Below are 72,089 nucleotides of genomic sequence, written 5' to 3'. Positions count from 1 at the left end.
AGCGGCGATCTCGATGATTGGCACTAGAGATGATCGAACATCGGGAGTTCTTAGGTTCGATCGAACTCGAACCTTCGTCATTTGATTCCCGATGCCTTCCCCTTCCGTGGGGAAGGTGGAGCAAGCCTGAGTACCGCCTGGAAAACAGGAATACAGCCTAGGTAATAGGCTGTATCCCTGTTTACCAGGTGGTACTCAGGCTTGCTCCACCTTTCCCACGCACGGGAAGGTATCGGGAATCAAATGACGAAGGTTCGAGTTCGATCGAACCTAAGAACTCCCGATGTTCGATCATCTCTAATTGGCACTTGTTTGCGGCTGACAAATCGCTAAATGTAAAAGGATCCTTAGGTCATAGTCACACAGGTCCAATTTTTTTCTGAAGATTTTCAGTGTGGAAAATTAAAAAAAAAAAAGCAATCTAGAACTTTCCTTTTCTATTAGCTGTTTTCATGTTGCTGGATGAAAACCTGGCTGCCCTGGCTTTTATTTCTAATACAAGGTTTTCAGTGTGGAAATTGTAAAAAAGAAAAGGAAAAAAAAAAAAAGCGATCGAGAATGTTCCAGTAGAGAAGGCCATGTCAATTTATCAAGCTGTTTGTCATTTGGGAACAGTATCATAGGAGTGCAAGAAAAGAAGTATTCTCAATCAGTTGTATCATTATGATGCAAAAGCAGCTAAATGCCAAATTCAGTAGGAGCAGTGGGCATTCTAGCCTGGGACATGTGCCAATTTCAGAGAGGGCATCAGTTTCATTTAGCCGAGAAATGCCAGCCATACCTGAGATGCTGCAGCAGGTGTGAATTTTCAAATAACACTCTGTGGTTAGATGTCACATTAAATGCCAACACAAGACACTGGTCACTTGTTAACAAAAATTAATGCTGACAGCTTCATGTCTAAGAAGACGAAAAACTCCACGTTTCCTAACTGCGGTTGAGACTATGCCAGGCAACACGTTGTTATCTGTTAAAAACAAGCACTACATTTTGCCCTATAAATGGAGAAATTCAAGGAAAATCGTTATTTTCCAGGAGACAGGGTGAGGAGGGGAACATAATAAGCAAGCTGTACTTACCCCTCCCCATGCCTCTGCAGCGATGCCTTACCGCTCTGGGACTCCTGACGGGCTCCTGGATCTCTTTCTGAAGGGACGTCTTGCTCAGCCAATCAGTGATTGGGGCGAGACACCGTTGCAGTCACTTATTGGTTGAGCAGGCAATTCATCAGCCAGGTCGGGTATTTTCCCATGATGACATTGCAACTCGTAAGAAAATGAGTTCTTGTCAGGGTCCTGCAGCCTGTGACGTGGAGCTGCAGAGGCAAAGGGAGAGGTAAGTAGCGCTTGTTTATTATATGCCCTCCTGCCCCTGATTTTTCCCTGAGTTCACCTTTAAAGGATCTTCCAAAATTTTTTAATTGATAATGTCTCCTCAGGATTACGCCACTGACACCTAGCACTCCTGCTGATAAGATGTTTGGTAGAGCCATAACACCCTTTGCTCCATTAGCCAATCAGTGACTGCAGTGGTGTCCTGCCCCAGTCTCTGATTGGCTGAGCGGGCCTGGGATCCTGGACTGGTGAGACAGCGCTGTGGAGGCACAGGGTCGGGTAAGTAGGGTTTGTTTATTATGTTTCTGCCCCTGCCTTCTGAAAATTTTTAAATATTGCCAGACTTCTCCTTTAATTGTAGTGAATTCGACTTGGTGATGAGGACACCCCCCTTCACAATGCGGCATGCTTATTTAAACTAAGCGCCTACAAAAATGGTGCTGTTTCCTAGACTTTTAAGACTTTTTAAGCAGATTTTTTAAGGGTAAGATTACTGTAGAGTATTTTTACAGTCAGAACATTTTTATTTAGGTATAACGTTATAAATCATACCTTTAAAGCAGGAAAGTGTTAAAACTGCATTTGTTGGACAACTTTTATGGCAAAAATGTTTAATTTACCACCATTGGGAAACATTAAATTGATGTTACTGACCTCAAATTTGCAAATAAGACTTGTTTAACAATATAGCCGGTAAACCCAGAGGATGGTTAAAAGATTTTCTTCCTTTTTGCTTTCCTTTCAGTGAACACACCTGGGAAATAATTACCCGGTATTCATGTAAGCGCTGGAAACCTTGTGATTCACAGTAGATAATAAGTACATTTGGAGGCAATACTGAGAAACTAGCACAATTCCACCAAATCAGAATCTAGATATAATTGTATACATATAAGTCTGTTTACTTATGTCTGGTTGTGGCTCACAGAAATATATGTGACAGCTTGAGACATAACCGGATCAGGTCTACAATACATGTGGCTCACTATCCCCTTCAAATAAAACAAAAACAAATCAAAAACAACTATAATAAATAGTGTGCCTTATTATGAGCTGAGCCGGATTTACTTACAGACACAGTAGGCAGCGGCGACAGAAAGGAGTCTAGGTGAAATTGTCTGACTGAAAGGTAAAACAGAGAAGTTGTAGGGGTCAGAATACGGCCCATGAAATTTTTATTTCACAAAATGTTTTTAACAGAATTAAAACATAAAAACGATATGAATTTGGTAGCATTGTAATTGTACTGATCTGAAGTTTAAAGTTAAATAGCAATTTAAACAACTTCCTCCAATTAAGGCCCCGTTCCCACTGAGCAAAACTAGCGGAATTCTGCGGCGGAATTGTCCGCCGCGGAATGCCGTTAGCCTCCCGCTCATAATGGGAGTCTATGGAAGGTGCGCGCTCCTGCTCTGTTCGCGCTGAAGAATGAACATGAATATGTGAGTTTCAGCATTATTTTTCATTCACCCAAAATGGCTCTTTACTCCAGAAAAACTACGTGAAAGTTTTTGTCACTAGGTGTCTTCTTTCTATCTAACCTGTTGCCCTTTTTTTTTTTTTTATTATCATTATATTTGTTTGTATATTTGTTTTTTACATATAACTTTGCTGCAACATGTATACTAGTCAGTTTTACTGCACAGTGAATGGTGTAAAAAGCAAGACTCCCAAAAGTTTTTTCTATTTCACCACACTAGTAATCATTTCTGAGCCTGAGAGAGTTTGTGGCGTACTGAAGACAGGAAGCTGCTGCGAGCTCTCAATAGATGTATTGAGAACTGGTTGCTGAGAACCTGGTCAAATGTACTCAGGTGAAGTGTGTACTATTTGGTTGAAGGAAGCAAGAGAAAATTTGTGCATTTTGCTAAACCAGTACTATCCAACCATAAACCCATGTCTGTAAGGCAAGTAGAAGAGTGGTTTCCAAGCAATTATTTGTTTCTAAGATTCACTTTGTTTGTGTCAGGTTGTGTGCAGTTATTGTGCTGTTGACATTTCCCAGGTTAATCTTAAAAACGCGATGTCCCCAACAAGGATTTGAACAATTTTGACCACAAAGTGGTCAGGGACCGCACGCTACTTCAGCTAGCAGCATGCATCACAACTCTTTGTGGTCAGTAGGAAAATCCTAGCATATGGTCGAGCAGCTGGGAGAAATCACCTACTAAATCTTAACCCGAGACCTAAAAAATTGCAGAATGGCTATTGGCTATTTCTCAACTAGATTTTCCTTCCTTTATGTTTTGACATGATAGTCATCTGATAAATTACGAGATGGGGCTGATATTAACAATGTAGTTCTGGTACTTTCAATGACACAGTAATTTCCAAAATGGATAAAAACGGCTGCCATGTAAATGAGCCACAAGGAGCCTCACCACAGGTGTCTACAGAGAAAACTCAAGATCAAAGCAGTGAACTGAGAGAATGAAGACCACGCACTGAGAACAATTTTAGTATAAATGGAGAGCTGTCAGACATCAGATTTAGAGTGGAGATAGTCGTTTTGTATGCTAGAGACAATAAAAGTGCATCCTGTAAACTCAACAGGAAACAATGACATTCCGGGAAACTATTTTGAAAGGAGAGTCGGTCAGTAAGGGGATTACTACAGCTTGTTTGTTCATGGAATAGCTGACATACTGGTTGTATCAGGGTGGAGCAATAATTACACGGAGTAATAATCTGCCAAATCAGGCCGATTCGGAAGATTGTCTTTCTGTGTAATAAAGACAATGATGAGCCAATAAAACGCTCATAGGCTGATCATTGTCATTTAAACCTGCTTAAAGGGGAACTGTCACCCTGGCAGCCGGGGTAAACCTCGCCCGACCCCCCCGGTGGAGCCCCTTATACTTTTCCCCCTCTCGAAGGCCTTGTCCTGGACCCCGTCCCGCCGCCAAGAAATCCCCGTCGGAAGCTGCGCGTGCACTCACCAGAGATGAGTCTGACGCCCATAGAGAATGACTGGAGCTTCCGACTGGGATTTCTTGGCAGCGGGACGAGGTCTGGGACTTTGAGAAAGGGGTAAGTATAAGGGGCCCCACCGGGGGGTCGGGCGGGCTTCAGACAGTGTTCCTTTAAGTAATCGGCAGCGCATGTATTGGTGTGCGGCCAATGGCTGGTGACAGTGTAAAAATGATGAAGATATATACTTACCTATTCTTCCCCAGTGTCCTGCAGCTATTCTCTTCTCACCGCTGACGCTTCTGGTCCAATCTCTTCAGTGACAGACCACTCAGCCAATCACTGGCTGCAGAGGTGTCCAGTCTTGGCCAGTGATTGGCTGAGCAGCCCGTAATTGAATCAATGGAGTATATGTATTTATTATTTTTCAGGTAAAAAGCAAGGACTGCACGATAACCGAGCCGCGTGTAGGTAGATCGGTGCACACTTACTATTAGTGGTCGGGCCCTGTAATATGGACCTTACTCCATGTACTCATAATGGCCCAAACACGGAGTAGTGACTGGTGTTTACAATTGGCACATTTTGGGGTGTTGTGGTCATATCAGTTACTTTTATGCACAATTACCTACTTTTTCTTTTAATGTTATTTAATATTTTATTTTCATTCTTTAAATATATTTTTAGTTCCATTAGGGAACTTGACCAATGCAGATATAGCAGGCTTGGTGAGCTTTTTTATGGGGCACGGTTGGAGGTGACATTTCCAATTGACCATGGCACCTACTATAAGTGGTTGAATAAATGGGAAAGCAGTTATCTCCCATAGCTGACCCTTGCAGTAGGGTGTTGTGTAGAGCAATGTTCTGCAGCACGTTTGGACACAGAACTGTTTTCCAGGACTCCTTAGGGCTTCAACCAACTTCTGAAACGACAGGGAGTAAAATGCTGGGCATTCGGTTTAGAAGAATATTGCTGAACGCGAACAGTTTGGCCTCTCCGCTCAACACTACTCAGCATGAATGTCTTTTTCCTCTTCGTGGCCTGACTGATTTACATACAGAGCTTAATCCTGGAAGCTCTGTACACAGGTTTGGACTGGTCAATCAGTGAACTGGGGAATCAAGTGGGCTTCTGATGAGTGCTTACAGTTAAATGCAGCAATTTGATTGACAGAGCGAGGGGCTATTGGCTATATAGGGCACAGAGAGGCCTAACTACTATATGGGGGAACAGAGGGGCCTAACTATTATATGTATGCACAAAGAAGCCCTAACTTTTATTTAGAGGGAAAGTGGGGGCTAACTACTATATGGAGGCACAGCAGACCTAACTATTATACAGGTCCACAGATGGGCCAACATCTATATGGACGTACAAAAAAGCAGTTACAATATGAGGGCACAGATGGGGGCTTTTCTACTTGATAAGGGCAAAGAAGGGCCTAAGTACCATTTCAGGGCCCAAATTGGTCCTAAATACTACATTGGGACATAAGGGACTGCTACTGTGTGGAGCAATACAGATGCGGAGTTTGTATAGAGGTAAGGATTTAGCTGAAGTTAGGAGCCTAAAATGGTCTGCTAGATTCTACAGTGCCATGTCATCAGAAGAAATTCTTGTGATGGCCAGCACACATGGACGAAAAAAGGAAAAGCGAGCAACTTCAATCAGAGAAGATGTCTCTTGTGGGTTACTAGATGTAACTGCGCTGTGATCACTTATATGGAACACAGAGCTTGTTTAGAGGTTGTCCAACATTTTTTTGTTATAAGAAAAGGAATAATTTGTAATCTGTTACTTTCCTTTACTTGTTTTTTTTTTTAACCTTTGTCCATCCATCCAAGTTGTGTAAATAAAATGACCCCCCCCCCCTTAAAAATGGGAAAAACACCAAGGAGTGGGGGGATGGGTATTTCTGAAAGGTTGCAAGGTACTGAGGCCACATTCTGATTTTCTCCTTCATTTTTTCCATTTCTCACTGTTCCTGTCTGTAGGACATCTTTATCTTGACATAATAAGAGAATAAAAAACTTGTTTATCTGTCATTACAAATATCCACCGTACTAGTATGATGTGATTACCTTACAGAGAAGTTTTCCATGAACATTAGGTTAAAAATACTCTTTTCTGATGGTAGTATCCCTTTAAGAAACATAATTGTAACTATACAGAAAACAAAACTCCACAGTGGTTGTAGATATGAATCACAGGAGAATCATCAAGAAAATAATTTTTAAAATAACATAACAAAATAAAACTGTATATATACTCAACTGTATATTAAACTGGGTGTATGACCACATTTACAGTATTCTATGGTATTTTAATCATGTAAAATACCGAATCATAAGTGTTCATGTGCTTAATAGTTTGGGCCTCCAGACTTATTGCAGACATATGTCCGTAGCGGATTTTGCACCGCGAATTCGCATCCGTTCGGATCCTTGCCTGTCATTTTCAATTAGAAGATATACTCGCAGCTGGGATTGACATCCCGATGTGAGTATGTGACAGCCCCCTTAACCCCCCGCCGGCCGGAGCATACATTACCTGCTCCACACTCTGGCTTGCTTCAGAAGCTCCCTGCGTCTAGACATCCCACTCAGCCAATCAGTGTGCTGCCCCACTGCAGTCACTGATTGACTGAGCCGGGAACCCCCAAACCAAGCCGGGGTGTGAAGCAGGTACTGTATGCTCCAGCTCGGGGGGGGGGGGGGGTTAAGGGGCTGTCACTTACATACTCGCAGCGGGATGTCAATCCTGCTGCGTGTATGTCTTCTCATTTAAAATGACCGGCAAGGAATCCGCAGGGGATTTCGCGGGAGATCCACTGTGAATCTGTTACGTGTGAAATTGGCCTTAAGGGTACAAAAACACGCTGCGGATCCTTTCCTGTTGGTTTCTATGAGAGTACATACTCACAGAAGGATTGACATCCCGCTGCAAATATGTAACTGACAGCCCTGTTAACTAAGTCCGGAGCATACTGTACCTGCTCCAGCTACCTGCCCTGCTGCAGCGCACTGATTGGCTGAGTGGAACGTCCAGCCGGGAACCCCTGAAGCAAGCTGGAGCCTTGAACAGGTACAGTATGCTCTGGCCCGGCGTAGGGTTAACAGGGCTGTCAGTTACATACTCGCATACTACATGTGTGAATGTAGCCTAAAATTGCTCAAATAAATTCTGCAAGTTGCAGGCTGTGTCATCACTGGGTGTTACCACAGTTCATTATGCCCTGGAAAGTGGTGCAGAAGTGGTAGTAGCAAGCCTTATAGTGAACCAATCACAGCAATTATCAGTGTAACATTAGGCGCAGCGCCGGAAAGAATTGCTAAAATGCTGCCTTACCATATGTTCTGTGGCTGCTGAAATAAAGCTTTTTATTGCGGCACTGGAGACAAGTAGAGAGCCGGGAACTAGTCATCTGGGCCGTGACTAGTCTGCCTGTTAGCGCACCCTGCAGGATTATTGACAGGAAGAGGTTTCTAACTGGATCTTCTTATGCTGCGTTTACACGGAACGATTATCGTGCGAATTTGCACGATAACGATCGAATTCGAATGATAATCGTACGTGTAAATGCAGCGAACGATCAAACGACAAATCGTTCATTTTGATCTTTGAACATGTTCTCAAATCGTTGATCGTTCGCTAAAAATTTGCAGATGGTTCCATGTGAACAGTCGTTCGCTGATTTAACCAATGTGTGAAATAGGCTTAAGCGATCGCACAACGAATTTTCTGTACGATATATCGTACCGTCTAAAAAAATCGTTACTCCGACATCGTTAATCGTACGATCAGGCTAATTATCGTTTTGTGTAAACCCAGCATTACACAAATCTATGAAACAATCCACTCAGTGCTTCCTACTTTATAAAACACGGTGCTAGTAGACATCATCCCCTTTATATACGGTCAGCATATATTTTCAGGACATGTCTCCCTGTGATGTTGAGTCCCAAAGACTTTTCTATAGAAAACATAAACTATGATCACAAGTAATTCTACACAAGCTGAAAACGATGTAACTGGTCCACCACCTGCCCTGCAAACCAGAAGGACAGGCAGCTCGGCTTACAATGTCAAATAGCCTTGTTTGTTGTGCCATTTAATCTATGGCCTTGTACAGCTATCGAGTGATGCCGGTAATCACAAGTAGGGCTTGAGGTGGTAGTTTTGTAGAAAGAGGTTGTCACTGTAGAAAACTGAAGCAGCCACGACAAACAATTCACTTATGGGTCGTTTTTTTTGTTTTTTGCTCACATTATTATTAATGGGGTCCACTTGCCTTTTCTGTAATTTTAACAGCAAGAATATTACGGTTTGCATCTCTATTCGTGCTATCAATACTATGGGAACCCCAATAAAATTTTGTTGAGACCTTTTACACGGCCATGCAAGGACAAAAGCGAGCGCAGATCAGTGATAGTGGCGCTAGTTTGCTGTACCTAGGTGCTTCTAATGCTCTCACTGCTGGTAATAAGCCCCTGAGAGCCCCCTCCATAGTGCACAGATATTTCTCATTTTCTGTTTCAAAGGGCAGGACCAGAGCTGGGCTGTTTGCTAGTAGCACGCACACAGCTACTTTATCACTTACTTCTCTATCCAATCACAGCATAGCACAAAACATCACATACTACTGTATGTCATGACATAGTGCTGTTTTGAAAGAGTACTGAACAGGATTCCACTGGGCTAATATTTCACATAGTGCACTACTATAGATGGCATGTAGGAAGGGCAACAAGAAAGGGGTTTCTCTAAGCACTGAACAGGTTGGCACTGCTCTGGGGGATGATTTATACAGTAAATTAGTATAGATGGTATGTAGAATAAGAAGGTGGTTATTGGTGCACTGGCATTGCAAAGTGCTATGAGCTGAAAGAAAATGAACAGAAGCAAGGCAAACAAAGCATTGCTGCTGCTGACAGAAAAGCCTTGATTTACCTTGCATAGACCATGTAGAACCACTGGACACTACCAGATGCAGCTACACTGTCTTTATCTCCTTCTTCCTGCAAGAAGCATGTGATAAGCTTTGTCTTGCTGAGACTGTTACTGAAGACAGATTTTCTCTAACAACAGGCAACAGACAGCATATTTCATAGAAGTATGTGCTGTAATTTTCAAGCTGGCCACTAGATGTTGCATATGTCTATGCAGGATGAATTACAATAGTGCCTTATCTGTGAGTGTCGGTACTCAATACCGCTAGTCAACACTCAAGGATATGGCACTAGTGTAAATCACGCTGTATAGCCATATACAACATCTAGTGGCCAGCTTGAAAAGCACACCCCTCACAGCACAGTTAGTGTGGTGGGGAATGCAGTACTAATCAGATTTCTACATTGCACATACTGCCAGTACGGGACTGGCACTTAGCATTTAGCAGAGAACACACACTGCCAATCTAGTGCTGTGTACAGCCCCTCACCTAAAGGGTGTGGAGTGCTCCTTATTTTACATTTCATGGAAGGATGACATCTCATGGCCAAGAATTTGGAGCTGTTCCCTTGTTAGGAGTGATTTTTGTAAAATGAAGGGATATACAAATGTGTTAGAAATCACACAGGCTATCACACTTAGGAAACACTTTGAAATGAAGTGACCATTGAACAATAGGAGATGACTCCTTCATGCCACACACTAATATTATGGATTGCATTCATTGACTTTAAAGTGGGCCTCCAGCTCAGTTACAAGTCCTTAATTGTTACAGTATTTTTACTATTGGTACAAGCAGCACTTAAAAATCTTGCTGTTCTGTCAAAAATATCAGCACGGCCAACAGAAGCCACAAAAGACCTGTACATTTACAAGCTATGGGTTCCTTATTATTGCTTTGGTGCAGGTCATTGTTAATACAAAACAAAGTAAGTTTGGGGAAGGATGGCCTGTCATGCCCGATTTCCCCAAAAATAAGACCTAGTAGAGATTTTGTTGAATTGCTATATATAAGGCCTCTTTTACTTTTTAGCCTGCCACCGTTGTGCCCTACCATCACCGTCCGTTGCAGAGCAGCTGCATGCAGGGCATCAAGAGGCCAGTTGCCTGCCGCCATCCTTGTTGTCCCCTACCACCAGATGTAGAGCTGCACACAATCTGCCATTACCACCTCACCTGACACCAATCTGTACGCTATTCCTGCTGTGCTGTACGCGTGTGGTGTAAGTAGTTCCCCCAGGTGGACGGAAGCAGTCATACTGTGTGACCTGTCCCTGATGTACATGTAAATTCTTCTTTATGGAAAAAATAAGACATCCCCTGAAAATAAGACCTAGCGCATCTTTGGGAGCAAAAATTAACATAAGACACTGTCTTATTTTGGGGAAAATACAGTATCTGTTTAACTAAATAATTGTATCTTCCTAGAACATTTACATGTGCTCCTACTCTGTTATCCCTCCTGGAAAATGTGTGACTATGAATACACTTTTGAATAAGCAAGTCAGTATGACACTGTCCTATCGGGGTCAGACCATGCAGAGACAAGTGTAATGGTAATGCTCTGCTACAAGAAGGTATAAGAGGAGAAGCACAGTACAAAGTTCTACAGGAACATGCTCCAGCCTTTTTTACATCCTTTCATGCACAACACTGTTCTCAAAGACCCTTGGACTAGACAAGCTTCGGGAAGCTGACATAATAAAAAGTACTTTATTTTTATTTTAGAAAATGATTATTTTGGGAAGGAAGGATTCTGTAAATTATCTGTTGAAAAAAAAACAAAAACCTATGATGCCAGGCCAATAAACCTAAAGGGAAAGTTGTTACATAAGCAACATTCCTGTATAAGCCCCATAAGGTAGACAAATAACTATAGCTTGCACCAACATTACAAGTGCATATACAACGCTGTACATTAGAACAATGGCCATGATATGGTAACTGTTATAGATCAGAGGATGACATTATACCAACTTTAGGTTTTTTAGGTTTACTGGCCTGGAAGGCAAAATAAAGTATTGGGTTGGTTTATGCATATAATACTTGGAATAACGTCTCAAAAATAAAGAACGCCCAAAATACCCTTTATAAATATAGATATTATGTATGAAGTCAAATTATCTGTATTTGGTATAATAAACCAAATGAACACATTTCTCACATTTAACACAATTCTGATAAAATGATTTGCAGTGCATTGTTATACACTCTCATGCCTGACACAAAGCCTCTAGTTAATTGTATTTGTACAACATTTCAAGAGAATAATAATGCCTTTATGTACATAGTTTCATATTCTAGCCACTCAAGCTGGGCCTAGCTGAACCCATGCCAGGTGTATATAAAATCTGGAGATAAAACTATTAACATGAGTTTAAAACCAGTTTAGCTGTCAATGAAAAAAAAATACAAATAAATAAGTTACAAAGAAATAATGGCACAAACTCCAGGATAAACGTAGTCCACATAGAGAGGAAATCTTCAGTGCTTGTCGTTAAAATTTATTAAGCCATATGCCAATTCCGAATGGTTGGTGCTAAGGTCCAGTTCTTTGGCGACTCTCTTTCGTAGTATGGTGCAGTAGTATAGTTACTCTCTTGTCTGGGTGACTATGCTGCGTTGGTACATTACATATGAGCAGAGGCAAAGATATATATATATATATATATATATATATATATATATATATAATTAGTTCTGTGACATAATGAAACAAACACTATCACTAATAACATTTAAAGGGACAGTAAGAATAAGCCTGCTAGCAACCTTCCCATATATGTATATAAGGTTATCAGAGGTGTTAGGTAATTGTGACCTAGGAAGTGAAAGTAATGATCATGGGCTCATTTGCTTTTCTGCAACCCCACTGAAACACACTACAGTCAGCCCAAACTTACCTGGCTGCTTATACTGAATACATTATTCAATACAGAGCAATGATAGACTTTAGGGTTAGTGTCCCTGTAAAAGTTATTATTAGAGATGAGTGAACCGGGTTCAGGTTCGAGTCGATCCGAACCCGAACGTTCGGTATTTGATTAGCGGGGGCTGCTGAACTTGGATAAAGCTCTAAGGTTGTCTGGAAAACATGTATACAGCCAATGACTATATCCATGTTTTCAACATAGCCTTAGGGCTTTATCCAACTTCAGCAGCCACCGCTAATCAAATGACGAACGTTCAGGTTTCAGATCGACTCGAGCATGCTCCAGGTTCGCTCATCTCTAGTTATTATGTGTAGGATGAAAGAGTAATGTGTATGGGCGAAAAAATTAACCTTAGCTTTAACCAAATTGTTATAAGTGGTGTCAAAATCTCCCTTTTCTCACAGAAACAGCAGCTTACCCACATTAAGGCTGGGTTCACACTACGTATATTTCAGTCAGTATTGTGGTCCTCATATTGCAACCAAAACCAGGAGTGGATTAAAAACACAGAAAGGATCTGTTCACACAATGTTGAAATTGAGTGGATGGCCACCATTTAATGGCAAATATTTGCTGTTATTTTAAAACAACGGCTGTTATATTGAAATAATGGCCGTTATTTACTGTTATAGAACAGATCCTTTCTGTGTTTTTAATCCACTCCTGGTTTTGGTTGCTATATGAGGACCACAATACTGACTGAAATATACGTAGTGTGAACCCAGCCTAAAGGAAGTCTGTCAGCTTAATATTATGCTCAGAGCTGGAGACAAGGGCAAATAGCTGATAGTAAGATACATGATGCCTGTCCTTTAGCTGATTGTTGTGTGCAAAGTTATATATTTATGTTTTTCTTAAAAGCTAAAGTGTCACAGTGCACTTCAGCTTAGAAGAGAAACATGATTTTATAACTTTGCAGACAGCCAATTAGACATTTTTTTTTATCCTTATATCTTCCAATGTCTGCAGTATGATATAGAGCAGAAAAAAATCTCTTCAAGTAAATGAGCCCTGATTGCAATATTTTATGTGTGTGTGTGTGTGTAGGGGGGGTGACTTTTTTCAAAATCCTTCTCAGCACCCTATCCTTAGGATGAGCCATCAATATCTGATGGGTGGGGGTTCAAATCCTGGTATCCCTGCCAATCAGTTTAATACTAATACAGGAGTCATGCTGTAACCTCTGCCCTATATACAAGGCACAGTACTGTCTACTGGGTAGCAGCTGTACCTGGTCTTGCAGTCATCCCACTGAATTTAGTGCAACTGCAATACCAGGTACAGCTATTACCCAGAGGTCTCAGCGCTTGCACAAGCATAGGGCCTCCTTTAATCAGCTTTTTGTGGGGTGCCATGAGTTGGACCTTCAAGTCCAGATATTAACGGCCTATCCTTAAATATCCAGAAGGACCCCTTCAGCAAACATCCCAATCACTAAATAATCTGCCTATAATAAAGAAGAAACATTATTGATGATTTTAATTTGACAAGAAATACGTCTATAATACATAGCAGATGATGTACCTTAAAGGGAACCTGTCACCCCCCGTGCCGGGGTGACAGGCTCCCGACCCCCCGTTAGAGCCCCCTATACTTACCTAATCCCGCCGGGTCCCGCTTCTGGAGGTGGTCGGGTGACGGAGATCTCAGCCGCTGCAGCCCGGCGCGCGCGCTGAGAGATGAGTCCAACGCTCATAGAGAATGACGGAGCGCTGGACTCTCCTGTCATTCTCTATGGGTGTTGGACTCATCTCTCAGCGCGCGCGCCGGGCTGCAGCGGCTGAGATCTCCGTCACCCGACCACCTCCAGAAGCGGGACCCGGCGGGATTAGGTAAGTATATGGGGCTCTAACGGGGGTCGGGAGCCTGTCACCCCGGCACGGGGGGTGACAGGTTCCCTTTAAATAGGTAGTTTGCAAAATCTGAAATACTTTGTGTTTCCCAAATAGTTTTCTGAGATTGTATAACTAAAGTATATTGAGAACAGCATTGTACATGCTCATAAGTTGACATATATGTTGCAATTTAGACTTCAAGAGCAGATCTTGAGGGGAGAGCGGGCTACAAGGACTGCACATTTCCATAAGGCACGTCCTCCGCCCATACATACATTCCTTGTCTGTGGGAGTCCTCTATGTAAACATTCAATTTGTTCTACTTGTGATCACCAGGACTGAACGGCAACACTGTACACCCCATGGAGGAGATTTATCAAACGTGGTGTAAAGTGAAACTGGCTCAGTTGCCCCTAGCAACCAATCAGATTCCACCTTTCATTCCTCACAGACTCTTTGTGAAATAAAAGGAGGAATCTGATTGGTTGCTAGGGGCAACTGAGCCAGTTTCACTTTACACCATGTTTAATAAATCTCCCCCATAACCGTATACTTTATTTATACTGTCACAGAGAACTCTGAAGAATCATTTTCCTATATAAAAATAGATAAATAGAATTTTATAAATCTTTACCTATCCATGGACAAGCTTGCTTGTCGCCAAACCCCATACGCCAAACCCCATACCTCATGATCAGGTTGTTGCTTCCAAAGTAGTCTTATGTTTGGACAAAATCCTAATGCTCAAGATAGTACTATCATAGGGATGGTCCGAACCTGCCGAGGTTCGGGATCGTACGAACCTGAACTCTCGGCAATGATTCCCACTGTCTGCCCGCTCCGTGGAGAGGGTGGATACAGCCGGAGGACCGTCTTGAAAACTGGGATACAGCCATAGCCATAGGCTGTATCCCAGTTTTCCAGGCGGTCCTCCGGCTCTATCCACCCTCTCCACGGAGGTGGAAGACAGCGGGAATCATTGCCGAGAGTTCAGGTTCGTACGAACCCGAACCTCGGCAGGTTCGGACCATCCCTAGTACTATACTGAATATCTACAGCAACAATCAGTCACAGTATATTAAAGAGGTGATCAATGTAATTTTTCGATCTGATTAACATTCCATCATTCCTTCATGGATGTATTGCTGACAGGTTGCTTTACCAATATGGTTGCTATGTACAAAGAGCCAAACAGCTACAGCTCAAGTATGGTTGTCAGGCACTGAGTCCTTAGCAACCAGTCTCATTACTCAAGTCCGGCAAATGAACACAAAGGACTCACATCATACTAGTGACATAACCAGATCTTTTTTTTTTTTTTTACGGATGGCCTATCCACAGGATAGGTGATCAATATGTGATTGATCAGCTGTTTGCCAGAGCTGCATGGACAGTAAAAAGAGCCAGAAGCAGTCAGCTCAATACATTGTGTAATGGCCATGCTGGAATACTTAAAGGGGTATTCCAGGTTATTTTGATATTAATTCTACTGATTTCTCTTGTAATATAATTAATATATCTCATTGGTTTCTATAATAAATTTTGTCTCTTTCTCTCTATTTTTATGTAAGTCACGTGTTTCTGTGACGTCACCGAACCGGAAGTGTGGGGACTTCCCCGACTCGGCCGGCCTCTTGGTGTTTATGTAGTTAGAAAGCTAGCAGAGCTTTACAAACGGCCTCCCTGCACACGGGAGGTCACATGACACCCTGTTCCCGGGCGGCCTGTCAGTGTGAAGGAGGTCGCATCCACCTCCTGTATAATCACTAAAACCCTCCACCCCCTGCCAGTATAATCCTCCCGATGTCTCCCCCGGCCCCCTCCATCCTGTGTATACAGTCCTTTTCAAAGATCTCTCACCCCATCCCCCGGTCTCGGCACCTCTTGCACTCAGCTGACAGGCTCTCTCTCTCTCTCTCTCGCTGTGTGTGAAGCAGGAGAGATTTCTTTCCTGCTCCGTACACAGTTCCTGGCAGCTGAGTTTTATCGGGGCAATTGACAGGCACTGTGTACGGAGCAGGAAAGAAATCTCTCCTGCTTCACACACAGCGAGAGAGAGAGAGAGAGCCTGTCAGCTGAGTGCAAGAGGTGCCGAGACCGGGGGATGGGGTGAGAGATCTTTGAAAAGGACTGTATACACAGGATGGAGGGGGCTGGGGGAGACATCGGGAGGATTATACTGGCAGGCGGTGGAGGGTTTTAGTGATTATACAGGAGGTGGATGCGACCTCCTTCACACTGACAGGCCGCCCGGGAACAGGGTGTCATGTGACCTCCCGTGCGCAGGGAGGCCGTTTGTAAAGCTCTGCTAGCTTTCTAACTACATAAACACCAAGAGGCCGGCCGAGTCGGGGAAGTCCCCACACTTCCGGTTCGGTGACGTCACAGAAACACGTGACTTACATAAAAATAGAGAGAAAGAGACAAAATTTATTATAGAAACCAATGAGATATATTAATTATATTACAAGAGAAATCAGTAGAATTAATATCAAAATAACCTGGAATACCCCTTTAAGCTCAGCTCCCATTGAAGTGAATGAGAGCTAAGCTGCAGCTACCTAGCATGGCCACTATACAATGAAAGTAATTGGTCAATGATGGCTCTGCTCTTCCTATATGCAGCTAAACCTGCTAATCAGCCAAATTTAAATATATTTTTTTCCCGCAAAAACACCATTATATAAAATTACAGAGAGACGTGTCATTCATTACCCAGTTACAAATATCATCCCTGTTGCAAAAGTATATGTCACGATTACTGATGAAATGCCATAGTTGTTCCAATCCTTTTTTGTCGTATTTTTCTTACGCTACTAAAGACTTAAGTGGCATTTTTTTGTTCTTTTATTAGTGTATACGTTCTGCAGCAGTCACCTCCATAACTTTATAAATCAACATTATGCTTATTGTTTCCAACTTAATTTTCTTATATTAGAAAGAGGTCATTGATTTTGTATGTTACAGATACACATAAAAAAAAGAAAAAAAAAAAGATTGAATAAAATAAAACTACGTGTGAGTGGAGTAGCAGATAAAAATTAAAGTCTCATTTTCTATTCACTGATTACTGGTTGGAGCACATGAAAAGTCATTATGAATGACAGTCACTGAGACAATGAGAATGGTAAAATTTCCAGCACATTGGGCCCTTTGTAGTTTGTCATATATAGGCCTATACCATAGAGCATGAGATCTTTTTATTTATTTTTTTTTTTTCCAAAGCCAATTATAATGTGGATCAAAACCTTGTGAAGAATGTCTCATCTTCCTTGGAGCATGACTGGATAGGAATGTATGGAGTTTCACTTGTCCGGTGGATAATTTAATTTATTACTTAATTCTTAGAATTTTGAGTGTTTAGGCTAGCTTCAAAGTGCTGACAGGGAATGATGGCATGGTTACCATAGTCACCGGGTTTAGGACAGTTGGCCCAACTAACTGGGGGTGGTGGACCACCTGGGCTCCTACAGTTGGCTTTGCCATGACAGTAGGCTGACCCAGGCTTGTGGTTCCATTTACTTGTGGGTGGGAAATGGTGTGAGCAATGTGGCTCACCATGGGCTGACTTACTGCAACAGACTGGGGGTAAATAGGTAACTGCGGGCCAAGATGGGTCATATGATTAATGGCAGCTGGGTGCACAGTGATGTGGCCGATAGGCTGAGCAGCAGTGGTTAGCTGTACAGGGCTTGACGTGGAAGGTGCAATATGAGCAATGTGCTTTGTCTGAGGCCCTGGGATGACATGATTAAGAGTCTGGATGACAGAGGCATGAGTGGTGGCCGTGTGGGCTATCACTGTTGACTGCACCGTTGAAGCAGCAACAATATGAGTCTGTGCTGGCACCATGGCCTGAGGTGGGACCAGTGCTTGGTTGGAGAGAGGCTGTGCGTGAGGAGAGGGGACTTGTTTCTGTTGAATGGAGACGTGCTGAGGCAGAACAGTGGAATGATGATTGTGGGAAGCTGCGTTGGACGGTACCATCTTCAGAAGCTCTGGCTGTGGCCGTTTCGGTAATGCATTCACAGGTCTATCATCATCCATGTCCTCATCAATGTTGTCTTCACCCTCTAAAAAAAAAAAAGGAAAAAAAACCCAAACCATTAGAAAAAAAAATTGTAGGCCAAAATGCAGTGATATTTATTCATCATATATCACTAGGTAATTTGCATTTCCATATTTTGGCCACCTTAAGGCCGGGCTCACACAGTGTAAGACATCGGTCACAAAACAGCCGATGTCAGCGAAGATCATCCCAACCGGTACTGCAGTACTGGCCAGATGAGCTTCATTTATGTTAAATTGTGTTGGGGGCGCATCCGTGTGTGCCCGCATCCCAATTCACCATAGCACACAATGGAAAGTGCGGCCAGAGCCGCACTTTCCATTGAGTGAACTGACAGTTCTGTGCGGCCGCTATGCAATGAATAGCGGCCGCACAAAACTGACACGTCAGTTTTCACTTTGGCCGCTAGGGATCCTGGCCGGAGTGTATACTAAGTGTACCAGAGTGCCGTGATTCCATTGACTGCAGTGCAACGTAAAATTGTCTATATATCACAGCTGTTGGTGCAAATCAGCAACAATGGCCATGATTAATAGAAGATATACATTGTGTGAACATGGCATTAAGTAAAAATATTTTAAAGGGGTTATACAGGATTAGAAAAATCATGTTTACTTTCTTGCAAAAAAATTGTGGTATTACAATTTTGCTCCATTTACTTCAATGGAATTGGGGTTCAAAACTGCACCTAAAATGGGGACAGGTGTGGTTGTATTTCTGAAGGAAAGCAATCATCATGATTTTTTTTCTAAGCCTGAAGAACCCCTTTAACTTTTTTTTTCTTCCATCAATTCACATACCACTGTGCGCAGCCTGCAATGCACATGAATAGCCCATAGAGGGCAGCAGCTGAAATAGTTAAAACAAACATTTAATCTCAATATACACTGACAGTAATAGTAGAAAAAACAATATTTTGCAGCTTCTGTACACCAAAATTATTGCCAAATAGTTCAGATTTGCCACAGTGGATTTTAGTGCAGTTTATAACCTAAGGTGTTTTTTTTTCTCAAATCAATTCACCAAATAGCTATGTCCGTAAATATTATTAGTCATGGTTCAAGTTGTGCCAAGGTATCTATCCATCAACAAAGAGGTGTATGCTTAGAGTCTATTTATTACTATCAATGGGAATCCATCAAAGCTCCAAGTAAGGTTGATGGGGGTCCCACCTGCCATAAACCCCTCCAACAAGGTTTTAGGATATGTAAACCCCTGTTTAAGGTTAGTGATCATTGCAAAGTAAGTTTACATAGATAAATATGAAAACATTACAGTACAGATATCACATAATCTGACAAGTCCACCATCTGCTACCAATTCCTGTAAAATAATTTTATTATCCTCCTTCTAAAAATCTTGACTGGAACCTACCTGACGCTGTTGAGGTAGAAGCCTGGTCATCCTCTGGCTGAACGGTCTGGCGTACAATTCTGTCGATCTCCATGATGTCCATCCATTGGCTGAGCTCATTCTTCAGGTCAGCCAGCCGCTGCTGTGTGGCTATTTTCTCTCTTGCCAAACGTTCCATTTCGTGCTCGTATTCCTTTTCTTTCCTTTTCAGACTCTGAGAAAGAAAAAAGAAAAATTTCCATTGACTATGCAGGAAAACTAGAGAGAAGTTGGACGTTTACAGAGGACACTGTGTTCCTACGCCAGCAAAAATGAAAGCAGATCTCATCATTTGGTTAGGACTCTAAAACCTCCACCGTAGAAGTGGCTTATTCATGTGATAGTGCTTGGTCAGGCAAGGTCTCTGGCACACTTTTCAGTCTGGTGAAGTACAACTGAAGAAACCTGAATTTCACAATCCCTTTCATTAAAGCTAATATATAACCTGTGATTTTGCATGGTTTGTGGAGTAAGTTTGATTTATAAGCCCTACTCCAAAAATAAAGTCCTAGTTACAGTCACCGTTTCTGACATCATGGAGATGGAGAATAGTCCTCCCAATTGTCCTGAACAGGTGCCCTCCTACCATGTGAAGAAAAATTCGCTCCTCTGCAAGCCCACAAATTTGGTCCGAATCTACAAATCTGCGAGCAGATTTTCGTACCTCTAACTGGTATACTTTATAGGTAACTGTACATTTTAGCCCCAGACAACATGAGTTCAAAAAGAGAAAGCTACTCTGTGGAGTACAAGAAACAAATCAAGCATAATGTGTGATCGTTGTTCATGGGGAAAAAATAAGCCCTAGCCCTTATTTTCAGAGAAAAGTGGTACAGTGGTACCTTGGTTAAAGAGTAACTTGGATTAAGAGCGTTTTGCAAGAAGAGCTCAAAGTTTTTAAAAATTGTGACTTGGTTTAAGAGCATTGCTTTGGTTTAAGAGCTCCCTGTACTGGGTGGAAGGCTGAGTGGAGGAGGGGCATATTCTGCATAGCGTGGTCTACAGCATTTCACTCTGACCCAGGAAGTCTCCCTCACATTCCAAATCATGGCAGATCCACTTCCAGGCTGGGGCTTGCATCAGGGGACAGGACTGTGGAGGTAAATCTCTCAAGAGCTGTAACTCCTCTCTCCCCAGAGTGTGCTGCATTTATGTGCCTACATATGCCCTGCTCATTTCTTCCTGCAGTTTCTGTCAGCCCTTGTGTTTCCCATCCTTTCCATTCCTGCTATAATGTGCCTGCACGTACACTAAGCTATACACACTGCTGCTATAATGTGCCTGCACTCACACTCCTCTATACATTCTGCTGCTATAATGTGCCTGTACTTACACTCAGCTATTCACACTGCTGTATAGAGAGGTTTCTGTCACTCATCTCCTGCACAGCTCTATGATTCTAACTTCCTGATTGGTCCATGCTGAACACACACCTCTTCCCCATTGCTGTCATGTGACCACACAGACCTCTGACAGCAGCCCTGCTTCTCTATTCTAGCCTGTTATACTACACTACTGCATTATGGGATCTGCAGTTCCATCCTGTATCTACAAACTGCTGCTGTTATACTCTACTCTACTCTACTATACTCTGTAACTGCTATACTCTACAGTAACTTATAATATGACACATTCAGCTGTTTCTAAATGTTGGTTTCATTATTTTTATATGTTATTTAGAATAAAAATAGATTTTTGGGGGTGTGGAACCAATTGTCTACATTTCAATGATTTCTTATGGAAAAATTTGCTTTGGTTTAAGAGTGGATTTGGATTACAAGCACGGTCCCGAAACAAATTATGCTCGTAATCCAAGCCACCACCTAGCCAGAATCCTGCTCCACACTGATGAGGGGCAACACCCCGAAACAGCTGTATGTGGATGGGGACCTAGCCTTGGTTTATCCCTTTTCACTACATTGACCTATAGGGCCACTTAATATGTTGGTTTTGGTGGTTTCCTAACAGGAGCTGCCCCTTGGCTGGGTCCTTTCCGGAGGGATATCTGGCTAGTCCTGTGTTTTGAGACTCTTCAATGAGGCTCCACGGGCTCTTCTTTTGCATATTCATGTTTCCCAGTGGGCAATGCACCTAGGACTTCACTGCATTGAGCGCTTTCACTAGCAGCCGGCAGTGTTGTTGTTTGGCTGGTCTCCCTGAGTTCAGCAATCTGTTTCTCTTATGGCTCTACTAGGCATTGCTCCCACCTAGCCAGAATCCTGCTCCACACTGATGAGGGGCAACACCCCGAAACAGCTGTATGTGGATGGTTACCTAGCCTTGGTTTAACCTCTTGTCATTACATTGACTTATAGGGCCACTTAATATGTTAATTTTGGTGGTTTCCTAACAGGAGCTGCCCCTTGGCTGGGTCCTTCCCGGAGGGATATCTGGCTAGTCCTGTGTTTTGAGACTCTTCAATGAGGCTCCACGGGCTTTTCTTTTGCAAGGCACCACTCTAGTAACATATGTCTCCTTTCAGTGTATATAACCAGTGATGAGCGAACCACCCAACTTCAGCATGCTTGAAGTTCGCTTACTCTATGAACTCTATGGATCACATGGTGGAGCTGTCCTACGAATAGGACATACAGAAAAAAAATCTAATAGAAGTAGTAAGCAAGAATGTAAGCCTTTCTGCTGTATTGTAGTCACCACCATGAACGTTTATTGCATCAAATTCACTGCTTCTGCACATCTGCTCTGAAATTACGCAGAAATGTACCTTGGCAAAAGCGCATCAAAGTACGTATGGCACATCAGACCAGTACAGACACTGATAAAGGAGGACTGAAATTTTCCTTCAAATTTTACAGAAATTAGTCTCTTTGTCTAAGAAATTTAAAATAGACCACCTGTTCTGCCCTTATATTGTTGTCTTAGGGTAGATCATGGGTCTCCAAACTGCGGCACTCCAGCTGTTGCAAAACTACATTTCCCATCATGCCTGGACAGCCAAATCCAAAGCTTTAGCTGTCCAGGCATGATGGGAGTTGTAGTTTCGCAACAGCTGGAGGGCCGCAGTTTGGAGACCCATGGGGTAGATATATATTTATTCCGGGCAGGTTTACATTTTTTTACTGTGGATTTACCAACCACATCTGCTGGGAGTCTACCCTTCACGTAAAGTAATATTTTACATTTTATACCTGGATTGTTTAACAAAGTGGTGTCTGATATTGCAGGTTTTGACATGCCCACTCAGCTAAAACTGCACCAATTTGGATGCAGAATTCGTGCCAATGTCTGCAGTTAAATTAGTGCAGTTCTGCACTGACTACACGGACTACAATTACATGAAATAGTGACGCGTGGCTGACAAATCTGTAAAGAAAATAATAGAAAATAAATAACTTCATACATTACCTCTCCTTGCTCCCCGATGTCTTCCTGGTTTCTCCACGCACTCCACAGGCTCTAGTACAACTTCAGAGCCCGTCTATGAAGTGACAGGCTGCTCAGCCAATCACTGGCTAGGATGGCCGTCTCAACCAGTGATTGGATGAGCAGCCTGTCACTTTAAAGACTGGTTCTGAAGTTGTACCGGAGGCTGCAGAGCTCATGGAGAAACCGGGAAGACACCAGGGAGCATGGAGAGGTAATGTATACAGATTATTATTTACTATGTAAAGCAAGGGGTGCACAGACATCCCTAACGATGTCCGTGCAGCACTTGCCACACAATCAAGCTGCGCAATAGGCTAAGTTGTTAAGTGAATGGGCATGTTGCCGTTTCCTACATAGCTAGGTGGGGTGGGAGCACTGCTGTGCACGCACGAATGCAAATGGGACTCATTTTCATAATAAATGGGGGTCCCAGAGGTTGGACCCCAATTAAGTGATGACCTAGCATAGCAATACCACATCACTGATTGATAATCAATGATTAGATGGGAATACCCTTTGAAAGTTTTTACTGTAAAATTTTATTTTATTTTTTTTTTTTAAATATTGCAAATATTTGTGATTTTTTTCCCCCCAAACTGACGTGGTCTTCCTGGAGACACTGTTTAGGCAATGGACAGAGGAGACAATGGTGCATATCTGTGTCTGCTCATGGCCAATGTAAAAAGATTTCTTGCCTGTCAAGTGTACCATAATTCTATATTCGCACAAAGTAAAAGAATATCAAAATACATCCATATTTTCAATAACATGCTCCATTGAAGTCAATGGTGAATTGCACTCTCTATATAGAATGGCTGTAATTGATTGCAACCACCTAAATAACAAACATACTAATTATTTATTAATTGCTTTTACAAAATATGGCTGTTTTTTCTTCCCCCATCTGTTTTATTGTCACTAAAAATGGCGGTCGTATTCACCTTTTATTTTACTATGTGTGAACCTGGCCCTAATCTGCCTAATGCAACCTATGTCATTAATAGTAAATGTGGGCCAAGGTGTGCTGCAATATCTGAACCTGTTCTATATAGAACAAATAAGCAAATCCACACAAGCCAGCTCTGAGATTGCAACTGTTGACAATTTAAAGCACAAATCCAATTGAATCATTCCTGGAAAATATTATCAAATGACTGCTTAGAAAATCAGCCACGCTCTGAGAAATTATGGATTCCAAGAACGCTGTGTGAAAGGATGGGAGAGAGAACAAAAACGGTACAAGTCTATCCTGCAGTAAAGGACTAAAGATTGCTCCTTTAAGACAGCCCTCCCCTCCTGCTCCCTCAGAGGGGACAGACACACGTGTCAGCGAGCACGTCACATTCACCCTCCCTCCCCCCCATGCTTCTTGCTCTTTTTTTGCCGGGAAATTGACTGGAGCAGCGCCAGGCCCAGGCTCCGCCCCCTGTCTGAGCACATTCCATGTAAGGCTTATACAAACAGCCTGCCAGCAGCCCTCACCCATGTGCTCACAGCAGCATAGCGGGCGGGCAGCTCTGCACACTCTAAGCTGTGGCCTCTGAAAGGGAAAGAGTTAAGACATTCTAATGAGGATTTGACCCTGAATATCTGCTGACACAACCAGCAGGATTTTTCATTCTTAACACTAGATTTTCCAGAGGGATTGGAAACTTTACCGTTAGTCGTGACTGGCTCAGGCAAAAAAAAAAACGCCACCGGCCAGATACAACAAATATTATGAGAATGCACCATAGCTACTATCTTCTAGGCGAATGATGAGCAAATAACACAGGCCATGCCACAAAGTCATGTACATTCACATCCACGATTTGTAACCAAAACCTATTTCAACAGTCTGGAAACTTAAAAGAGGATATGCAGCCTGTAAAAACATGTGGCCTTTCCTCAGGATCGGCCATCATGAGTAGACTGGTGAGGGTCCAACTCCCTGGACCTGTGCCAATCAGCCTTTTGACGGGAGTGTGACATCGCAGCCTCTTCAATGTTTACTAGCGTCCATTATTACATCGCCATACAATCTGTAGCAACCATGCAAGGATCTGCAGTATTGTCCTGTTCTAGTGAAATGGGAAACACTGCAGATTCTGTCTCCACTACAGATGATCGAACAGCGCTGATGTTCAGATTCTTACGAACTTGAACCATCGGTATTTGACTCCCGCAGTCTTTCCGTTCCGTGGGGAAGGTGGAGACAGCCCGAGTCCCGTCTTGAAAACAGGAATACAACCTATGGCCCAGGCTGTATTCCTGTTTTCCAAGCGGGACTCGGGCTGTCTTCACCTTCCCCACGGAATGGGAAGGCAGTGGGTGTCAAATGCCGATGGATCGAGTTCGTACGAACCTGAACATCAGCGCTGTTCGATCATCTCTAGTCTCCACCAATACAAATAGTACAGGATAAATACTGTTGAGGCTGCAGCGATAACATGACTGCTGCACCCCCTTCAAAAATAAGTGGAGTGCCAAGAATCAATCCTCCATTAATCTACCACTGATGGCCTAACCTGAGGAGTGCATGTGGACTCCAGTGACACTCATACTGATAGGTCAACTGGCTCCCAGATACAAATGTCCCTTTTACCCCTAGTAAGGTCTGGAAATGTTAAACATGAATGGCCTAGAAACAAATGAACTTCAGCATTTGACAGAAAACCAGGCCTTGCTTTATAAATGAACCTCGCCATTATAAAAGTCAATACGTATCATGATAAGTGCCTTTTCATGGCAAAATTTTGAAATCTACTGTATACTTTATAATTTCCATATGACACCGGGGAGCCTGGAGAGGTTGAATATACCTTTATTATTGTCCATCATGTTGAAACTAATGTGTATGGGACATTTAGACCTAGGTTTCTGTAGGTTTCTGTATTGCAAAATAAACTATGAATAGGTACCTCCCAGTATGACGAAATCCTCACAGCATTTTGCACTCGCTAACCCTTGCATTAGTGGGTGGGTGTCATGCGAGGAAGGAACATAACTCAGCACTGACACTGTATATCAGAAACTAGTGGCTGGACAGACTACAAGTCTTGTGAGTTTCAAAGGTTACATAATAGTTAAACTATATAGTCTGCCGTTAATAAAGAGAAAGACAAAAGAACTAAGCAAACCAAGAAACCCGCACATACAACTGAGCTACTCTAATCTGTGTGCAGGAAGTGCTATAATCATTATAACCTTATAATCATTTACAGACCAAGATCGAGCCCCTTAAGGTATTATTTATATTCAGAATACTTCTATTGGAAGGGTTATCCAAGGATTAAAACCTATCCCCAGGATAGAGGAGACGTATGTGATTAGTGGGATCCGACCATTGTGGCCTCCACCTATCATAAGGACATGGGGTCCCTTGCTACGAGTAAATCTATGGAACTGTCTATGGGAAGGATAGGAGGAGGGTGCTGTACTTGGCCTTTTTTTAAAAGTCCTACAGAGAGATAACAGAGCAGCAGCCAAGCATAGATGCTCCAAGAGTAAGACTGAGGCCTCCAAGATAAGAGTGACAGCACTGACCGGCAAAGGGCCTGTGGCTTCCAGTGACAGATGGTGGAGAAGTAGTAAGAATCTGATGGAAGGCACAAAGCCTGGCTGTCAGCATTCCTTCCACTACAGTACACCTAGCAGCCTGCCGGTGATAGGTGGAGGTAGCTAACTCTGCTGCCACGTGAAGGGGATCCTCATGGCAATGTTTTGTAAGCTATATGTTGCTGGAGTAATTAGGGTAAACTGGTTTATACTGAGGGGATTTATCAAATTTACAATGTTGTGAATTTAACCTCTGAAACTACAAAAAAAAAGGAAAAGAAAATTAAATCAAGTGTAATAATATGGTTTCCTATTATGTTTATCTGACAATTTTTTTAAGCCAAAGCCAGGAATACATTTAAAAAAGAGGAGAAATCTCAGTCTTTCCTTTATGACCTGTTCTCTGTGTATAGTCCATTCCTGGCTTTGGCTCATAAAAATCTGTCAGATAATCTGCTGGTGTAATAGGGCCCATAGTATGCTGCTTAAAGAAGCCTTAGTAAATGTGATCAGCTGCGTGCACAACCATTATTACCAGTAGATATTAATTGTCTGTTATCGGTACAATGGCTGTAAGAAGGGACAGTGTATATATATATATATATATATATATATATATATATATATTATTGTTAACTATTTTTGAATTCTCCCCCCCCCCCTTCATTGGGACTCCACGCACCTAGACATGTAATACATTGCAGCCCTGGCTCCCAAGAACTGATGAAGGTACAAGCACTGTATGAACAGGGTCTGAGCTCACTGACATGTACTACGGAACAGACATAATACAGACACGGCAATACACGCTCCACACGTATGTATCTCCAAAGAAGAAGCTGTTCCCTTTTGAGTCCAGTGCATCTGCTTGCTACCCAAGCTATTACCCTTTCCTGCTATCGACTGTACGTGTTGAAATGTAAATCCTCACAATGCGTCTATAGAGACCATGAAGTTGTATTACATATTCCATTGGAGGAATCCCAGCGCGTTTCCAGGGAGACAGAAACGAGATATCGCCTTGGAAACTGCCTCGGCTGAGTTACTTCTTACAGATAATACTGCATCCATTTGGGTTTCCTTGGACTACCTTTTTCTGGAAAGACACACTGAACCCTTCCTTTTTTGGAGCGGTTACAATGTCCTCTGTGGTGTAAACCTCCATTCATCTACAGCAGGCAGAGTAGTAATGTGCATTGCTCTTTACAGAAGGATTTCTATAGACCATGCAGAAAAGCCACCAGCAACTGAGTATACAAGTCTTCTTACTTTAATGCCACTTTCTCCTGAACTTGTAGGCTGAAATCGGGGACATGTTCTGAGGAGGGTGAAGGACTCAGAATCTAAAGCATAGGGGCAGGTTCTAGAAAGGTGGCACTAGGCACGTTTGAAGGATAGTTCCCTCTAGAGCAGTGCTTCTCAAACTGTGAGGCGGGCCTCACCAGTGAGGCGCCCCCTAGTTGTTGGTGAGGCCCAGCTGAGGAACCAGTTTTCACAAAGTAACTATGATCTGCACAGTCCTTTTACTGTTTGCAAAAATCTCCATATTAGCAACATTATTAATTTATTCTGTACTTGCTTTATTGGTATATAGAGCTTGGGAGACTGGTGAAAGGAGTCCTAGCATTATTTTCAGCTTTTAAATGGACTTTCACCACAGATGGTGAGGAACAGGCATCCTCTTGTTCAGTCTGGTGAGGCCCAGGCATTGCCTTGGTCTGTTGGGTGAGGCTCCAGTAGAAAAAGTGCTGAATATCGGCAAGGAGCATTGCTAGAAACGCTATTTTGGCCAACAATGGGCCCATGTAATATGGGCCCACTTCACTAGTCAATGGTTTTAATATCATATCTGACCTTATTACAAAAGAATCCCATATTGGGATTTAAAAGAATTAAAGGACAACTCCGGCGAAAAAAATTTTTTGGCTTATTTAACACACATTACAAAGTTATATAACTTTGTAATGTGGTTAAATACCCGGTCTGGCCCCCTTCCCCCACTTTCCGACCCCCGACCCCCACCCCGGAAGTTAAAGAATGTATACATTACCTATTACGGTCGTCACGGTCCTCTTCTCTGGTGTCGGGTGACGTCAGAGCTGGGGGGCGGTCCAGGTCTTCTTCCTCTTCGGCGTCTTCATTGAGAGTGAATGGGAGAGAAAAGGCTGCTGGTGCACATGCGCACCAGCAGCCTTTTCATTGGCTGGAGCGCATCACATGGCTTCCAGCTTGCTCAGCCCTGATTGGCTGAGCTTGCTGGAAGCCATGTGATGCGCTCCAGCCAATGAAAAGGTTGCCGGTGCGCAAGCGCACTGGCAGCCTTTTCTCTCTCATGGACCCGGAAGCAAGAGACATCGCTGGACGGCGGACGCAGGTGACGGTGAGGCGGACGGCGGCCGAATGGAGTGGCGATCGTCACCGGAGGGATGGTGAGTATGGTGTCTGTGTGTGTCTGTGTTTTGTTTTTTTTTTGGGGGGGGGGGGTCCCGCCGGAGTTGTCCTTTAAGCAAGGAATTGAATGTACTGTAAACAAAGTGTATAATTGTTGTTTTTTTTTTAGATTACCATTTATATAATGTATTAAATGTAAATCCTAAACAGGATAAAACTATAGATATATGTGGTACACCAACAATAACTGCATTCTAAAAGTGAAGGGTAACTAGTAGTATATAGAAACAGGGCAGTGTGTCACCTTGTCTGGGAGGCGTATTGTCAGTAAACACAAAATGGGTATGACCGATTAGTGGAAATAAGATTCCACTTTAGGTTGTATATACAGGTAAAAATATTTTAGGTTCTAAAATGAAAGAAGAAGAACCTGTACAGTGGACGTTAGATAGTAACAACAGAAAGTGACAGGTCACAGGGAGTTATTGGATGAATTATTCCATGCATGGTTGGAGAAGCATCTATTTAGCCTGCTAATGCAGTAGTGATCAAACCAAAGGACATTAAAGGCCTTGTCCATGCATAGTATATTGAGCGAATTATAGATCTCTAGTGGATACTGATGGCATGACTGTAATACACTACAAACAGACGTAGCTCCTGACCTCTAATACCAACAAAGAGTTCTGAGCAAATAACCATCATATTCATCATCAACATCCATACCTGTTGTGAGGTCTACCCTTCCCTTGGAGTAGTTACCTTCTGCCTACAGGTAGATATTAGTCATTAAATAACCATCCAGATATTAATACCAATTTGTGTACAACTGCAAGACTTTAGTTACAGAGATATATGAAATGGGATGGATGCTCAGACCCTCACTGTTCATTAGAATGAGGGGGGAGAAGCATGCAGCTATGCGCTTCACTCCATACCTCCTGCAGTGAGCTGAGGAGTACACAGCCATACGCTTCTTCCCACTCGTTCTAATGATTGATGTAATGTGTATGATGGTGGCAGATTTTGTGGGAAAGAAGAATTAGACTTCTGAATTTCAATTTGCCAGACTCTTTTGTACTCAGAGAAGAAAGGTCACCTGCGCATGCATCTCTGGGTTGGGATAAATAGCTGGCAGCTTGAAAATTGTTTGGCTGACAGCTATCTATAGTGTATAGCCAGCTTTACTGAGAGTCTCAACTATCTACAACTAATTTGTGATGTTCATTCAATACAGAAGTCAGGAAATGCAGAACTATAGTTGAACACATCCTTCTAAATCAGTTTTATTAAAACTGTGGCTCTGCAGCGGTAACAAAACTACAACTCCCATCATGCTCGGATAACCAATCAGGACACATAAACAGAGGGTCTGGCGTGTAGGCAATGGCGCGGGCGAGGTTAGTACAGCGGTATTTCTTATTTTCTGGCCCTAGCAGGCAGCAGTTAGCTTTTCATTCATTCAGCGAACCTGTTTAAAAGGCAGCATAAAACACCACATAAATATAATAATCCTGAATACAGTCGGGTATGGGATATGTCAAAGAGCAGCCCATGTCATACCGTAGCATCTTCTCTATCAGGTCATTGCTGGCACATTCTCAGAGCAGGTCAAGATGCAGAACTTCTAGTAATATGCCAGAGGAGGCAATGCACATCCTATAGATATATCTGGAATTTCCTGACATTAAACTGGCCTAAAGCGGAGATAGCGGAGCTCAGGACACAAGGTCAGACACGCACGGTTTCCTGTTGATAAAGCAATTAAACATGAAGTCCTAATTTACGGGGGGCTATATATAGCGGCCATACAAAAATAGCATTTTATCTAACAGGCACATTACGTATTATGTGATAGAGATCATTGTAACCCAGTGCGTTCAATGAGAACAGAGTCAGAAAATAAGCTCTTAGTTCTTCGCTTTATAACTAGGTCACCAGCAGCTAGAAAGTGCTTTCTTTAATTTAACCAGACTGTTGTATCGCTGTTCCTCTCTAGCAGAACCCTATCTAAAGTACAGCCGAGACCAGGGGCGTACATGACATATTCCAGGTGATTAACGCTAGCCATACACAATAGGCACATGTTGTCTGAACCTGTGACGGACTGATCACCTATGTGTATGGGGGCCTCCTGGCTCTCCCCTGACAGATTATTTCAGGGTACAGAAGGATCAGACATGTTCAGCTCTCAGGGTGTATGGCTGTAGCAGGGCAGATAAATGGAGACATTGGAAGAGACAGTTGTCATCCTATAAAAGTTCTATATTGGTGTAATCCAGAAGTGCAGAAAATCTTACCAAAAACAGGCTTGACAGAAGTTGCAGCTTAGTATCAAACTACAAGGGGCATAAGAACATTAAGAATCAAGCTTGAAATAGAGTAATGTAAGTAACCTCCCCAGCCCACAATATTGCAGGCATTGCTAGGTCTTCACACCGCTGAATTGTCATTTAGGGCCAAAGGGCCTACTACACACACTTGTAGGAAAGCCGATTAGATGAGTTTGCCCTATCTATATACACATGCACACATCAAAAACAATGATAAAAAACATAATCTACAAGAATTCCCTGCAGTGACCCACTTCTGTGTGCTGATCGGGTGAAACCAATAGATCACGCTGCCTGTAAACACAAGGCACATGAGAAGAGCTATTTACCCTTGACAGACCACAACCACTGACACAACACTACCATCTAAAGACTTAGGGCCCTATTCCACCGGACGATTATCGTTCGCATAATCGTTAACGATCTCAAACTACCGCTATTGCCAAAGACCTGAAAACGTTCACTCATTTCCATGGAACGATAATCGTTACTTATGATCGTATTTGTAATTGTTTTTTCTTCGCTATTTTTTTGCTATTGCGTTTATATCTACTGTGAACAACCGAACGACATCTTATTTAATGCAAACGTTTTGCGAACGAGCAACGATAAAAATAGGTCCAGGTCTTATAAAGCAATCAACGATTTCTCGTTCGGTCGTTAATCGTTAACTGCATTTCAACAGAAGGATTATCGTTTAGATTAGAATGATTTAACGATAATCTGAACGATAATCGACCGGTGGAATAGGGCCCTTAGGGTCCTATTACATGGAGCGATTTTTAACGATAAACGAGATTGCAATCTCGCAAATCGCAAACGAGATTGTTTATCATTAACCTGAAATCGTTCACCATATTACACAGAACGATGGTCGTTAGTTATGATCATTACTACGATCGTTATTGCGATCGTTTACTCCTGATCCCCGCAAAACAATGAACAATGTGCAATTACACTGAACTATTAGTGAAAAAATGCGGAACGTGAGAGAACAAATGTGGAATTACAGTGGATGATTAACGATAATTTTAGGTTCAGATCTAAATCAACGATCAACGACATACGAACGATTTTTCAATCGTTGCCTGCAATTACACAGAACAAATATCATTAAATACGAATGATTTAACAATTTTTCGCACGATAATCGTCCCGTGTAATAGGGCCTTAATACATGCTGCTCTCAATCTAAAAAGAAATCCACATAAAAAGCATTGAGCCAGCAGCTGATGGGGGGTTCTGGTTTTAGGCCAATACAGCTTAATCACTGTATATTGAAAACCTATAGGATTCTCTTATATGCTTTCTGTTTTAATCAGTCACTAGTTTCAAGATCTCTGATGCGAGGGGATCTGTTTTTTCCCCCCAAATTCTGAGACTGAAATAAATACATGCCTAGTGCTGTTCTTAGCTGAGAAGGCAGGTTTACACCACAACTTGTGCTGGTGGATTGTGTTCCATTCAATGCAATAATGACCATTACTATACCACATATATTATTTTATATATATATATATATATATATATATATATATATATATATATACACACACACACACATACAATAGCATACATTATCGCTGCTATATACCTGCTCTGGTCAGACAGAAAACCAGGTAAGTATAACCATTCAGAATACTGGTTGCAATACAAGGCTATGTTCACACAACGTATATTTTCGTAAAATCACAGCCGTTGTACAACGGTCGTGATTATTACGAGAATCTACGTTGCATCGTTGTCTATGGGATCCTGGCTGGAGCGTATACACATAGTATACGCTCCGGCCGTGATCCCTCGCAGCACCGCAAACAACTGACATGTCAGTTTTCTGCGGCCGCTTTTCATTGAATAGCGGCCGTAGAAAACCATGTCAGTGCACACTGTGGAGTGCCCATAGTGTGCTGTGGGGAGTTCTGATGCGCCTGCATCAGAATTCTGCGGCTGAAAAGATCATCCGGAGACCTGCCGCTCCGTGACCTGGCCGGGTCACATAACGGCCGGTCTCTTACGCTGTATGAACATGGCCCAATAGTGTAAAGTGCAGTACCAGCTAGAGCAGCATTCAGGATCCCAGCATTAAACATCTACGATGGTTATAATACGTATCCATTTTTTTGTTTGTTTATCTTACACTAGAGCAATGGTAGGGAACCTTGTCTCTCCAGCTGTTGCAAAACTACAACTCCCTTCATGCCTGGGCAGCCAAAAATTTAGCTTTCCCATCATGCCTGGACAGCTTTAGCTTTGACTGTCCATGCACGATGGGAGTTGTAGTTCTGCAACAGCTGGAGAGCCAAGGATCCCTACCCCTGTTCTAGAAACAAATTCCTATTCTCCCTATCTCTGGTCATTCCATAAATTCTGAAGGGGAAACGAGGGCCCTGGCAGATACCCAGCTAGTTATTACCGCCACTCACACGCAGAACAAAACTTTCACCATTTACACTAACAGAATTGAGACGACATGCTACTATGGGATGCGATTCTTTACTAGTAAACAGAGAGCTCAATGCCAAGATCCACAGCGCGAGCAATGCTGCTAGAGACCACACACATACTGATACACATCTACTGAAGCACGAGCGGCGCGCATCAAGGGGGGGGGGGGGGGGATCTGAAGAAAACAAAAAAACGCAAATCTAAAAACACATTTAACAGCACTGATTGAGCGTCTGATAGAACAATAAAAACAGCATTGCCAGCACTAGCGCTAATGGTGATGTAGGAGATTGCAAACAAAATCGTATGAGACAAGACAGGTGGTACAAGATGATAGCAGAGAGTTACGGACATCAAAATGGCTAAAAAAAAAAAAAATTCAATGGCACATAATAGTATAAAGCAGGGATGGGAAACCTTTGGCCCTTCAGCTGTTGCAAAACTACAATTCCCATCATGCCTGGGCAGCCGAAGCTTTAGCTTCGGCTGCCCAGGCATGATGGGAATTGTAGTTTTGCAACAGCTGGAGGGCCGAAGGTTTCCCATCCCTGGTGTGAAGCAAGGACAGGTGTCCGCCATGTCTGGCACATAAGGTGTGCACCACGTGCCATCTCTCCACTTTACTTTCATACTGTATACATTTAGTCCAATGGTTTCCCCATAAAGTCTTCCCTATGACAGTGCTGAATGTAAGCACCAAATTAGAAGAACTGTCATAGGGACATATACAGGAAAATGGCAAGAAAGATTTATTCCTAAATGTATCCAGGCTTAGATTTAGGTTTCATTGCATCTAAAGCTACAAATAGCGACTATCCCAGCCATCTGATACGGTCATGAGACGTTCTCCACCTAGTAGAGAAGCGGTGCTATTCGCCGTGTAACCTGCAGGGGGCAGCACCATCACTATCGTGCCATCTCGTAGTTATCCAGCAGCCCCGCCCCCCCGCCTGACCTCAAACACAGCAACACGCGTTGCGGATCTCGTGTGGCCGCTGGCGCCCTAGCTTCCTCCCCCCCCCCCAACCCAGCGTCAGTCAGGGGGCGGGGTTTGGGCTAAGGTGACGTAAGCGGACTCGGGGTAGCCATGTGCTCTGTGCGCACGTGGAGTGGGGCGGAGATGACGCCCGCGCTCTGGTCCTCGCACACAGGCGCGCTCACGTGATAGCAGCGGGCGGGGTTTTCCTGAGTCACGCTCTCATAGTGGGCGGGGCGAAGGCTGTCTGGAAACACAATACACTACGTCATGTTGCCTCCGCCTCACAGCTCCCACACATGACAGGCGGCTGAGAGGAGACACCGGCACGCTCCTGTGCTGCTGGGGGCGGCGCCATCTCCCGCCAACCGAGGCCCCACGGAGACCGGCTGGGACTTGTGGTGCCACAAGGGGCGTCATTACTATGTAGCTCAATCGGAGCCGTAGCGGCACTACTGACTGTACGCTCAGGTGTGAACGGGTCACAGACACCAGAGACGCATCAACAATACATAGCAGAGCCGGGGACGTCACGGCAGCCATGTCCATGAGAATAGCTGCGCGTTATACCGGTGCCATAGACCGGGAACTATGCGGGCCTGTGTCTGTACCAGCAACGTGGGCGATACCCCCACAGTGACCCCGATAATCAGTGGCTGCCACGGTGACCCCGATAATCAGTGGCTGCCACGGTGACCCCGATAATCAGTGGCTGCCACGGCGACCCCGATAATCAGTGGCTGCCACGGCGACCCCAATAATCAGTGACTGCCACGGTGACCCCGATAATCAGCACTGCCCACCCACACACACCATCAGGGACAGCCGCAGTGCTGACGATAAGTCGGGGACAGCCGCAGTGCTGATGATAACGGGGGACAGCCGCAGTGCTGATGATAACGGGGGACAGCCGCAGTGCTGACGATAAATCGGGGACAGCCGCAGTGCTGACGATAAGTCGGGGACAGCCGCAGTGCTGATGATAACGGGGGACAGCCGCAGTGCTGATGATAACGGGGGACAGCCGCAGTGCTGACGATAAATCGGGGACAGCCGCAGTGCTGACGATAAGTCGGGGACAGCCGCAGTGCTGATGATAACGGGGGACAGCCGCAGTGCTGATGATAACGGGGGACAGCCGCAGTGCTGATGATAACGGGGGACAGCCGCAGTGCTGACGATAAATCGGGGACAGCCGCAGTGCTGACGATAAGTCGGGGACAGCCGCAGTGCTGATGATAACGGGGGACAGCCGCAGTGCTGATGATAACGGGGGACAGCCGCAGTGCTGATGATAACGGGGGACAGCCGCAGTGCTGACGATAAATCGGGGACAGCCGCAGTGCTGACGATAAGTCGGGGACAGCCGCAGTGCTGATGATAACGGGGGACAGCCGCAGTGCTGATGATAACGGGGGACAGCCGCAGTGCTGATGATAACGGGGGACAGCCGCAGTGCTGACGATAAATCGGGGACAGCCGCAGTGCTGACGATAAATCGGGGACAGCCGCAGTGCTGACGATAACTGGGGACAGCCGCAGTGCTGACGATAAATCGGGGACAGCCGCAGTGCTGACGATAACTGGGGACAGCCGCAGTGCTGACGATAAATCGGGGACAGCCGCAGTGCTGACGATAACTGGGGACAGCCGCAGTGCTGACGATAAATCGGGGACAGCCGCAGTGCTGACGATAACTGGGGACAGCCGCAGTGCTGACGATAAATCAGGGACAGCCGCAGTGCTGACGATAACTGGGGACAGCCGCAGTGCTGACGATAAATCGGGGACAGCCGCAGTGCTGACGATAAATCGGGGACAGCCGCAGTGCTGATGGTAAATCGGGGACAGCCGCAGTGCTGACGATAAATCGGGGACAGCCGCAGTGCTGACGATAAATCGGGGACAGCCGCAGTGCTGACGATAAATCAGGGACAGCCGTGGTGCCCCTAGACAATCACAACTCCCCCAAAGTAAGGTTCTAAATTGCAGAAAGTTGACTGATATGTTCCGTATACTTGTATCTCATACCTCAGCCATCACTCCATGTATCTACTTGAGGGCAAATAACCCCCTCCACACAGGAGAGTGTCACAGATCAGGGTATTCCTGGACTGCTGGAGGAGCCCAATACAGACATTGCTATCAGTATGCTGTGTATTGATGTCCATGGAGAAGTGACATCTCATAACCAAAGACGACACAGTACACACAGGAGGATGGGAACTCTGACAGTAATGGATAGGGGACTGGTTATAATCTTGGAATCATACTTGGCTTTGATGCTCAATAACAACTATACTTTTAGGGTAATACAGAACACCAGAAAAGGAGGACCACCACAAGACACCCCAAACACAGGATTTACAACTATTCTGGCACCAGTATTAAGATACATCATGGTTGTACCTCTGCTAATATGATGGACATGGTGGAGTTATCAAGACTTGCACCAAATCATCATAAAATAGTGTTGTGTAGGTGACCGTAGGGCGCTACCTCCACAAACATAACTCGGTGTGAGCCATCCCTCATATAGTGTGCAGCACTCCTGCACTGTAACCTCACCACCATGCCAGGCAGACCGTGCAGTTCCAGACATCGGCCTTGTTTAATAGTACAGGGGTTAATGTTTTTAACTTGAGAAAGTGTGACTCAGAAAGCATCCCGGCTAATGAATTCCTACCCCCACGCAGCTTTAACATTCACAGCAACATGACACTTGATAATCCTCAACACGTCAAACACACAGCTCTAGATGATTCTTCCGTTTCCCTTGTGTTTTAGGGGCTACTGTATTATGAAACAGGGGGGGTAATGAACCAGTTGATGTGTGCCATGAGCTGATGGGCCCATACAACATGTATACTGTAGAGGTGGGGCCTCCTGATTCTCCCCAGAAAGATTATGTTGGGTGAATGATGGATCAGGCACGATGAATTCAGCTGCCCATACATATTGTTTTCAGCAAGAACAGCAGCAGCTTACCTTCCTCTCTCCACTGAGAACACTTGTACATGCTGAACAAGAGAGATAGCTGTGTGTCTGACAGCTGTTACAACCGTATGGGTACCTTTAGGCTATGTTCACATTCACATCATTGCTTCTGTTATGCTAGATCTGTCATACAGCGCCTGATGGATCCATCCGCTGGGGTTCCCTTTGTTTAGACGGTAAAAATATTGCAGCATGATGCAAGGGCGTAGCTAGGATTCACGTGGTCCCATAGCAAAAAAATTGTAAGGGCCCTCCCCTACGCACAACACAAAGCACTGCAGACTACCACCTTTTGCTTAACCCCTTATATACTGCAGTGTGTAAGTGACCCAATGTTCAGAAGACAAGGATATCTCTGCTTTACTGCTGGTTCACTGATAACCCCTGACCTCTGCACAGAGCTCTGCACATTTTCCTACTTGATTGCGGTGAGCCGAGAACAGGGGTCAGGGGTTATCAGAGCAGTAAAGCAGAGATCTCTTAGTCTTCTGCTTGTTAACCCTTTTTTTGTGTTGCAGCATGTAAGTAAACATTGGGTCACTTACACACTGCAGTACATAAGGGGTTAAGCAGAAGGACACAGGACGGCTCTTACCTTCTCCCCTGGGCCCCATAGCGGCTTCCTACCCTGCCTCTATGGTAGCTACGCCACTGGCATGATGCACTATCCTCATGCTCCAAAGTCATTCTAGCCTTGAAGATTCTAGCAGAATTTTGGATTACACATATTTTTTCAGGCTACTGGTGGGGGGTTTGTTTGACAGACAAACTAAAAAATAAAAACTTATGTGCACACAACTAATTCATTCACCTGCCTTAGTGGTTAAGATTCAGTTATTGCTGCAGGTCTGAGAACCGCACAGGGAAAAGGTGCTTATAATTACTGTGGTTCAGCAGCGACCACAGGCAAAGCTCAGCAAACTGCAAAATCACAGCAATTCACAGTCAAACCATGAACAGTTTTTACCATCTGAAGAGACCCTAAGGGTGCGTTTACACAGACAGATTTATCTGACAGATTTTGGAAGCCAAAGCCAGGAATGGATTTGAAAAGAGGATGGATCCCAGTCTTTCCTTTATGACCTGATCCCTGTTTATAGTCTGTTCCTGGTTTGGGCTTCAAAGATCTGTCAGATAAATCTGTCTGTGTAAACGCACCATTAGGGTGCTAACACACACGACCAATGCGCAGCAGATCTGCAGCAGAAAATTCACTGCGATACATTGAAGCTACCCTTAGGGTGCGTTCACACGTACAGGATCTGCAGCAGATCTGACGGCGCAGATCTGAATCTGCAGCAGATTTGATGGCCTACAACTGATTTGCTTTGAATCTGCAGCTTCAAATCTGCGCCATCAAATCTGCTGCAGATGCTGTACGTGTGGACCCACCATTAGTGTGAATTAGCTCTATCTTCTACACTGTAATGCTGGTTTACACGGAGCGATAATTCTCCCGATCGTAGGATTAACGATTTCGAAGTAACGTTGTTTTTTTTTATATATCGATCAGCCTTTAGACGGAACGATATATCGTACGAAAAAATCTTTTTTTGATCACTTAAGCCTATCTCGAACATAGGTTATATCGGTGAACGACTGTTTACACGGAATGATCTGCGAATTTTTTGGGAACAACCAACGTCGATTTGAGAACATGTTCAAAGATCAAATTGAACGATTTCTCGCTCGTCACTTGATCGTTCGCTGCGTTTACACGTACAATTATCGTTCAAATTCGATCATTATCGTGCAAATTCGCACGATAATCGTTCTGTATAAACCCAGCATAACTTATGAATGCCCTAAAAATGTATAAAATGTCCAAAATGAGACTAAAGACTAAAAACTTATTAATGTTCCCAGGAATAGCACTTTTGACAGAACATATGCCATGTGAACATGTCCTAACAGTCCTGTGTATGTCCATACATCTAACGTATTGTAAAGTTCTATTTACATCTGTAGTGTGAGCATCTGCAGTCAGTCGCTATTTTGATCAGTCTCACCACAGATCCATCACAGTCTCTCAGATTCTATTATAAATGGAAGCCATGAAGCTTCATCTGACTTTAGTTAGTTTTAGAGTACATTCCCATGTTGGAGCTGCCGCATATGGCTGAATCCACTCCTATACATGGTTCTTAATAGGTGCACCTGCAATATTGCACAACCATTGGCCACCACATAGGCATGTAATTTATTGTAATATATATATTGATATTTATATATTATAACCCAACCGAAATCTAGCAGGTTGGTATGAGTACTAATAAGAAAAAAACTACATAAAGGGGTTTGTACAACCATGAAAAAGGGTATTTCCCATCTTAAGATTAATGGTGGGAATCCGACCACTAAAACCCCCCAATATCCTGATAACAGGGAATGAATGGTGCTTTCCGTGCATGTTCAATTTATTCTCTGTGGGGCCACTAAAATAAGTAGCTGAGATGGGAATACCCCTTTATTCCTCTGGCTTATAGGTGATAAGTGTATAATCACAGGGGGTCTGACTGCTGGGCCCCCTCACTATCCTATGTTTTTCACTAATAGATTATTACAATTATTACTATTACACAGAAAAAGTTTCAAGAGGATATGAACCATTTGTTTCAGAAATAATAATAATATTTAAAAATACATAAAAAGGTCACAGTGATTCCCGCACAATGCCCAGCTGAATCTTATTTCCCCAATTCTAGATTTCTGGGTTATGTTCCCTGCTGCTTGTAGTTTGCTTGGTTTTGACTTCTTTGTGCTTCCGCTGTACTATACCCAAAGCATGTGATTGTTGTGCCAGAGGCAATATCTCACAAGACTATTCAAGTGTCTGCATGATACCAGCGGGGGACAAGAGAAGCAGAATAGTCTTCAGGGGAGTGGTGAAGGGGATTTCAAAAACCAAGAGTTTACAATTCCATTTCTGCAGAACAAAATTCCACCTTTAAGTGTTATTTGCTGTAATAATAAGCAGACTTTGGTAACCCATTACATTAATATTCCTCTCCGTAGTTTGCAATACTGTGCAAGAAAAAATAGCAGCCTATTTACCTAGAATCAGAATTCAATAACCATCATTCAAGCAGAGCGAGTGGAAAAAGCAATATTACCATCGGGAACATGGTTAATCATTACGTATTTCATAGATCGTTTCTAATTCCTCAAAACTAGCACATGCATGAGGGAAAATGGAGGCATACAACCAATCAGATCCAAATCTTATACTTGAGGCAGCAATCCCTCCACTTTCCATTGGTTGTGATAAAGCCGCCATACTGTGCTGCTGCCTAGGGCTGCATACTTGGTACCCTAGCTTTATCTTTATATTAATGTGTGAAATATTAAAGGGGAACACTAGAGGAAAAAATGTTTTCAAATCAACTGGTGTCAGAAAGTTAGAAATTTAAGAGATTTTTTTTATGTAAAGGCAAACTATCATCAGGTTAGTCGAATCTAACCTTACAGCGCCTAGGATGCTAAGGAGGAAGGTATGTGTGCTACCTTCCTCCTCAGTGTCAGTCCTGCACTGTTAGTAGTGGGAAACTCTGCTCCAGAGCACCATTAGGAGCACCGCCGTATCATCCAGCCCGCCCCCTCCATTATCATTAGAAGGGGCCAGCCGGATGACGCGGAAGTGCTCCTAGTAGTGCTCTGGAGCGGAGTTTACCCCAACTAACGGTGCAGGATCGACACTGAGGAGGAAGGTAACACACATACCTTCCTCCTAAGCGTCCCGGGTGCTGATTCGTCTAACCTGCTTATAGTTCCCCTTTAATTATTAGTATTTAGTATTCTTTCCAGTCTGACACAGTGCTCTATGCTGTCACCTTGGTCCATGACAGGAACTGTCTAATGCAGAAAGGGTTTTCTACTGCTCTGGACAGTTCCTGACATGGACAGAGGTGGCAGCAGAGAGCACTGTGTCAGACTGAAAATAATACAACACTTCCTGCAGGACATACAGCAGCTGATAAGTACTGGAAGGCTTGAGATTGAGATTTTTAAATAGAAATAATTAACAAATCTGCGTAACTTTCTAATAGTGGTTTGAAAAGTTTTTTTTTCTCCAGAGTACCCCTTAAAGTAGTTATCCAGCATTAGAAAAACATTGTCACATTCTTCCAGAGTCCCGCTCACTCTTGTCTCCAGTTCAGGTGTGGTTTGCAGTTAATCTCCATTTACCTCAATGGACCCGAGTTGCAAAACCCCACCCAAACTGGAGACAAGAGAGGTGCTGTCTCTGGATGTGGCCATGTTACAGCTAGATAAACCCTTTAATACAATGGGACAGGTTTACTATTAGTATTGCACAAGTGCTAGGATTCTGGCACTTTTTGACTTCCTAAAAATCTTTTTTAATTGTGTGTTTTCGACACTTTTGCAAGTTGACCAACAAGGGGTATGACTTGCCGGGGAAATGGGCATGGTTTGATATAAAAGAGTCATCATGCATCAAAAAGTGTGCCAAAATTGCAATGGGATTCATAATATTGACTTCATCACTGTACCTGGATGTATCGAAGAGCACTTCTTAACACACTGAGGTTGGAAGTCTTCTTGTCATCTACATTTGGGATGTTTCTTTTTAACGTCTCGAAGCATTCCTTAAGATGCGCTCGTCTGTAGGAGAATGAAACACAGATCATTGATAGGATGATGCGATTTTTGCTATACACTGTAAACACAACACAAGTATCTACCCCTTCAAGGGCACAGATAACACATAAGAACGTTTGTACGTTATGTGCTGACTTGATTGTTTTGTATCCTTAAGCATGACATTTCTGCTGTCTTCTGGCACTTCCTGTTTCCTGAGAGATCTAAAAGTAAGAAGACAGTCTCCTGACCACACCTAGAGATCAACAATGGTCACCCAGAAAAGGGGGTGGCTGGATATCTTAGGGTAGTATGGCGTGCCAGATTCATCAGGGGAAACACGGATTGTAATACAAATGAAGACAAATTAAACTATGTATGCAGGCACTGCAGTGGGGTTAGGTATTTACTGCCAAATTTAGGTAAAAATGCTTCCAAATACATATACAGATGCCAACTTATACCGCCAAGCCCTGAAGCAGTTACTTTTTTTTTTTTTTTTTTTTTTTAACAGAATGACTACTTATCCAATCTGTTCCCAAATACATAAGTAAAGATTCACAAATTGGAAGTCTGAATGCACCATATCTCCCAACTGCTAGCCATCACTTGTTAATACTTTGTCTACCAGTTCCCTCTCGTATGGTCAACTAGCAATTCATCCATAAAAGAATAAATAAAGGGGGTTTCCAGGCAAAAGTGGACTGATGAGCTTTTTTTGCACAGGATAACTTATCAGTAACTGATCGGTAGGATGTCGGCACCCATGCTGATGAGCTGTTTGGCACCTAGCTTGAGGCCTACATTCTGGTGATACTAAAAGAGGTGTACGTGAGGCAATTAAGGCCTATTACAATACACCATGAAAATGTTTATGTGGCTATAGGGGGCTCAAAAAAATAAAAATGTCTTTTTAAGCTACAAAATCCAATTGTGTGCCTTGAAAGCAACATCTATACTAAATGTTTCATTAAAGGGTATCTTCCTTATGGAGATTGTTCAGACAAAACTAACCTGTTCCCTATCCAAACTAACCTGTTCCCTATCCACAGGAAAGAGATTGCGGAGGGTCCGACCTCCGTACCAGCTTGGCTTCTTTGTTATAATATAATTGTGGGTACTACATGTGACCCACGTCTCTATTTATTCCTATGGAGCCGCTGGAGAGAAGCGAGTGCAGCCACTCAGCTCTTCCCAGCAGCTCCATAGGAATGAATAGAGCCTCAGGTCACATGCCGTCCCTGCAGCTGTATTCATAATAAAGAAGCCGGGGGACAGTTATGGAAATATGTTTACAAATACATTCAATTAGCAAACTTGTCAGCTCCTTGTCCAGATTACCGACCACCAATCTACTTTAAGACCAGTGGTCTGGCTGGTGTAGATATAGCTATAGTATACATATATATATATATATATATATATACACATACACACACATACATACATAATATATGTATATAGATATAGGGGGATATTTATCAAACATGGAGTAAAGTGAAACTGGCTCAGTTGCCCCTAGCAACCAATCAGATTCCACCTTTCATTCCTCAGACTCTTTGGAAAATGAAAAATAAATCTCCCCCATAATATATATATATATATATATATATATATATATATATATTATGGGGGAGATTTATCAAACATAGTGTAAAGTGAAACTAGCTCAGTTGCCCCTAGCAACCAATCAGATTCCACCTTTCATTTTCCAAAGAGTCTGTGAGGAATGAAAGGTGGAATCTGATTGGTTGCTAGGGGCAACTGAGCCAGTTTCACTTTACTCCATGTTTGATAAATATCCCCCTATATCTATATACATCTACATTATAGTTACAAATACATTGAACCCAGGTCACTGCTTTTAGAGCAGAGTGGAGGTCGGTAACCTAGACAACGAGCCGTCAACAACTGGAGGCAAAGAGCAGCATATCAGGAGAAAGAGGCAAGTTTGCTAAATGAAGGTATTTGAATTAATGGAGCTGCATCATAGAGGGGCAGGCCGGCCCACCTCTAGTGCTTCACCCCTGGCTGGTGCCGGGAATAGAACAGCTCCGTATGAAGGAACCAGGCCACGGTTCAAAAAAAAAGGATTGCTACACCGGCTTCCTCACGCCGGCGCCATTTTATCCATGTGCAAAACTTAAAGTAAATGTACTGATGGTACATTCGCCTTAAGTATAACATGGAGCACTCCTTTAGAAGTGGTCTGGGGAGCTGGTAAAGAAGCAGAGTGCCTGGGCTAGTTACATACCTGTTTTTCTCCAATTTATTATGAACTTCCCGAGTGCCAGCCCTGCAGGCAAAAAAGCGGAAAACACATTATATAATCCACTATTTTACGGCCTTAAACTCATTTGTGTAAAAAAAAAAAAAAAAACCCTCCACAGAGCAGTGTTGGAAATGAAGCTATATTGCATTCATGGGAGAATAAACTATAACCTCATGGACCAGCAATCCCACACTGTACCTCAGACTTCAGCAATATAGATGGCTATAAGCTCAGTTGCCAAAATTGTTATTACTCTGCATGGTGAAGGCTTTACCAAGAGGAAGACCACACGATCTGACACACACACAACATTATAATAGAAAGAATGCTCATATTTCACTGCACTGCACAGGACTGTGCTCTAACAAAGGGTAAATGGAATTTCTTCATTCTTCTTTACTACACTGGCCAACAGTTCCAGTACGTTCTCTGAAAGTAGCAATGTACGGCAGTGGTATATATCATAGGAGGAGAGAGATATTTTTATGGGCCATCATCCTACACCAGGCAGGAACATTATACAGGGAAACTAAATATGTTCATTGTAAACAAATGTAATAATTTAGTAGTGCAGCTAAATCAATAGGTACGTGACTATGGAATAGATTAGAAAAGGTTACTTCATATGCCTTCTTATTTATCAAAAAAATCGGACCTCTACTAACCAATATCCATATACATCCGGATAATATATACAACCTACAACTAAAAGATGCTGGACAAAATACTAAATTTTATCAGAAAATACTTTATTGTTACATACAAAAAATATTTAAAAACATATTAAAAAGGGAGCAGAAAAACATTCAACACATACATCAGATGGTATACAAGGCAGAAAAAGAAATTGATATAAAATGTTATATATAATAATGAACAGATGATGGTATATCAACTGACCCACAGAGGTGTGGAACGTGTACACAAAAAACTATATAAGAGAAGTGTGCTAGAAAATAATAATCACAGTATAATGCTGCAAGTGCAGACTAAGGTGCAAGCTAAGTGCAATCTCAAAAATACAAAGCAAAACAATGAGAAGAAATGTATATCACACAATAATACCTCAGACCTCTGGGTGTAAAGATGTCCTGCCTAGTATTACCACTCACCCAACGCTGCATTTCGCCGTACAAGCTTTATCAAGGGTCAAGCTTGATAAAGCTTGATAAAGCTTGTACGGCGAAATGCAGCGTTGGGTGAGTGGTAATACTAGGCAGGACATCTTTACACCCAGAGGTCTGAGGTATTATTGTGTGATATACATTTCTTCTCATTGTTTTGCTTTGTATTTTTGAGATTGCACTTAGCTTGCACCTTAGTCTGCACTTGCAGCATTATACTGTGATTATTATTTTCTAGCACACTTCTCTTATATAGTTTTTTGTGTACACGTTCCACACCTCTGTGGGTCAGTTGATATACCATCATCTGTTCATTATTATATATAACATTTTATATCAATTTCTTTTTCTGCCTTGTATACCATCTGATGTATGTGTTGAATGTTTTTCTGCTCCCTTTTTAATATGTTTTAAAATATTTTTTGTATGTAACAATAAAGTATTTTCTGATAAAATTTAGTATTTTGTCCAGCATCTTTTAGTTGTAGGTTGTATATATTCATATGCCTTCTGTGGCATACCACATCTGCCTGCTTACATGGAACTTGGATGTGATTTCCCATAGTTGCAGTGAGCAGAGCAAATAGTAACAATGATGGGTTGATCTCTATAAATAGGACAGCTTTATGAAGTCCTATTTACATTAGTACTGTGGCTTCTGTTTATAATGGAAGCCACAGTGCAGCGATGGGCCCCTTGCCCAACTGATGGCAGCAGTGCCCAACAGATTCCATCGACATGAGGTTCTATCGAGAGGTCAGTAACTTTAAAGGGGAAAAAAAAGCATTGCACCTTGTGCTTTTTTGTTCTATCAAAAATAACCAAATCCCAGGGGTACCAGGAGTACCCCCACTAAAAGTGAATGCTCAGTCATGCACCATTGGTGCCATTTAGTAGATCTGACACTGAACGACGTAGAAAAGAACAAAGCTTTAGCGGCAGCAATTCTTTTGGGTAGAGAATGCATGCTTAATATAATTGTGCAGCCGCATCTGTTCCATGCTTACATAGCTTTCTTAGTATATTTTTGCTCTGTGATCAGATAGAAACATATGCCTGCATCACTTCTTGCAATGACAAATGCACTGACATTTTGGGGTGTTAAAAGAGACCAAAGGCTCCATGGAGAGGCAGAGTGTCACCAAAAGCACCTATTTGGGTTCTATTCATCAAGGTCTTACCCTCCAGGTCGCCTTCTCTGCTCATTTGGCCTTCCATCATCCGGTGAAGATAGTCTAAGAGTACCCAAAGGTTGTGCTGGAGGCTGCTGCTGTGGGTGCTGTAGGGCTGTTGGCTGGGGCTGTATAGGTTGTTGCTGCAGTTGTTGTTGTTGCTGTTGCTGCACAATGTGGTGATGTGTTATTGCCAACACAGGAGTAGAGTAATGATGCAGCTGTTTAGGACTTCCTACACTCAAAGGGGTGGACTTGATTTCTGGGAGCCCAGGGCCTGGTGGTCGCTGGATGACAGGAGCCAAGGATACTTCTTTGCTGATAACAGGTGGGTTGACAACAGCTGGCTGACGCTGAACAACAGGAGATGACAAAGATGTTTGGACTACTGGTTGAGGAGTGCTGGCTACCACAGGAAGAGGAATGACGGCTACTGGAGTAGGTAGGGGAGGAGGTGGGGGTGGAGGAGGTGCAGGCGCCGGTGGAGAAGCAGCATCAGGAGGAGCCTGGTTTACCAATTCTTCTGTTTGAGAAACTATTTTCTTTTCCTCTTCTTCTTCTTCCTCCTCCTCTTCTTCTTCTTCCTGTTCCAGCAAAATTGTATCATTTTCCTCTGCAACGATAGAGTAAAAAAATATATATATATTACATTAGATCCAAGTGACCTTTTCTACATTGAGGTTAATCTGCTGAACGTTTCCCACTTGACCTTTGAGTAATTCTATCTATGTACAATGCAATTTGCATTTGGTCCCGGTAATTGTAGGGGGAACCCTGACAGATCCCATACAGAATAAATTACTGATAAAATCTATAACTACAAGAATACCTAAAACTTCTATTTTTATGAAGAAATGAGAAGGAGATACCAGGTACCAATGAAGCCAACAACCTACTGACCAAAGGAAAAACATTACTAAACAGCGCTACCTAATGAAATACCAACTTTGTCAACGTCACCTTGTTGACCATTTCCAGTCCGAGAAATGTTTTTGTACAGCAAAAAGTTACTGATACAAATCTTAAGAGAAACATATTGCTGAACTCAGGGAGACCAGCCAAACGACAACACTGCCGGCTGCTAATGTAAGCGCTCAATGCAGTGAAGTCCTAGGTGCATTGCCCCCTGGGAAACATGAATATGCAAAAGAGGAGCCCGTGGAGCCTCATTGAAGAGTCTCAAAACACAGGACTAGCCAGATATCCCTCTGGGAAGGACCCAGCCAAGGGGTGGCTCCTGTTAGGAAACCACCAAAACCACCATACTAAGTGGCCCTATAAGTCAATGTAATGACAAAGGGATAAACCAAGGCTAGGTAACCATCCACATACAGCTGTTTCGGGGTGTTGCCCCTCATCAGTGTGGAGCAGGATTCTGGCTAGGTGGGAGCAATGCCTAGTCCTAGCTAGTCCTGTGTTTTGAGACTCTTCAATGAGGCTCCACGGGCTCCTCTTTTGCACTGACACAAATCTATCTGACTTTAGCATGGGTGTTTCCAAAACTAGCTACAGAAGAGGAATCTATACAATTGTTGCTGAGGAATTAACATGCAAATCAGAAGCAAGCACGCCAAGAACACGAGGAGACAAGGACGCACTTCCCTGCCCAGTTAAGGCACAAAACTTCTTTAAATGGGTTGTGATCCACTTCAGTGAGCACTTAGTCATTGGCATAGTAACCATGATGTGGTGGGAGGCGCAGATCTAGAGATTCCCTTCTGACTCTCAGCTAATACATAACACATGGTTCTCAGAACGAGAAATGGAGTTGTCTGCCAGCAAAGCCATTTATAGAGTCTGGTTCACATACAGTGAGTAGATGGTGTGTGCACGTGTAGGAGGCATGAACCACTATCACATTTTCTGCACCTATAGATGACGTTTTAGACTGCATTCACACGTGGCAGTTTTTGACACAATTATGTATTTTATTTAAAAAAGTGAACTTTTTTAGTCATTAAAAATAAGGTTATCTGGCTTTATACCTAAAAAAAATTATTGTGTATTTTTTTTTTCTGCCAAAAAAGAATGTCTTATCGCTCCAAACGACTTAAAAGTTTTATAAACAAATGTACCAGGTTGTGGCACCTGAATCTGTCACAGCATATATCACTTTGAGGCTATGTTCCCGCACAGTATCTTGGCTCAGTATTTTGTAACCAAAACAAGGAGTGGATGAAAAACACAGAAAGGCTCTGTTCACACACTGTTGAAATTACCGTTATTTTATAACACTTGCCGTTGATTTGAAATAATGGCCGTTGTTTGCAATTAAATGGCGGACATACACTCAAAAAATAGCGCCAAGCTTAAAACGAGTACAAATTACTCAATTTCACCTGACTTATCTGTTAGGCTTGGGCAATCTCTTCTTACTTTTCCTTACACATGAATGTTTGCACATACGTTGTCTAAGGGGAATAAAGGGGTAAACCAATGACATCTCCCTGTCTAATCAGGGGATGTGCTGATAACAATGCATTCAAATGGCCACACAAACAAATAGTAATCCCTGTAGTGGAGTCTTTCCCCTCCCGGCATCATGTAGCAATATCATGCTGGTAGCAGGGAAAGTGTTTGAATCCTTGCAGCACCGTAATGACAGAGCCATGCAGCAGCTGCATTACAGTGCCACGAAGATTCAAATGCTTTCTCTGCTACCAGCATGATATTGCTACATGATGCCGGACAGGTAAAGACTCCACTACATGGTTTCCCCCTCCATGGGTTCAGTGTTTCACAGAACGTGGGAATAAGCCTTTATTTGTGTGGCCTGGCAGCACGATTACTCAAACCGTGTAAAGGCTCTGATCCTTAGATTGTTCGGGCGGTCTGTGCTGCCGCTCCTATTGTGCAGAGCTTCGCACAGCAGACCATCGCTGCACAAATGGGTGGCCTTTTAACATGACCTATCACACAAAACGATTATCGGCTTGAACAATCGGCCGAGTAAGGCCGATAAACATTTTGTGTGACAGGGCCTTTACTCAGGCCTCAGCCGCACATCTTCTATTACATGGGGAGACATGCGGTAAAGGGTAGATTATTTCCTCCACATGTGAAAAGTGAGCGATCACCGGACCTATCACACAGATATCTGCCTGAACACATTTGGCCACTGCATACTCTAGATTTAGAGAGATTAAATAAATCTCGGTCACTGGGCTCAAACAGGCTGACACTGCCTAGTGTAATAAGGCCAGTGATCAGCCGACGAACTAACTTTGCTAAAACAAATGTGTCCACACATCTGCCCATGTAATAAGGGATATGCAGCCGACAGATGATGGCAGCAATAGTTTTTAGTACTTCCTTATCCAAAGACCTTTCTTCCGTATGAGAAACCAAGGCCTTCACCTCCTCCAGGCTTGGAAAGAAGTTTTCTGCCAGTCACACACTGTGAGTCACTGGGCTGGCACAAGAAAGTCAGTCAGTCATGGCCAAGTGTCTCAGAACAGGACACACATTCTTTATAGGCTTAAAGTAAAAGAGGAGCCCTAGGTGACCTCAGCCTTAAAGGGGTTCTGCAAAACATCATTTATTACAATATTTTTATCCAGATTTAAATTAGGGCACAGCAGGATGCCCCCCCCCCCAAGAACTAACAGGTACACATTCTGTAAATGCCTCCTTGAAGTTGAGCTGAAATTTAGCTTGAGCTATAAGCAAGTAGTGTATTATCAGCTGAAAAAACTGATATCCATTGAAATAGTTTCCGTCAGCATGGCTTCCTTTCAGCATTCCACACTATTATCCACAGGCCTTTCTGGTCACCTAAGTTCACTAACAAAGTGACAATGTTCTGGAATCTGCATTAGTACAGTGCCAGGAAATGATGAGCTCGCTACCATTGGCAGTGGCATGTGGTAATGTGCAAGATGTCAGCTGTGCAATCCACTGCTAATGAACTTGCTGGTTCCAGTCACATGGGACATTGCAAAGAAAAGGAAAAGGAAATCTGGAAAACACAATAATGGAAGTAATGGGTGTGTTTACACAGACAGATTATTGAAGCCAAATATTATAGACTATAAACAGGTCATAAAGATAAGATTGAGATTTCTCCTTTTCAAATTCATTTCTGTCTTTGGCTTCAATAAACTGTCAGATAAATCTGTCTGTGTAAACGCACCATAAATTCAATTCTTTGGGCGGACGGCAGAATTCACAGGCGAACGTCAATAAGTCTATGGGACAGGAGGAACTTCAAGTGGGGGTCGCACAGCAGAATCCACTTGAGGTCTCCATGTGTATACCGGAGTGGGAACATACCCTCAGGCTTCACATCATAATAGACCTGTATAAAAGCTACAATGACAGTCACAAACTGATGCTGTCATATTACACGGCACGACTATGGTGCAGCAAGGGCTACACAGACATCATTAGGGATGTCCATGCAGCCATTGCCTTTAGTATAAAATAATAAAGTATCTATATATTACCTGTCCGCGCTCCTCAGTGTCTTCCTGGCTTCTCCTGCTTTCCGCAAGAACTGCAGAGCCGGTGTCTGAAGTAAAATTCCACTTAGCCAATCCATGAGCGGCCTGTCATTTTAAGAGAGGCTCTGCGGTTCGCAGCGGCTGCGGGGAACAGAAGCCAGAAAGACACCAGGGAGTCGGCAGAAGCCCCGGGATGCGAGGACAGGTAACATATATACTTTATTATATTCTTAAAAATTTCATCGGCAATCCATCCCTATTACACATGGCGATGCGCAGTCGGAGGCCGTTGATTTTAGGTCAGGACCTAAAGACATAACCAGCCGATGATTGTTTTCGTTACACAGAGCCATGATCTGCTGAATTGGCCTGATTTGGCAGATTAGAATGCATTGTATGGTATGACATCCAGTTTTTTTGTACAGTAAGGCACATAACCCAATAACAGCAAATCCAGTTAGAGTATCCCGCAGTTTACATCCATCATATGGTGAGGCAAAGCGTGAGCAGTATAAACCTATTACAATATACTGCAGTCCTCAGATACACTGTCATCATATGCAGCACTGCTGCAGCAGCATCAGAGGCAGAGATACAGGTTATATAGGGATAATTGTTTTGACCTAGTTGGCTATAGAAAGCGGGAAGCTGTGTACCTGTATATCTTCCCTATGTTCCTCCCTTTGTCCTGGTATTAGCTAGACCGCACCTTTACCTTTCATACTGGTTTTACAGCTAAACTAGGATGCAATATTAGCAAGAGGTAGAAGGGTAAAGTATCAAAGAATAACTAAGAAAACTAAATGTAAATTATTTGATATTATAATTATTAGTATACCTGTCCATATACAAATGTGTTAAGTGTGGACAAATAAGACCTAAGCATGAGGCGTAGTGGATTTAGAATCCTATGATCAATACCTAGGTTCTGATGTTTCTTTAATTCCAAAGTGTGAATGGAATGTGAAAGTCACATTGGCTTGAAAGCACCAACACTACCAAACAAAATCTCCCTATCTTTAGTAAATGGAAGGAGGCTATGCCGACATGAAAAAGTCTACAGGCTTGCAGCATAAAAAGTCCCATTATTACAGTGCCCAATTCTGGGTATGAATGCTTCTACTTTATTGGGAGAAGGATGCTGCAAACTAAAAAGGCCATGGACGTAGTGTAGGCCTCTTCCTATGTTCCCAGGCTCTCGCACAGAATGGTTCCTTGGCTTCAGTCCGTGTACTGTGCACTAGGAGATCCTGATTAAATAGAAGCTCAGTGTGACATTGCGCAGTCCGTGCCAAACTAAGCTGCCATCTATTCAGGTCAGCAATCAATGTTCATTCACCAGAAATGTTACATGAAAACTACACTAGACAACCTAATGTGACCCTTTCGGAGTTTGGGGTGATGAAGCCAAGGAATTTCATGCATGTACCCTACTGTTAGCCAAACAACAAGAAAAATATTTCTTCTTTGAATCACATAGATTCTGCAGAGTTATCTGGTTTAAGAAAACATATTTCTTACAGTAAATTGTATGAAATTGGTAGGGAGTCTCCAGTTAGGGGTCCACAACGGTCACTGTTGTTACCCATAACCCATGTGATTCCTAACATTCACCAAAAATCTTTAAAAAAAAAAAAAAGCTATAAAGTGTTGACCACTATGTGTCTTCCATACTTACAAGCCTGTTGTTAAGATAATTAAGTCTCTAGTAACAGACAGACCAGGACCTAACAAAGGAAGTGAGGATGGGGCTTAGCTATGAGCAGGGGAGGGGGAGACCGAACTTGATCTATGGGAATGCATGCTGTTAAAAGAAAGACCTGGCACAACATGACCAGTAATGCACCATTCTCCTAGTAATATAGCTTATATCGCTGTTTATAAACTTTATTACTTGTGCTGTTCTAAAAATCTATTAGTTCCAGGGGTTAGATATGTCAGATTTGACAAAGTTCCATAGGGGAAAGATCGCTAGTGTGTGCCTGGTAGGGGCATCTGTGACCCAAGTTAATGGGTGTACTGTTGTGCAGTGCCTGAAGATGTTTTTTACAAAACAGGTGCACTTGCAATTAACTCTGGGTCACAGATAAAATTCAGCAAAGTGCTGTTCGTCACACCATGCATTTTGCACTCAAAAAATTATTTTAATATGATTAAAGCAGGTGGTGGGGGAAACACAGGATAATCAACCTAACATCTAGTTGTGAACTTACTATTGGTAAGAGGGGCAGCCCTTCACCTTCTATAGATGGCCTCATGCATTAGAGAGAACTAGGCTGATGGATGAACAACCTTTGAATTAAGGCCACTATACATGTTTAACTTCCATCAGACACAAGTTCATGTGTATGGGTAGGAAAGGAGAAATAACTGTTCAGCTTAAAGTTATTGAATGTGTATGCCAACCTTAAAACTGGTGAACAATCGATTGTTCAAGCTGCCCATACATGTTCATTGACACTGGATAAAGGATACACAATCCTTAGGGTGTATGCACACTAAGGAAAACACGCAGATAACGCTGCTCGTCCCCGCACACTCCCGCTTCACTCTCCGCCCGTCCCATAGACTCCATTCTATGTTCAGGCGGATTCCGCCCACAGAATTGACATGACAATTCATGAAGGCAGAATCTGCCTGCTTATAGAATGGAGCCTATGGGACCGGCGGAATTTCAATCAGCGCGGGGTCGGGGGGGGGGGGCGAGTGATGGAATCCACTGCAAGTTATCCGTGTGATTTCCTTAGTGTGCATATACTCTTATAGGGAAAGGATTGTCCATGAACAAAAGATCTTTTGTCTGGCAAACAAAGCCGATGGCGGATGGTCATTGGTCAGCTAAAATAATCATTTTTTTGTGAAATTTCACCTGACAGACATTTGTTATGGTTAGTATTATCACATTTATTCTGCAAATGTACCGCTGGAAGGACATACACTGTATACTGGGCCCTAATGTGTGCAATGTAATGTTTTTACAAAAAAAGTTTTTTTTAGTTCTCCAAGTGGGAACAACTGGTCTCCTAAACTTTGTGAACAACAGGAATCTAATCAAATGTTAAATATAGATAACTAATTTTACCACAGCGATTCCTACTTATAACGCTTGCTTTAAGGTATACCTTAAAAATGTCTGCCTCACTGATTACTTCTTCTGGATATTACACTAGACAGAGAAACTTTTGTTAAACTTGAATGTGTAGATTGGAGGCCTATAAACTGAAAATCAGTACTTAGAGGCTCTGTAGCCGCAGAGTTTAATGAATTCATGGAACTGACGGAGCGCCCACCTGCCAAGCTACATAGATCTAGAAGCTGCCTGGCCTATTTTTGAGTTACACAGCAAACAAGTAAGCCAATACACAAAAATCACATATGGACGTCTATTTTGCAGTGAGTCATTTATTTTTATAAAATAAAACTCTTCTTCTAACGGATCCGTCTATATTAAACGGATGAGCATAAACTGATGAGCAGACTGATGCAAACTGATAGCAAAATGTTAATTTTTTTTAATGGTCCGTTTGTATTTTGGCTTAAAAAAAACAGACTTTTGTACATCAGTCAGCATCCGTTTTTCTATCCGTTTATTTTTCTTCTTTGGTTTCTTGCTGCTTCTGTGCATGCTTAGTGCAAAAACGGATGAAAAAAAAAATGGATGTGAACGAAATACCTTCCGTTTTAGATCCATCCTCATTGACTACAATGTGAATAAAAACACCGAAGTGCACTTTCCGTTCGTGATCCGTTTAAGCGGAAAGAAAAATACTGCAAAAACTATTTTTTCTTCTGTTAAAAAAACTGATCTTGAACGGATTGCATGCAAACGGAGCACACTAAAATATCATGGGAATCTATGGGGATTTTAATGGATCCGACAGTTTCCGTTTTGCTTACTCCAAAACGGAAAAGGTAGACGGAATGGTTGCGGATGGTCAAATGCTGATGTGAACGTAGCGTTACTGTCACAGTAGATCATACAGCATCCTAGCAAACTTTAAAGGCTATCGGACTAAAAGATGTGTTTGGCATCAACATTAAATACAATGAAATACACACCTGAATACCATAGTATAACATTTACTCAACAAGTAAATTGTGAATAAACCGTCCTAATATGGCTTATTTATACTATAAACGACAAGATTAGTTTCATATAGCTGTACTGGACAGGTGAAGCCATTAGAGCTTTCCCATTACGGAGGTCTGATGATGACCACACACAATATGGTAACAAGCCAAGAGCATTTTTGGCATATGTATACTGGATGGATTTTAGATTCTTGAAGGCCAAATACGATAGTCAGTGGAGTTGTATATAGGCAGTGCACATTAACTATACTAGCCATGTGGGTGGCTACAAAGTTATGTACACTAAGGGAAACATAGCTGGCGTAAACATATACACTATGTGCATAAAACATGGCTTTTACACAGGTTTAGTGTCTTCTCCGATTACACAAGGCTTCCCTGTAGCAGGCAGAGAAGTCTGAAAAATTACACTAAACGGATGAAATACTATAGTAACACGGGAAGGAAAGAGAAAATAACCCTAACAGCTTTGACAATCATTTATCCCCCCCCTCCTTAAAACATCTTTATTATTCCTATAATTTCTTTATTAATAAACTTAATATTTACAATATATAAATATATATATTTCTCTTCTTCACAGAAAAGCAGCACCTCTACAATCCAATGCGTTGGGTGTGTTTGGTGCCAGCGTAAAGAACCCTGATCACAAGTCCAAGCACTGATAAGCCAAAGTCCACAGCATACCATGGAGCTCATATCCAATCCAACAGTGATGTATTCAAAAATAATACATCTTACAGTGACGCCACTATCTTTGAATAAATCACTTTTGGATTGGAACTCCATGGTGTGCTACGGACTTTGTCTATATATATATATATATATATATATATATATATATATATATATATATATATATATAATAGTCATTTCTCCAGTCAGTGTGAACTAAAGGCTGTATTACATGGCATGATGTGTGGAGGAAGCGAGTGCCAACCTGTCAGGTCAGCACTTGTTTTCTCCTTGTTCTGTGCTCACTGCCCAGGCGATGCTAAGATTGTCCGGGTGGCCCATTGAAGAGATCAGCAGTCGGAGCAATGGGAAGCAGACCGTCGATGTCCCGATCGGCCGATAATCGCTTGGTTTAATAGGTCCCTAAGGAGGCATCATGACTCGTTATGATGCTCAGAGCTCTGAAATAGTTTAAATCTTCACCCTACTGTACTGACACAGCATGTCAGTACAGTAGCTTGAATAACTCAACGGTCTCGAAGCTCCTAGCATCATTATGAATGATGAAGCCGGGAGTTCCTTATTCTGATCCATAGCATATCTTCCATGCATGGAACATGAAGTAAACATGTGCATGCCCCCTAAGAATGTGTCATTTCTACAGTTTTATGTAGCATGGGTACATTAGGATCTGTTATGATCATTGCTAGATCCTCATCTCATCCGGGTGTAGTAATGAACCATATCCCTTACCAGAAACATCTCACAGACACAAATGTATCTGAAGCTCTGAGTATTCCAGCAACAGGAAAAGGGAAGTGAAATAAAACTGCTACAAAGTTAAAGGAAGTAGAACAACAGAACTACGTCAGACACCATGAAAGTAACTGTGCAGGTTCTTACATAAGCGAGACAAACAAACCACATAATAGTGTATGTAGGTTAGGACACCGGCCATACAGGGTCTTCACCCACTAGCCGCATCACAACACCTGAATATAACCGTCTCCAGACTGAGAGAACTGAAACTAATTAACTTCAGTAGGTAACTGGATACTAATCAGTGTCTAGAATAAGATGATGGGGGTCAGGACCTATGGTAACGGATATTGGCTGGAACAAATGACTTGAATCCCACACAAGTCAAGGGTTATCATGGTTACCTGTGCACTGTCACAACAAAACCTTCTGTAAGTGACAAGCAGCAAGTATAGAAGTCACCTAAAATGACCATACAGATTGTCCTTCTCAACTTGATTCAATATAAACCGACCATAGGAATGATCATTTCAAAACAGTAAGAACCATGCAGGTTCCCTAATGGTTGCTCCTCTAGCAAGAGAAAAAGGAATAAACATTTACTTAGACTGTTCTCAGTTGAACAATGGGGGTTCATCAGGTTTTCCTTAAAGGGGTACTCCAGCGTGGGGGCACTTTAGCGCTTGGACCGGGGACGAGGTGGACAAGGGAAAAGACGTCCACTCACCTCCTCGGTTCCAGCGGCGGATCCCGCATTGCGGCGCTCCGGTGCCCGGCCGCTTCCTGGTGTCTGACGTCTCAGGTCCGCTCAGCCAGTCAATGAAGGAGCCGGGATCCCGCCCGGTGAGTGGACGTCTTTTCCCTCGGCCACCTTGTCCCCGGTCCCAGCGCAAAAGTGCCCCCACGCTAGAGTACCCCTTTAAGCTTTGTACTATTGTTAACAGTAAGAGCAAAGCCATCAACACATGTGAGCAGAACGTAAAGGCCCCTATACAGATTAGTGAATGGTCTGCTGACCCTGACCATTTCAGCAGGACTGACCAATCATCTGTGTATGGAGGCCTCCTGAATGCCTAAGCCCCCGCCCCCCCAGACAGACAATATTTATGCAGACATTGACTGGGCATGTAGGATTTTAACTCCTGAACCCCTTTGTATTTTGGGAAATAAGCTGCCGCCAGAATTGTCTGGCAGTGGCTTACCCCTCCTCTCTCCATATAGAGCAATCATGTGTATGGGGTGATCAGGTAAGATAGCTACTGCTATATGCAACAGAGGTAGATAGCCTTGCTTGTGTGTCTACAATCTGTAATCCTGTCTACCTCTTCCAAAGGATCCTTACTGTTCCTAAAAGGTAAATCTAGGCTCCCCTCTTATTCCTCAACACCCATAAAGTTCTAGGACCTGTTACAGGTTTTCCTACTACTGTACGTACACAGTGCTGCCTCCTGAATGTAATCCCCCTCTTCCCTCCCTTTAGCTTATAATCAGCAACAGTTGCCCCGTGACGTGCTGCAGGTTTATTAACCTCTGCTCACATAACACCTTGCAAAGATATCACTTAAGGGTGGGTTCACACTACGAAACCAGAGCAGAGAATGTCCAAAGGATTCCATAGCTCGTACCCGTTCTGGGCCGCGTGCCTTACCACCCTTGACATACACAAGCTACTGAATCCGTCGGAAATTCTCAGCTCGGGTTCCGTAGTGTGAACCCACCCTTACAATAACCCTCTTCTTCCTCCTCATGTCATATTTAGATTATGTGACTGGTCAGACAAGTAAGGTAAAGTAAGCTTCTATGAGTACTACTGGTAAATGGCCAACCTCTGGTCCCACCTGATGAAATATAATGAGGAATAACTGTGCACAATAGAGAGGACTCTTAGGGGCTCAACAGCAGCAAATGAGGCACTAAATCACCTTATCACTCTAAAGGGTTAATATAACAAAAACATGATGGTTTAAAAAAAATCTTTTGAAACGGCAGGTATACTTTAAAGCGAATGTACCATTAGGTACATAGCTTGGCGTTTTTACATGAATGGATCGGCGCCATGGTCTTTTTTTTTTTTTTTTTTTTTTTTTAAATCGCCACCCAGTTCCCGAGTGCTAGCGCCAATCCATTCATGTAAAAAAAACACCAAGTGAGGTACATAGCGGTACAAAAAAAATCATTTTTTATATCTTCTTTACAAATTTGATGCAAACCTGAGAGAAATTACTTTGTATAATACAAAATCAATAACCACCACGGCCAGGAAACCAAAGAACAGGATCCCTGCAGCCCCTTAGTTTTAGGGATCAGTAGGGGTCACATTTCACAACCTAAGATGTCCTTATTTTATAGTTATACACTAGTCAGCAATTGCATTCCAAGTGCTATGAAAGAAACCACTGTCCTTATTTCACTTGTGTCCTAAGAGGAATGATGGTGTTGAAGCTGCAGACTAATCTCTGGTCATGTGACTGAGTGAGGAATCAATGTGCTGCAGATAAAGCAGACTTGACCCTGTGACCTCCTGAGCTGGCACAATGTATTCTCCTGCTCACAAGGTTCCTGCTAAACAATAATTATTACATTGGCAAATGTAATAAAAACAGCTCAGCACAACTGCAGCTCCACACCATTGATTTGCTATCCTTTCTGATATACATATTAATATTCTTCTTTGCTCTTCACCCACCGCTGTGACTGCATATAGTGGCCTGTAACATCTGCACCATTCCAAGCCATGGTAGATTATATTGCTATCCACTAGAGATGAGCGAATTTACATTACAAACATTACAAGCAAAGCGCTTATATGCCGGCTGCCTCTGATCTCCGTGCTGCCCTAAGTGCCTGGAAAAGCTGAATCCAGCCCCGGAGAACTGGGAGAAGTTTCTCAGGACTGGATCCAGCTTTTCCAGGCATCCGGGGTGGAGAGGCAGGGAGATAAAAGGCAGCTGGCGTATAAGCGCTTTGCTTAGTTTCTAATATAAATTCACTCATCTCTACTATCCACTATTCCAATGTCAAGGTGGTCTCCTGTAGTTGTCACTCATGAGGGCACATACCAATGCAAAATCTTTAGCAGTAAGCATTAAATAAGAACACCAGGCCCGTCTCTAAATCCGGTGCGGGCAGGGGATGGGGAAGGAACATAATAAAGAATCTATACTTACCCATGCCTGTGCCCCCACAGCACTGTATCAACAGGACACTGACTGCGGACGGTCTTCATTTTCTCCAGGGTTTCTGAAAGTACCACTTAGCCAGTCAGTGACTACAGCGGTATCCTGCCCCAGTCACTGACTGGCTGAGCTGCCATTTTTCAGCTGGGAATTTGCAGGAGCAGAAGGCCAGTGGGGGTCTGGGAGCGGTAATGCCATACTGCGGGGGAACAGGGAAGGGTAAGTATAAATTCGTTATGTTCCCCCTGTCCGCACCAGATTTTTAGATGGGGCCCGGAGTTCTCCTTTAAGTATATAGGCCTATCACAACCAATCCAAAGCTCAGCTTTCATTTTTCAAATTAAGCTGTGATTGATTGATATTTCTCAGAGTCAAAAAATCTAAAAAATTTTGACAGATACATCAGGGCAATTATTTTTTCTTTTGTTACAACCTACAGGTTCAAGCTGGTTTTGCCCAAGCCTCCATAATACAGCAGGTCTAATGGCCCACACTGACAGCATCATTGTGATCTATGATGCAGTCAGTTCAGGTTATTAACCCAGCGGTCAGAGCAGGACCTGTTAACGCAGTACACACCTGTGAAACAGGCAGCAGAGCTCATATCTTGGATAAGCCACACAAACAAAGGACAGCCAGAAATGAATGCACTGGTCAGAACTTTTAAGGGTGAATTCACACCTAGGGGAATAACCACCAAAGATCTTCAGCACTTTACAGTACAATAGATGTGGATATTAAGGACATTTTTTAAACCATATGTCAAGTAAAAAGGCCAGTATAGAATTGTGCCCATGTACAATTGTCAGATAGTCACTCTCTACAATGTATAGGATTCAATAATCAGGCAGTTCAGCCCATAATTGCCCTGCGTATCTTCATACTTTTAACAATTACTGTTTATCGGGGTTGTTGGAAAACTGTAGTGGCAATCTAATGAACAATAATCAATAAACTAGATTAGATAACACTAACAATAGGGTAAACACATCGACAACTAAAAGTGTGCACAGTCAGATCCAGACTTCTTGCCTAAACTAGCCTTCAAGCTCGCCGACATGTAAAGGGTTACTTACTTTGTTTCCATCTTTTTTTCCATATTCCTAAACTGCCAAATAGAAACCAAAGCAGGATTTTGGAGGTCCCCAACCTTGACCTTCATGACCTCAAACTACTTCCCATGTTATCAGACTGGTCAGGGAGAGGTCAGCCACATGACTGCTATCTGCCATAGATTATCAGCATTGGAATGATTCATGCCCTAGCACCAATCCTAGTGTTCTTTAAGTGTGTGTTTACACTTAAGTGCAGAAAACATGACAGATTCCTGAGTGAGACTCCCGTTGATCAATGGTATTGATTACAATTAGTGATGTCACTTTGTAATCTCCAAAACTGAGCAAAATCCTTTTCTTCTGCCTCCGTTTTTATGGACAGCAGTGCTGGTTCCAGGTTAATGTGGGGGCGCTAGTACCTCTCACCATCTTGGGGCCCCTATTAGGTGGGCCGGCCCCCTTTCCTGTATGTGTGCTGATGTCATTCACTTTACCACCAATCCCCCAGGGCTGATGTAATACAATGACGCTTCTTTGATGAGCCTTTACACAGCACAACAAATGTGCAAGCCCCCCTGAATCCCTCAGGCAGCCCTTCCATTAATGGTTGGTTGTACATCCCCCACTACATGGAAAGATGCGCGTCCAACAAAGGAAGACTTACTAACCTGGTAAAATGATGCGATTACCTGACATGATCGCTGGGCCTATTGCTGCACCAATTCTGATCTCTCTGCAGCTGAAATCCAGGGCAGAGGGCAGTGCCAGCCTGTGATCTTGGCCCTTTAAAGTTAATGTGTCATTTAGATTAATATTTTACTGATTCCAGGCAGGTACTGAATCAGTGCTGGTAGCAGGGCCTGTCTGCGTAGCCAATCACTGGTCAAGGCTAGACACTGCTGCGGCCAGTGATTGGCTAAACTGACAGGTCCTGTTCAGAGCAATCTCCTCCGAAGAACATTATGACAGAAGGATCTGTGAGGGACTGGGGCTAGGTAAGTAGAGGTTTTCTCATATTTTTACCCTACACTGGCAGAATCTATTTTTATTTTTTTACAAAATTTTTGAACACCTTTTTAACAGAAAAACTTGGATTTAAACAATGTATTTTTTCTGATGCCACATTCCCTTTAACATGCAAACTGCCCACCCATAAAGGGGATGTCTCAATTCCATATACTATTAGATTATATGGGCATCATAGAGGGGAGCCGCCGCTTGGCAGAGCAGCTTCTACTGTGATGGACCTTGCCTGGCTTTGAAAAACAATGTTTTTGTTGCGAGGGAAATGACTGGCTAAATACAGCAGCTTCTGTCCATCAGTGACAGCAGCGCATAATACCTCGGTAATTCATTGTCTGATGGAACATTTTCTTTTTTCTTTTGGTTTCAGCAAAACCCTCTATATGGAATTGTAGGTATATGGAGATACATACAATCCTATCCCTGCTCAGAGGTAATATGGAGCTGCAGTACACCTGCGTGCATTAGACTTATCTGCAGTAATAGAACGTCATAGAGAAAAATATGTATTATAACCAGCAAAAAAAACAAACAGATCATTCGCCAAACCACTTATGCTATTTGTTTGCGTGCACTGCTATGGTATAGAAGATTCTGACCAGAATCAGGAATACTAGACGCATATAGGAATGATTTGCAGCCTTTAGAGCACTCTCCGGGCTGAGATACAGAAACGCCGCCCTGCAATATCGCCAGCAGATTGTGCAGCCTCCACTACAAGGGCTGGGAAGCTCAGATTTCTGGCTGTGCAGGAAGCTGGTTAATAAGGATTGCCCTGTAGTGTCTGCCCTTCCCCCAACTCCAATGTACTCTGGAGGGCTCTCCCAAGAACCAGACACAGCAGTGAAAGGAGGAAAGAGGGGAGGGGGATCTGTCCCACTTAGGAGCCGCCCCTCCCACTCCACCCCCTCCTCATCTGTGCTGGAGAAAAAAAAAAGAAAAAGAAAAAGACAAGAAAAAAAAATTAAAAGCTGCAAATAAAACAAGAGAAACAGTGCGCAGCAATGCGGCTGTAATATGAAAGGAGGGCGAGAGCCCTGAATATCATACACAACACCGCCTGGACCTTGCTCTCTTACTCCCACTGCAGCAAACACTTTGACCGGCCACCATCTATGTGTGCACACCATGAGCGGTTAGGGAATCATGGGCGCAGGTATATAATGTATACAGCCCAGTCTGATCCATGGCAGCGGTCACTGCCATGTCTGAGATGGTTAATCTGTTGCAGCAGACAGCGGTGGTTTCCTTGACATCACTGCTGATGACTCGCATACAAATGTGTCTGCACTACGGAAAGGATACAAGGGAGGCTGTATCGCCGCTGTCACTTACACCACCTGGAGTGTCTGATACAGTACACAGACCTAGCATTGTGAAAGGTGTATGCCCAATAGCATACCCTATGCAGGTCCACACAGCTGGTATAAAGAGACAACATACCCTCCTGATATATGTCACGTTATATGCTGGAGCCATCAGGTGACCCTACATATGGCGCACAGTATAAAGACCAGTTTATTTTGCCAGTACAAGACACTAACACATGAGCTCCATATATGTAGTGTAGTAGCACGGTGATGGGCGGATGACAGGACAGCGCTGAGTATCTGACACCTACTAAGGGTGTGATCCTGTTCTTATTTACAGGGGAGGGCTCTGCATAGCTCGCAGCTACTACTACAACGCCTCCACCTCAATAACAAGCATCAGGGAACCTACATTACATAGGTTACAGGAGAGGGGGGGGGGGGGCTGCTAATATTACTGAGCTATAATAATAGGGTCTCAGTCCTGGAGCCATACAGGAAAACACAGCGATCACAGCACTGAAAGGAGGCCGCATCTCCTCACTGAAGAACATTACGGTCTTCATAAGCTGCAAACAGACACTGCTACAAAACAAACCAAAGGACTACTATCCATATAAACCGGGCTTCATAGTCACCACTGGGCTGATAATAGTGAGCGCCTGGGAGGTACGGGGGTAAAGAGGGGATGCCTGGTGACAAGGATACTATCAGGGAATGCTGGGGTAATACCGAGGCAGATACAGGCAGTCTGTCAGGGAATACTGGGGTAATAAGGGGGCAGATACAGGCAGTCTGTCAGGGAATACTGGGGTAATAAGGGGGCAGATACAGGCAGTCTGTCAGGGAATGCAGGGGTAATACGGGGGCAGATACAGGCAGTCTGTCAGGGAATACTGGGGTAATAAGGGGGCAGATACAGGCAGTCTGTCAGGGAATGCAGGGGTAATACGGGGGCAGATACAGGCAGTCTGTCAGGGAATACTGGGGTAATAAGGGGGCAGACACAGGCAGTCTGTCAGGTAATGCTGGGGTAATAAGGGGGCAGATACAGGCAGTCAGTCAGGGAATGCTGGGGTAATACGGGGGCAGATACAGGCAGTCTGTCAGGGAATGCTGAGGTAATAAGGGGGCAGATACAGGCAGTCAGTCAGGTAATGCAGGGGTAATACCGAGGCAGATACAGGCAGTCTGTCAGGGAATACTGGGGTAATAAGGGGGCAGATACAGGCAGTCAGTCAGTCAGGGAATACTGGGGTAATAAGGGGGCAGATACAGGCAGTCTGTCAGGGAATACTGGGGTAATAAGGGGGCAGATACAGGCAGTCTGTCAGGTAATGCAGGGGTAATACCGAGGCAGATACAGGCAGTCTGTCAGGGAATACTGGGGTAATAAGGGGGCAGATACAGGCAGTCTGTCAGGTAATGCTGGGGTAATAAGGGGGCAGATACAGGCAGTCTGTCAGGTAATGCTGGGGTAATAAGGGGGCAGATACAGGCAGTCTGTCAGGTAATGCTGGGGTAATAAGGGGGCAGATACAGGCAGTCTGTCAGGTAATGCTGGGGTAATAAGGGGGCAGATACAGGCAGTCTGTCAGGTAATGCTGGGGTAATAAGGAGGCAGATACAGGCAGTCAGTCAGGGAATGCTGGGGTAATAAGGGGGCAGATACAGGCAGTCAGTCAGGTAATGCTGGGGTAATAAGGGGGCAGATACAGGCAGTCAGTCAGGTAATAAGGGGGCAGATACAGTCAGTCAGTCAGGTAATGCTGGGGTAATAAGGGGGCAGATACAGGCAGTCAGTCAGGTAATGCTGGGGTAATAAGGGGGCAGATACAGGCAGTCAGTCAGGTAATAAGGGGGCAGATACAGTCAGTCAGTCAGGGAATGCTGGGGTAATAAGGGGGCAGATACAGGCAGTCAGTCAGGTAATGCTGGGGTAATAAGGGGGCAGATACAGGCAGTCTGTCAGGTAATGCAGGGGTAATACCGAGACAGATACAGTCAGTCAGTCAGGTAATGCAGGGGTAATAAGGGGCAGATACAGGCAGTCAGTCAGGTAATGCTGGGGTAATAAGGGGGCAGATACAGACAGTCTGTCAGGTAATGCTGGGGTAATAAGGGGGCAGATACAGGCAGTCAGTCAGGTAATGCAGGGGTAATAAGGGGGCAAATACAGGCAGTCAGTCAGGTAATGCAGGGATGATAAGGAGACAGCAACAATCAGTCAGGTAATATGGGTGTTATAAGGAGACAACTATTGTGGGTGCTCTGCCAGGTAACACAGGTGTAATAAGATGATGGCTATAGTGGGTGCTCTGCCAGGTAACACAGGTGTAATAAGATGATGGCTATAGTGGGTGCTCTGCCAGGTAACACAGGTGTAATAAGAAGATGGCTATAGTGGGTGCTCTGCCAGGTAACACAGGTGTAATAAGAAGATGGCTATAGTGGGTGCTCTGCCAGGTAACACAGGTGTAATAAGATGATGGCTATAGTGGGTGCTCTGCCAGGTAACACAGGTGTAATAAGAAGATGGCTATAGTGGGTGCTCTGCCAGGTAACACAGGTGTAATAAGATGATGGCTATAGTGGGTGCTCTGGTAGGTATGACAGGTGATGGCTATTGTAGTGCTCTGCCAGGAAATAATAGGGAGAAGGCTACAGCCAGCCGGCATTGTGCTGTAGTATGGGGGCTCTATGTAGGGGAGCTGGGTGCTCGGGAAGGTCAGGGTACGTGCAGTTCTGTGTAGGAGGAAGAGCAGTCAGTGCAGAGGGGGGAAGTAGTCCGGCGGGGACTGGCTGCTGCTGCTGCTGCTGGGGGAGGAGGAGGTTGTAGTTACGTGGATCATGCTGCGTGCGTGCTGCCCAGTTTGGCCCCGCCCCCTCTGTCTGTCTCCGGGTCCCGCTCAGACTCGCTCCAATCCTTCCCCTCCACAGGGCGTGTCCCCAATGCACGTGGGGGAGAGGCGGAGCCACACACGTCACGGCTCGCACGTAACCCCTTCGGCGCTGGCTCTCGTGGCTCCGACCATGGGCGCCCGGTAGATTTTCCCCTCTTCAGCGCGACAACCCAGCCGGTGCTGCGAATACCGCGCGATCTATCCGAGCCGCGTGCGCCTCAGCTGTACACACAACATGCGGCACGGCACAGAGAGAGCCCGGGGACGGGGCGCCCGGCAGGCAGGGGGTTAAGGGGAGAGGCTGGCCAGGAGTCATATGACAAGCCCATGTCATGCTATTATGCAAAGTGCTGCTGGAGCATTGCCACCGCCCTGCACTGTAACTCCGGCTCCTCATAGCATAGGCTAACTGCACAAATAAGCCGAGCACCGGGCACTGCCAGCCGAGCCGGCCACCGGGCACTGCCAGCCGAGCCGGCCACCTAACACTGCCACCACTGTAACACCAATCACAAGTCAGCACTGCAGCCTGCCTATAGTCTCCTCTGTAACAATGTAGCATCGAGCCCGATCAGTGCCACAAAGTAACACTGCATCCAGCCCTCCAGGAGCCAATCACAAGCCAGCACTGCAACAATGTATCACTGCTTTCAGTTTCAACGTGACACTGCAATAGAGCAGCGGTGTGATAAGCCCCTTACCCGTACAGAGAGCCGGCAGCCCCAGTGCCATCCGTGCCACCCCAGCTCAGCCCGCTGCCCCTCACTCACCACGTGTCCTCTGCTGCTGCTGCTGGGCTTGCCATTCCAGGAACAGGGCTGCTTGTAGTAGTGTCTCCAGGCTCATGTCTCCAGCAATCCTCAGTGTCTTCTGCGCCTCCACGAATCACTCCCACATACAGGGGGCTGTGCTGAGTGTCCTCACACCCCACCGGTCACCGAGCCGATCCCTAATCCTACATACACGGCAGCCCCGAGACCGATCTGTCACCCCCGATCCCCCCACTGATCTTCCAGACAAGAAAAGGGCTGCAACAAGATGGCGATGAGTAACAGAAACACAACAAGAAAAAAAGGGACTCACAGAGCTGTGAGCTACTACTGGCTGCCGGGAAAACCCGGAGACTGGAGGAGGAGGAGGAGGAGGAGGGAGGGGCTGGAGGTGTCCTCACCGTACTGCCAGGACAGCAGCTTTCCCGGCCACAGGACAGCAGCTTCCCCGGCCACAGGACAGCAGCTCCCCCGGCTACAGGACAGCAGCTTCCCCGGCCACAGGACAGCAGCTCCCCCGGCCACAGGACAGCAGCTCCCCCGGCCACAGGGCACTCAGCAGCTTCCCCGGCCACAGGACACTCAGCAGCTTCCTACAAGCATAGATGTTACATTGATCAGACCTGACAGCATTAGGACTCCTTGTACAGTCTCCTCCATCGTGCACATAGTGTCTGATGGGCCCAGTGCACACCAGCGTTTTATTTTATGTATTATTATTTGTAAAAAAAAAAAAAAAAAAAAAAAGTTTCTGGAAAATAATCGCCCCTGGCATGATGTTTTTTTTGCTCAGCAGCCGTTTTTTTTTAAATAGCCTTAGGGTGTGTTCACATGGTTAATACAAATGAAAAAAAAAAAAAAAGCAGCTTGCGGATAAGCCTGTTTTTTTGCACATGGCTTGTATGTTTTTGCATGCATTTTTTTAGGGTCCCATTCATTTCAATATGAGCTGCCACAAGGATCCACTCTGAGAAATGTATTGTCACTGCTTTGGTTGTGAGCTGTTTCCATGCATTCTTAAAGGGGTACTCCGGCCCTACAGTAAAATCTGTGTACGGCCGGGGAGGGGTTAAAATAGAAGCCGGCGGTGACTTACCTCCCCGGTTCCAGCGCAGGGTCCCAGATCACGCCTCCCCGTCCCCCCTGCGGCTGCTTCCTGGTTAGAGGTGCGGCATGAGACGTGACGTCTCAAGGCAGCTCTGCCATTCAGCGGCTGAGGTGGGACCCCGCTAAGACCGCTGAATAACAGAGCTGCCTTGAGACATCACGTCTCATGCCGCACCTCTAACCAGGAAGCAGCCGCAGGGGGGACAGGGAAGGTGTGATCTGGGACCCTGGGCTGGAACCGGGGAGGTAAGTCACCGCCGGCTTCTATTTCAACCCCTCCCCAGCCGTACACAGATTATACTGCAGGGCCGGAGTACCCCTTTATACATTCCACATTGACGTCAATAGGAACTAAAAGTCAAGCGTTTTTGGCACTTGGGGGGCGGTAATGATAGAGCGAGACTTCATTCGTCCTGAAAAGTGTAATTTGCTGCGCTTTTTCATCCAAGCCAAAATATATGCATGGAAGCAGAAAATGACTTCAGCCCAGTCACTAGATGACCAAGCTTGGGCCATTGAAAGGAATGGCGTAGCTGCTTGTGAATGTGAACACAGCCTTACATACAACAATCTGGACTATGGATGAATCGGTACTGTGTGCAGTGGGCTGCATTGATGCTGAGGAAACATTCCTTGTAATGATGTGCATTACCATGACGGAGACCCACACATGACCCTCAGATTCCTGCTGCGGATGCAGTGCCCGACTGGTTCACGGAGGACCGGAGGATCTTCCGGTGGGCCCCCAGCCCAAAACCTGCAGTAACACTGACTGATGTCATTCCTCACTGGTTCTCCATTGGTGGGCCCCCAGGATCATTTCCTCTGGGGGCCCCAGTCCGACACTGTGCGGATGTACTACAGATCTGGTTTGCCATGCTGTGGATTGGCACATGGACAAGCCCCTTTGGGTTACATTCACACACCTGCAATTTTTGTCAGCAGATTGCAGACCCATTCATTACTATGGCCCGATTCCCAGGTATCGGGTCCATGATCTGTGCCACACAAAATACTCGCCTATGAATGGGTCCATGCAAGTGCTGCGGCTATGCATGCAAGTCTGTGGTGCTGCGGGCCTGCCACCACACACAGCACTACTGGCAGGTGAACCAGGCCTCAGGGCCTCCTGTACCACGGCCGGATGGAAGGTTCAGAAATAATAGGTCAAATAGTACCAGTAATAATAATAACAAATAGTCTAAACATTACTAGTATAAATAATACTAATAAATCGTGGTGTGCAGCACTACACATCTCCCATGGCATGTAAGCAGGATCCTAGGGATTGCCATTGGCTTTGCTGTGGGTTTCTGACTGGTGTATTATTCTTATTCTCATAGACTGGCATCCTCTGGGAGTGTATGGCGGTAGTATACCTGTGCCAGTGACGTCATTGTGATGCCTAATAACTGGGATGTGCTGAGACTTGTAGTCCCACAAGAGCTGGAGCTTCCTATAAGCCGCTATGTCTTCTCTATGACGTCACTCACACGCACTGTACATCCATAGAAGCCGGGATTAACCACTTCCTGCCTGTCTGGTGTGGGCACGCGCGCCGCCTGTTAACCCCTCGGTGCCCATGTGACACGCAGGGGGGCGGCCTTAGAATCGGATTACTCAGTAAGCGCATCCTCCTCCTCCCCCGCCCTGCTATCACCACGAGACAGCGCGCTCCGGGCGGAATCCAGTCCGGGCCTTCCAGGCGCCCCGCCCCCCTGCAGTGCGTTTGCATCTCATTAAAATATGTCATTTCCAGTTCAACCAATGAGAAGGCGGGACAACAAGGCATGGATCAGCTCCACATGGACACCCTGCTCTGTCTGACGCGGAGGGACAGCCATTTAAAGGGGCAGGGCGCTGTAGTGCTGCAGGTTTGTTTTTGTGGCTTGTGTGGAAATGTCACGAGTTAGCTCCTCATGAGTCACGCTGGTAATTCAGCGCTTGTGCAATCCCAGCGACGTGTGCACGGCTGTAATATACATATATCCTTATGGTCCAGGCTGGGCGCCAGTTACAGTAATGGTATCCTATGGCTGCCCTGATACTGGAATCCTAGGCCATATAGTCTCACTGGATTACAGATTAGGTCACTCACACCCTCCTATTCTGTCAGTAATTGCAGACCCATTGATTTCCATGGCCCCATACACACATCAATAGTTGGTACACATCTGGGCCACAAATAAAAAGGGCAAGCCATGGTTCGGACCATAGTTGCATCAAGAATAACCCATTTTAGTCAATGAGTTAGTGCAAATGCCATGGTTACAGATTACAGATGTGTGATTAGGTCCTAAGGCCTCGTTCATACTCAGTCGCCACGGACCCGCAGCTACAGATGGCACTACACATGTGCATCAGTAGCCGTCCACAATTGCAGACAGAAATTACTGACGTGTGAATGTAGCCTAAGGCCATGTTCAGACAAGGTAAAATAGCAGCCATTCTATGGCATGGGCGTGTCACAGAGCGGCCGCAGTCTGAGATGTTCAACCCAGCCGGTATCACAGTTCCGGCCAAATGAATATCACTTTTTTAAATTGGAATACAGGCACATTTGGGTGTGTCTGCACTGCAATTAGCCATAGCAGATAATGTAAAGTACAGTCAGAGCCGTACTTTACATTGCACAGTCTATTTCGCGTGGCCGAGTTTTCTGTGCAGCCGCATGGAATCCCAGCTGCAGTGTATACAGTGTGTATGCACTCCGGCTGGGATTCCATAGGGGCTAATGAGATCCGCCGCTGTGATTAAACAACGGCCATTGTTTAATCAAAAAATACATCATGTGAACGTGGCCTTAGGCTGGAGTGTGGTGTAACAAGACACTGTGGAAGCTCAAAATGTGAAAATATTGGGATAATGCAGAAAGAAATGTCATACTACAGAATGTGTAAACCGTGTACCCGGTGGGCTTCCCAGGATACAGCGAAGTCACAAACGAAGAAAGCGACTCCAACACGAGTTTAAAGGGGAAACCCACGTACAGGTAAAATAATTAACCTTCTGCAGATGTACCTATCTATCCCAGTTTTGAAATTACCAAAAATCCATTTGTTTTGCGGTTTTTCTGTTCTGTTTTGTGTTTCTGCACTTCCTGGTTGAGCAGTTGTACACAGTACTACAGGTTCCGGAATGCAATGCTTTCCCTCAGCTGTTCATCACAGTCCTCCACCCTGCACATTCCCCGCCCAAATCTGTGGCAGAACATGTAGGCGGTGTTCACAGATTGCAGTTTCATTGTGTTACTGAATTACTTGCAGTACTTTATCATTTCATTGTGGTCCCACCCACACAGCACACAGTTACTACCTGTAACACCACACAGCACACTGTATTCTCTACCTGTAACACCACACAGCACACTGTATTCTCTACCTGTAACACCACACAGCACCCTGTATTCTCTACCTGTAACACCACACAGCACCCTGTATTCTCTACCTGTAACACCACACAGCACCCTGTATTCTCTACCTGTAACACCACACAGCACTGTATTCTCTATCTGTAACACCACACAGCATGCTGTATTCTCTACCTGTAACACCACACAGCGCACTGTATTCTCTACCTGTAACACCACACAGCACACTGTATTCTCTACCTGTAACACCACACAGCACTGTATTCTCTACCTGTAACACCACACAGCACACTGTATTCTCTACCTGTAACACCACACAGCACACTGTATTCTCTACCTGTAACACCACACAGCACACTGTATTCTCTACCTGTAACACCACACAGCACGCTGTATTCTCTACCTGTAACACCACACAGCACACTGTATTCTCTACCTGTAACACTACACAGCGCTGTATTCTCTACCTGTAACACCACACAGCACACTGTATTCTCTACCTGTAACACCACACAGCAGGCTGTATTCTCTACCTGTAACACCACACAGCACTGTATTCTCTACCTGTAACACCAAGCATCACGCTGTATTCTCTACCTGTAACACCACACAGCACACTGTATTCTCTACCTGTAACACCACACAGCACACTGTATTCTCTACCTGTAACACCACACAGCACGCTGTATTCTCTACCTGTAACACCACACAGCACGCTGTATTCTCTGCCTGTAATGCGGATATTGGA

General features: G+C 44.0%; 1 protein-coding gene across 2 annotated transcripts; it reads right to left on the bottom strand.

Annotated features, from left to right (window-relative positions):
- Window positions 1–17,162: 17,162 nt before the first annotated feature.
- Window positions 17,163–67,189, bottom strand: MNT (MAX network transcriptional repressor). Of its 2 annotated transcripts, XM_069944530.1 has the most exons (6): window positions 66,865–67,188; window positions 46,669–47,272; window positions 44,346–44,387; window positions 42,004–42,115; window positions 19,409–19,601; window positions 17,163–18,038 (listed from the first exon to the last, which is right to left on the bottom strand). In XM_069944530.1, the coding sequence occupies exons 1-6, from the start codon at window positions 66,938–66,940 to the stop codon at window positions 17,326–17,328; spliced, it is 1,740 nt and encodes a 579-aa protein (XP_069800631.1). In that variant the 5' UTR covers window positions 66,941–67,188; the 3' UTR covers window positions 17,163–17,325. The 2 variants fall into 2 exon arrangements, with proteins under 2 accessions (XP_069800631.1, XP_069800632.1); XM_069944531.1 differs by lacking the exon at window positions 44,346–44,387 and having other exon boundaries at window positions 66,865–67,189.
- Window positions 67,190–72,089: the final 4,900 nt, after the last annotated feature.

This window comes from Dendropsophus ebraccatus, chromosome 11, assembly GCF_027789765.1.
Source record: "Dendropsophus ebraccatus isolate aDenEbr1 chromosome 11, aDenEbr1.pat, whole genome shotgun sequence".
In the NCBI taxonomy this organism is placed as follows: Eukaryota; Metazoa; Chordata; class Amphibia; order Anura; family Hylidae; genus Dendropsophus; species Dendropsophus ebraccatus.
Note: the sequence above shows the minus strand (reverse complement) of the source record. Positions and strands in the feature narration are given on the sequence as shown.

Bases quoted from the DNA above. Each gene is read 5' to 3' on its own strand.
- MNT (XM_069944530.1), bottom strand. From the start codon at position 66,940: ATGAGCCTGGAGACACTACTACAAGCAGCCCTGTTCCTGGAATGGCAA. The intron at 47,273-66,864 runs GTGAGTGAGGGG...CTATCGTTGCAG, and splicing joins GCAGCAGCAGAGGACACGTG to AGGAAAATGATACAATTTTG. The intron at 44,388-46,668 runs GTAAGACCTTGA...TTTTGCCTGCAG, and splicing joins CAGAGAAGGCGACCTGGAGG to GGCTGGCACTCGGGAAGTTC.